We start from the raw sequence: 72,089 nt of genomic DNA on the forward strand, positions 1-72,089 counted from the left end.
TATATCAAAGGCACACTTGATTATGGCATCACGTATACCAAGGGCAATATCTTGATCGGTTCTATGACTCCGATTGGGCAAGAGACATGGACAACAAGAGATTAGTGAGAGGTTACTGTTTCTCAATTGGATCTGGAGCTGTGTCATGGGTCAGCAAGAAGCAACCTATAGTTGCTCTTTCTTCTACCGAGACTGAGTACAAATCTACATGCTTTGCTTCTTGTGAGGCAGTGTGGTTGAGGAGGATTTTAGGGGACATGGGTGCAGTGCAAAACAAGCCTACGTAGTTATCATGTGATAATCAGAGTTGCATGGTGATTGCAAAGAACCCTGTGTTCCACGCTCGCACACAACACATTGAGATTCAATATCACTTTGTACGCGAGCTCATCATGGATGGAGAGGTCCACTTGGTGTACTGTCCGACTACAGAGAATGCTGTGGACATCTTCACGAAGGCTCTTGGAGCAGACTTGCTGGAGAGGCATCTTCATTGACTTGGCATTGGGCCGAAAAAGTAAGTTCACTTGCAGGTGGACATTGAGGGGGGGTGTTAGATATCAATGCTCCACTCTCATGTAACTATGCGGGAACCAGCTAACTCTACTTGTAAGCCCCCCATATGAGGAGAAGGCATTTGAGTAGCTCGGTTATCCGGTAGGTCCTGGTTTGGCCACCAGATGGAGGCCATGTGTGGCCCGATGGCTGGACGGAGTTGGCACACTGCCAACTAGGCTACATGCAAGTGCGAGAAGGCATCCCCTGATTGACCGCACTGAGGGTAAACAGAGCATTTCCCGGGGCAGCCCACTCTCGGGTTGCGGGGCCCGTTTGGAGTCCCAGATGATCCTAGATGGCTGTGGGCCGAGCGGTGACTATAGGTTAGTTACTCTATTTTAGGCCACGGTTCTGTCGTGTGGTCGGTGGCCTATTTCGGCCCCCAGTGGACCATTTCGGTGGACTGGGTCGGCCACCCAATTGTGTTCAACCGACTACGACTAGTGGCTATATAAGAGCAAGCCCATGATGCCCATTTCATCACTCTGGCTACAACCACCCTAATTCCTTAGCATCCAGCCTCCGTCCTCTACTGTTTCCAGCTTGCCATCGAAGCTTCTTTCACAGGAGCGCACGGTTGGAAGGCAGTGCCATCTATTGTATCAGTTCTATAGTAATCAAGTTTTTTATTCTCCATACTATCTAGTTTTCTCTCTTGCATACGAGATCCTGTTATCTGTTGAGCACAAATGTTGTATTATTTTCTTACACACAACGTGCACCTACCCGATCATCCGAATGGTGGTTTTATTAAAATCATTCCCAAAGGAGATAAAACAAAATTTCTTAAGAGCTGGGACGCGCTTACAATGCTTAACTGTAGCTGGCTATAAAATCTAGCAAAGGCCCTAGTGCTAAGGATTTAAGACAAAATGGATAGATGGATCTTGTCAGAGCAAAAAGGGTTAATGAAGGGCCCATCATCAATCTCTGGGAAGAATGTGAATAGGTACCAAGCAAGATATCTATTTTATTAAAGTAGATTTTGATAAGTCTTATGACTGATATGACTGGGGTGTTGTTATCCAATCCCTCCAGGATGTGGGTCTAGGGCTAGAATATGTTTCTTTTATCAAACTCCTTGTATCCAATGCTACAGCTAAAGTCTCTGTTAATAGGGTCATGTCTTCTCTCTTCCATCTCAGATGCTCCATGAGACAAGGTTGTCCTATTGTTAGGACCAAGCCTTTGGTAGGACATAGGCGGGCCAATTACCTTTATGCCACATGGGCTCAATGCATAGCCATCTTCATGCATAGATTAGGGTGGTAGCATCCTTTGCAGGTGATGATGATGCCATCTCCTAATTGTTCTCACCATGATATTTGCTCAATCCATGTTGACTTTCTTGTTTGGTTCCTACTTCAATCTATGGCTCGATGCTATATAGAGCTCTCTCGCTCTCTCTAGATGTAGTCACCTTTTCATGCTTTTCTTTGTGATGAATAAAGCTATACAACATTTATAGCTTTTCACATCTTTTTGATGATTATTTGCATGTACTAGTAGAATTGTGTGTAATATAGATCTCTACATGTGGAATCAAAGATTCGTTCGATTTTGTGGAGTTGCTTGCATGTGTGTGCCTTCACTGTGAAATAATTTTATTCTTTAACAGCTCATGCAACTCACGTTGTGATATGGAATCAAAGGCAAAAGCGACGAAGCTTGTCACCTTTATAGGTGTGAAGTTCCCTCCATGGCAGTTCACAATACGTCTTTATCTCATGGAGAAAGGTCTCTGGCCGATTGTGGCACGAATCGAGTAATATGATGATAGTACAACAGCTCGTTCAAATGGGAAAATCACGATTAGAAAGCTCTAAGGGTCCTTGGCACTCGCTATAAGCATCATCTGGACCTGACTAGCAGTGCGGCTGACAATTGCGTGGCCATTGAAACCATGTTTGGCGCACAACTAAAGAACTCCAAGGTACTTCTGAATTTTTCAATCTAAGGATGGATAATGCTATGACTCTAGGTGAAGACATGAGCAAGATGCGGGAAATACTTCGAGAGTTGCTAGATCTGAAGGTTAAGGTTCAAGATGATGATGTCAAAGTTGTTCTCTTAATAAGTCTTCCTCCTTCGTTTAGTGGAATCGTTAAGATACTTTGTGTGAGCGGTGACTTGTTTTTGAATGAGATTGTTGCAACTCTTTTTTATGATGAGAGATGCCAAAAGCTTGAGAATGGAGTCAGGGATAGTGCATATTTCATTCACAAAGGTAATCAAGAGAAGAAAACCAAGCTAAAGTGTACTTACTCTGGAAAAGCTGGCCATAAGGAGGATTTTTGCTATCATAAGGAGGCCCAAGCAAAGAAGAACAAAGTGCGTGCATCTACCAATAAAGAGGGTGCACATTTAGTCGTGGAAGAAATGGTTGGTCAGTGCATCGTTAATGACACCAACAATCATGAATATGTTTTCTAGCATGCAATCTGCAGTAGCAGCAATGAATAGTGTAGGGTATGCATCAAATAATTTTGATCATTTTGTAAGCTAACAAAATTCAGTAGGGTTGAGGCATGTTTTTTATCATAGATATAGCTCTCTAGAGGAGGTGAAGAGTTGCGTGAACACTTGAGTCAGTCGTTGTTGTTTGGTCTTGGTTTGTCATCTATGTGTTGTTGAGTAGGAGCCCTTTTCAATCCTCGCTTTTCCTTGTGAAGGAAGATTTTTGGTGTTCATCTTAGTTTGGTTTACTGTTACAGCTTCGGTTCATGATCCTTGTACTTGGGTCCTTTGAGAATTTGTTGGTAGGTCACTTTCATGCAGATCAACATTTTGCCCAACCTCATCTTGAGTGGGGATGTTGGAACCAAGCCTTCAGTTAGGACTTAGCAGGGCCAATTACCTTTATGCCACGTGGGATCAATTCATGGCCACCGACATGCATAGAGTTACGATATGCTCTCTTCCTACTCTGCTTCTGCACAAACAAAGAAAACATTATCAATATCATATCACTCTCTCTCTCCTTTCTTCCTTCTCAAATAGTTCTAAAACCTAGCAGTTTGAAATACAATCTTTGTCTCTCTCCCTCAATCATCCCCTCAACAAAAGAAAACATAGCACTTTGAAATATAATCTCTCTCTCTTTTCCCTTCCTCTATCTACCCCTCCTATACTAGCAAAGAAAAAAATGACTATTTTCTATCTCTCTCCCTCACTCATCCCCTCAAACAGATAAAAAAACATAGCAGTTTCAAATATAATCTCTCTCTCTCTCTCTCTCTCTCTCTATCTCTCTCTCTCTCTCTCTCTTTTTCCCTTCCTATATCTATCCCTCCTAAACTAATGAAGAAAAAAACAACTATTTTATGTCTCTCTCTCCCTCACTCATCCCCTCAAATAGAAAACAACATAGCAGTTCAAAATAATCTCTCTCTCTCTCTCTCTCTCTCTCTCTCTCTCTCTCTCTCTCTCTCTCTCTCTCTCTCTGTGTTTCCCTTCCTCTATCTATCCCTCCTATACCAGTGAAGAAAAAAATGTCAAAAATTGTCTTGTAGTTTTAAATATCATCTACCTCAATATCTCCCTCTTCCCTTTCTCTTGTAACAAACATATAGACAAAGTATGATACAAAAACATATCTACTTAATACAAACAAAACTTTCAAGGCAAAATCATTTCATTACTTGGAAATTATGTGTTCCTTCTTCTGGAGTTGACTCTATATACTCCAAAAAGGTAGAGAAAGAGCTGAAAATGATAGAACACTTGTTTTTCTCACTCCTTCCAAGCAGATTTAGGTCACAACTTCAAGAGGTGACTCTCTATACTCCAAAAAGGTGAGGAAAGAACCGAAAATGAGAGAACACCCATTTTTCTCACTCCTTCAAAGCAAATTTAGGTCGCAACTTTGGTTTCTAAGAGAGAGTGATATAATAAGTGGAGAATGAATGGAAGAGAAGAGGAATGAACAGAGCTTGGAAAGAAGTTTCTCTGAGAGATTTTCGAATGTGGAAGAAAAATGTGAGCAAACAGGAGAGAGAATGACTAAGCAAGAGTGGAAAGAAGATATTTTGAAACTTGCTGCTAGAAAGTGGTGGGAATGAAACATTTTGGAAGAGAGAGAATAGGGGGAGAGCTAGTTAGGAAGTCAAAGTTTGAGCCAAATGGTTGAACCAAATGGAAAACGTGAGCATAGTTCTAGCTAGGGGATAGTTTGCCATGGGAGAAAAACAAGGAGGCCTAACATGGTCAGGGCAGGCCTACCAAAGATAATTTTTTATTGTGAACCACCAATGACGTTTTTTGGGGTATTTTGAAAAAAAACTAAAATTTCTCCTAGATTTGGGGAGCCTTTGTTACAGAGAAGTCCACATGGCATAATCTCCTTCATATATACCATATTCCCTTATCCAAGCCTCTAATATTTTAGTAATTCTCCAAAGGGCCCCTTTTTGAGTCCAAAATTTTTGTAATGAAAGGATGCCCTACAAGCCACGATTTCTCTCCAAGAAAAACACCTACAGCTGTTTGATGCCTTGAACCAAAAGGAAAAGGTTGAGTTATCCCTCTCCCAAATGCAAGCCACTTGTGGTGATATCAAGAAGGAAATGGTACACTTCAATGAAAGATTACTACTTAAAGAGGATCAACTCCATGCCTCATTAGACACAAAAAATGAGTTGTTGAACAGCCTCAAAGAAGGTAAACTTCAAATTCAAGCACTAGAGAAGGAATGCATGGCATCAAGAGAGATACTTGTGCACACCAAAGTAGATCTGGACACTCAAGAGTAAGAGCTACTCCAACTCCACGTGCTTAATGATCAATTTCCAGGGCATCAAAAAGCAGCTCAATAATTCAATTCCTCATGGGATACCTTCCGTACAGCTGTCAGTAACTCTACACCTAGTACAGTACTGAAGTTTGATAATGTTGTGGGTAGCTTCTTGTCCGAGGAGATTAGAAGGAAGTCTATGGATGGAAACAAGCAAGATGCAGCCTTAAATGTGCAAAGGGGAAGATCACAGTTCAAGGGGAAGTCCCAAGAAAGAGGGGTCTCGTAGCAAATCCAGGGCATGTAACATTAAGTGTTACCACTATGGCAAGAAGGGCCACATGAAAAAGGATTGCTACAAGCTGAAAAGAGAGCAAAAGGATAAGAAAAAGAATGCAAACTGGGGTGCAAATAAGAAGGAAGAGAGTCCAAGGGAGGACAAAGGAAAAATGAAGATTGAAAAGATTAATGCAGTCACTGATGATAGTGACAATGACATTCTCTTCATGTCTAGTCTACCTGCAGACTTGCTTACCACTTTAGATGATGCATATTCCTAGGATTGGATTACATTTGTATTAAATCTTATGCGCCTTCCACATAGTACACTGGGTACTCATCTTCATACTCGAATGGCGAATCCACTTCCTCGGCTTGAAGTTGTTGTATTGGAACTACCGGAGGAGCTGGATTTGGCACTCTTGGATATGGTCTTGGATTTGGATTCTTGAGTAATTGCAGAACTTGGGTCCGGATGGGAACAAGATTCAGCCTCGAAGCTGGGGGCACTTGTTCAAGTGCCAGTTGCCTAAACACTGGGATGGGTGTTGGTTGGTATTATTGAGGTCGAGGCGGGTTGTTGCACATGTTGAAGATGCAACTATTTTCATCATGGCCACCTACTATGTAGATGTGGCACTACAACCTTGGAGGTGGATTTGCTTGTGCAGTGATCTTGGTTCTTAGGACCAGGCATTCATTTGTTGTATTATTGGCCATGCAATGTGGACACCATACATTTTCTCACCATGGATAAGTTTGAGGTGGTGGCTGAGACATGAAGATTTTGTTCCATGGCCTACAACATTTCTTCTTTTAGCTTCATGGTCATGGCCTCTAGGTGATCTTCATTAGACATTTTTGTAGTGGACTTGGATTTTCCCTTTCTAGAGCACTCATCTCATGCATTGGCTCTTCCATCATCAGTGATGGTATCAGAGTCGGTCATGCCATCCTCGATGTCAATGGTGGTTGCCACATGAGCAACACTAAATGTTTTGTATAGCTGCTAATCTTTTTCATGTCTTTGCGGTACTTGGCATCGGGGCATGGGTCACATTTGACAATTAAGTGTTTCATCTTGCCCAGGTACGTGCATGCATCTTCTCCCCGAACTTGTTCGAGCTTGCTTAGTTGGAGAGTGGGATCATGATGTAGTCTCTCCATTTGAAAGCGCCTCTTGAATTCAGTTTGCAGAGAGAGGGGGAGGTGGAGAGAGAAGGGGATTTGTCGATCTTCTAATGTTTGTTGACTTATTGCAGGATGCATTTGAGCTTGATGAATTCTCATCTCGATAGGGTAATGTTTGCAGCGCATTTGGGCGAGATCATTCTTTGGCCCATTACCTTGGCAAAGTCGCAGAGCACATCGTGGTCTTTCACAGCAAATTTTCTCCTAGAGGTCCTTCGGAGCTGCTGAAGTGCAAGGCATTGTCGCATGCTATCAAATACTCCAACATTACTCGGAATGCCGACAAAGTGATTTTGGTACACCGCCTAGCTGCTATCAATGCCTTTGGATTGAACATTCATGGCAGGGCATTGACGGCAATAGTTATGTCTTTAGCAGCAGGAGAGGAAGATGTTAGTGCTGTTGCGGCTAGGTTTATATCTAGGAATCCACTAAGGGATTCAAAGACCCCTATTCTCAATGTACTCGAACTAGCCAAGAAGAAAGATAGCTTGTGAGGCCTTTTGTATATATAAACATATATTTCAATGGATACATGACTACATGTCTTTATTATTTGTTTTAAGTCATCGTTGCTCGTCATGAATTCATAATGGTCCATGTGCATAGAGAATATGCTACAAATATGATGAGAATTATTTCAATAATAACAAAAACTATTTATAAAGCAAGTGCTAAATATTACGTTGGTGCCAAGATTACCATGTAATGCGTAATGTGCGACTGCCCCCATGCTTTCACCATTAATTGCATAAACTCTTTCACGGCGATCCTGAGCCTTTCATAATACATATCATCGATTTGAATCTGGCGAAGCAATTTTATCAATGCATCTACCTTTGTCCATACCTCGTCCATACTTTAGCTCACAAAGTTGCTACTTGAGGATGAGAAGCCTTATTGGTCGTGCATTCACACAATGCTTTCCAGTATTCCCAACCCAAACTACTTTGAGACAATGTATGTTTGTCTTTGTCAAGATTATGGTTTGATAGGAATCTCCTTGCCTTCCCTCCACCCATGGACACTTTTGCAGGAAGATTTTGTGTTTCCCCAGACATTTTCTTATCCTCCTTAAGTTTGACATGTGCTCCATGGAATCCCATCTCTGATAGCAACTTCACAGCTTCTGTAATGCACAGTGTAGATACTTCTTGCGGAATTAAATTCCAAGCATAAACAAGATGCAGATACAACAAACTTATCAAGTACGCGCAGTTCTACATGTAAACTACATATGTGTACTCTCTCAAGTGGGATGGGCAAGATGGGATCCCACTTTGGATCCTTCTTGTTGCGATTGGGAGCTTGTGTTTGCCTACAAGATAGAATGCCATTCTCCCATTGTAAGCCAGCTTTTTGCTTATGTTGTGAACACATGTAATAAAGGCATGTGTTCATTGCATTTGCCCCTGTATCACAACCATGCAAGCATTTGAGGGTTTTCAAATCACCAGCAAGATGCCATCCAACTCAAAATGTTCCATGGCCATCGACTGTCAATATTTGTTGCCCTTCCTCTTGTCTTCGGATCATCGATGGGTGTTAGGGGCAAAAGCAGCAACAGTAAAGAGGAGCTAGGGGGGGAGTCCTTAGATCATTAGTCCTTAGATTATTATTAATATGTTGTATCTAGTTTATTAATGAGATATGAAAAGACGGAAGTTCTAGGGGCAGGCGGAGAACTGAATAGGCACGGCAACCGTGAAGGAGTTATGTGTGCCGGTTAGATAAGAGAGAAGAGAGCGATCATTCAGGGGGATCAATTGAGGCTCATTGATGAGGATCGGAGCAAGGATCAGTGCTATGTATCAGAGAGTACAGTGTTGTATTGCTCGGAGAAATGTAATACAGAGATTCTATTGCATCTACCTTATTGTTTTATCATGAATGATTCCGTCGATCACTGTTCTACTCTATGTATTTTCATACGCAGTTCTGAAGTACGATTACGCATGTAAATCTGTCGCAGTAGTGCGTTTCGAGTTAGTCTTCAGAGTAGAGAGGGCTAACACTTTGGCGACCACGGAAGTTTTCCATGTTTGTCGCGGTGGATACCCCGGAGAGGTTGGATGCTTCCCATCTGTAATACTCTGATTCAGAGGTGCGTAGACTAGCGCATGACTGACGCTGGGAGTGAGCCAGGGGGAACATCGCACTCTCCGGAACGGCCTCGGGAGCCTGCAACTCCAGTATCGGCACGTACAACCCGCGAGGAACGGCATGACAGATATGTGGCTCAACGTGATCTTCTCTTCGGCTTCTTCACGGATAGTGAGAGTAGTAGCCGCTCTGACACACCTCCGCTGATCCCAGGAGAGGAAGGTCCAGTCGTTTCCGGTGTTCAGGAGGAAGGCGAATCCTCCGGACGCAATAGCCCGTTCGATTTAACAAGTACTCCTCCGGAAGACGAAGCGTCACCATTGCGGAATTCCCCATCACCGAGTCCCAGGAGACGGGGGGGTGGTGTGCCTGCAGGAAGCGGAGCCCCAGGTCCGTCACCAGATCCCGGTAGGGGAGGTGGAGGCGGTGGAGGCGGAGGCGGGGGTGGAGTTCCGGCGGTAAGTAGCGCGGCTATTCCACCACTGGTACCCAGGATGACGGTGAAGTACCCCAAGTTTTCGGGACGGGATAAGGAGGATGCGGATGCACATATACTGTCATTTGAGATGGCATGGATGGTGAATACGGCTCCACCAGTGCAGGCGACAGATCTTATGAAGATGGCGACTTTCATCCCGACACTGCAGAAGCAGGCGGCAGTATGGATCGCGCAATATGGAGCTACCCATTTTGCCACGTTTGATCTACTGCGGGATGCCTTTTTGCTCCGGTTTCGGGAGGACAAGACCCGTGTTCATGTCCTGGCCAAACTGGGGAAACTGGAACAAAAGAACCAAGAAGTGGAGGCGTATGCGGCCAGGTTTCGGTCGTTGATACGCCGCCTCGATGCAGCAACTACTCCAGCAGTCCCCATCCAAAATGCTTACTTCATGGAGGGGCTGAATAAAGGATTGAAAAGGTCCCTGGCATCGTTGGATCTGGAAGCTCTTTCATTGGAAGAAGTCGTCCAAGCCGCGGTGAGGGCGGAACAAGTCCTGTTTACTTCCAAGGGAAGGAAAGGAAAAGTGAAGTATGAGGAGGCTGAGGGAGACTCCGATACCGATACTGAGGAGGAGTCGGATCAGTCGGATGAGGAGGAGGACAAACGTTCCATGAGGCGGAAGGCTGGAAAAGCGGCAGGGAAGTCATTTCCGGAAGGATCTGCTGCCGGAGCCAAAAGCCGGGATAGTGGAATAGGGTCCTCTTCAAAAGTTCGCAAGGATACTTGGTGTAATCGGTGCCGGAATGCAGGACACTTAGCAGAGGAATGCGGTTTGAATGAGCGGTGGTGTGCGATTTGCCAAACAGCGACGCATACCACGGAGATCTGCCGCTATAACGCACGAATAGCCCCGACACCAGCGGTGGCGGCAGTAGTTGCGGCACCAGCCGCAGCACCAGCCGCACCGGCGAAAAGACCTTGGCGGCCGAGAACGGCTGGAACAGGTGCAGATGAACCAGCAGGGGAACGGACGTTCCTATGTTTTTATTGCAATCAACCCGGACATCGAAAGGTAGATTGCGAATTATTCAAGCGCCACAAGGCGGAAAGGGAAGCAACCCGGGGATCCGGAGAAGGCAAGTCCGCACCAGCAGTGAATGCGGTTCTGATTATCGAATGCGATGATGACAGTCCGCAACAGGAGAGCAAGGAGCCTAGTCCGCAGTCCGAAGAAGTACCGGAAGTACCGGCGGGTGTCCCTGTTGAAGACAACGTGGGAGGAAGGGCGAGCGGAGATGTGCTCGTGGTCACACGATCCCAGGAAAAGGTGCGGGACTACAAGGCCCCGCAAGAGAAGGGGCGACCCCCGGCGTTGGATTGGCAGGCACAACAAAAGGTGCGGTCGACGGTCGGTGAATGGGTCCAGAAAACCCCAACGGTGTTACCTAGGCCTAGCGCGGAAAAGGCAGTCTCGGTGACGGAGAATGGTGCGACGGTGGCAAGGCGCCTGCAAGGAGACCAGCCAGAAGCGACTTGTCTACCTACCAGTCAGAAGGACAGCCTGATGACCGGCAAGGAGGGTGTTGAACCATATGATTTATGGCAAGATTTGCGGAAACAGCAAATACACATGACAATGGAGCAATTGTTAGCATTGGTACCCAACTTCCGGAATTCTCTCATCAAACAATTGACGGAACCAGTCAGGGCGATGGAGTCGGAGATGGAAGCGGTAACAATGGAAGTGTCGCCTGACGGATCTGCAAAGCCTGAAGCGGAAGAACAGCCTCCTGTTTTTGATGAAGCGGTCCCGGTAATTTCCGTAACGCTGGAGAACAGCCGTGTGGGAGGGGTGTTGCTGGACGGAGGGTCTAGGGTCAACATCCTGTCCGAACAAATGCTGGTGCCGTTGGGTATCACAAAATGGGAATCCGCACCCTTCGCCGTTCGGATGGCGGACCAACGGAGAGTGCAGCCGTTAGGATTGCTCCGTGGATTGAAAATGGAGGTTTGCGGCGTGAAGTTCGAAATCGCTGCGGTGATTCTCCGGATGGAGGATATTAGCGGGTCATACCCGTTATTGCTCGGAAGACCGTGGTTGCGGCAGGCCCGTGTGAAACAAGACTGGCAATCCGACCGCATCACCATTCGGAAAGGAAAAAAGAAGCTGAAGCTCTCGGTACATACCAAACAAGGGCTGAGGACGCCATTCCGACCGACGATGGCGGAAGGTATCCATATGATGGACGGAATGGGGGTCGAAGAGGAGGATGACTACTTCAGTAGGAATACGGAGCTGGTAAGCTTGTTCGAGGTAGATGTGGTTGCCGTTTTAAAGCAATATCAGCATCAGCTTCCCTCGGCTACGCAGGAGTCATCCAGTTCCACGGAAGAACCAGTCGAAGGGAGTCTACCGGAAGGCACAGGAGACATGCCGGACGAAGCGGGAGTGGCGGAGGCGGAAAGAGTTTTCGAGCAGGAACTCCGTCGCTCGCGGAGGGTCAAAGAAGACGAGTTGCTGGATCTTAACCTCGGGACGGAGGAGGAGCCAAAGAACGTCCGTGTCAGTGCGAAGCTCGATAAAGGGTTTCGGGGAAAATTGGAGACATTGCTGAAATCCTTCAAAGACGTGTTCGCCTGGGACTACACGGATTTGCTCGGCATCGATCCCAAATTCTATCAGCACAGGATCAATCTGCAGAAGGATGCGATACCGGTTCGGCAACAACGGTATAGAATGAATCCGAACTATGCCCAGAGGGTGAAGGAGGAGCTGGACAGGTTGCTAAAGGTCGGGTTTATCTGTCCCGGTTGACCGTGCAACGTGGCTTTCGCCAATCGTGATTGTTCCGAAAAAGAATTTGAAGTTGCGGGTCTGTGTTGACTACAGAAAGCTTAACGCGGCGACAATCACGGATCCGTTTCCATTGCCGTTTAATGATACTATGCTGGATACAGTGGCAGGTCACGAGATGTATTCTTTTCTGGATGGCTTCAGTGGGTATAACCAGGTGCAGATGGCACCAGAAGATCGAGAGAAAACAGCCTTCATCACGGAGTGGGGAGCATTTGTTTTCCTGGTGATGGCATTTGGGCTAAAGAATGCTCCGGCAACATTTCAACGCATGGTCCAAGAGATATTTCATGATTATTTACTAATCTTTATGCAGGTATTTCTGGACGATTTCAGTGTTTTTGGGAGTCGCGAGCAGCACCTTGAGCATCTGAAGAAATGCTTAACCCGGTGTAGGGAGGCACGGTTGTGTCTGAACCCTATGAAATGTGTATTCGCCGTGGGCAGCGGTATGCTGCTAGGTTGCATTGTCTCGGCGGAAGGCATTGCGGTGGATCCGGCGAAGGTCGAAGCGATTCGGCAGGCAAAGGTTCCTGGCAACGGTAAGCAGCTCGGGAGATTCCTAGGGCAGGTTAAATGGCACAGCCGAATGCTGCGGTATCTGGCGGATGTGGCGACACCACTGTATGACCAACTCAACAAAGTACCGTTAGTCTGGTCTTCTGCTTGTGACTTAGCTTTTCGACGGCTCAAACTGATGTTGGCGACAGCACCGGTGGTTCAGCCGCCAGATTGGACGAAGATGTTTCATGTCTTCGTGGATGCCTCGGACGTGGCTATTGGTAGTGTCCTCATGCAGGAAGCGACAAGCAAGTGGTTCCGACCGGTGTATTATGCAAGTCGCAGGTTGTCAAAAGCCGAACGGAATTACTCTACTACGGAGCGGGAAGCATTAGGGATGATTTATTCCGTAACAAAGTTTCGTCACTACCTGTTGGGGAATCGGTTCACGTTTCATGTGGATCATTCCGCCTTGTTGTATTTGGTACACAAGCCCGAACTCACTGGAAAGTTGGCCCGGTGGATGCTGCTTTTACAGGAGTTCGACTTCACGGTGGTCCATCGACCAGGAAGTACACATGCCGTAGCGGATTACCTTTCGCGGTTGGAATCTGGCGAAGACCCGATGGGTGTGGAAGACGATTTTTCGGATGCCCAGCTGTTCGAACTGGAGGCGGTGGTACCGGTAGCTCCAAAGACGTGGTACGACGACATGTTTCACTTTGTCAACACGGGCCAGATGCGCGACGGAATGTCGCGAGACCAGCGGAAACGGCTGGCGCTCAAGAGCAGAGACTTCCGGATCATTGCTGACCAATTGTATAAGCAGGGGCTAGATGGTGTGTTGCGACGGTGTGTGTACCCACATGAGCAGGAGGTCATCCTGGAAGAGGCTCACCAAGGAATCAGCGGTGGACACTTCGCAGGAGAAGTAACCGGACGGAAGGTACTCCAAGGAGGTCTGTGGTGGCCAACATTAATGGGGGATGCGCATAGGTTCGTCAAAAGATGCGATGTGTGCCAGAGGTTGGGCCAGCCATCAGGTCGGGACCGGATGCCGCATAATCCCATACTGGCCCTCGAACCGTTCATGAAGTGGGGGCTGGACTTTGTAGGTCCGTTTTCGCCGCCGGCGAGGAGGACCGGTAACCGGTATATCCTGGTGGCGACGGATTACTGTACCAAATGGGTGGAGGCCAGAGCACTGAAGGATAATTCGGCAAAGGCTGTGGCCAGATTCCTTTATGAAGCCATTATGACACGGTACGGATGTCCGGTTGAGCTCGTCACGGATCAAGGTGGGCATTTCCTTAATGCGGTGTTACGGGAACTGGTTACCCGGCACCTAATCATTCATAAGAAGTCCACAGTGTATTACCCTCAGGCAAACGGACAGGCGGAGTCCTCGAATAAGGTGTTGCTAGTCATTCTGAAAAAGCTGGTCAATGAAAATCGGACAGATTGGGATGAAAAACTTTACTCCGCATTATGGGCGTTCCGGACTTCCTATAAGGTTGCGACGGGGTTCACGCCATTCAAGTTGGTTTACGGAGTTGAAGCAGTGGTCCCCATGGAATTCCTAGTACCGAGTCTGCGGATTGCAGCGGCAGAGAAATTGGGCTGGGACGAGTCCGTAGACCGGAGGATTGAACAGCTGGATCGGCTGGGTGAGGAGCGGTTCAACAGTGCGTATCTTGCACAGGTAGTCCAGGACAGACGGAAGGTCTGGGTGGACCGTCATTCAAAGAAGAAAACCTTCAAACGGAGAGATGCCGTGATATTGTTTAACACTCGGATGGGTCCGCATCCGGGTAAGCTGAAGTTACGGTGGGGAGGTCCGTATTGGGTGGTGGAGCGTTATGGTGACGGCACGTTCCGATTAGGAACACTACAGGGGGAGCTGTTGCAGAAGCCGGTAAATGGATTTCGTCTCCGACCATATACAGGGCCCATGCCACCTTACCCATTTCCGGAGAAACCACCTGTGAAGATCATTTCAAATGCATTTGTAGCCATTTCGGTGGAGAAACCGATGATGGGGGCTATTAATACGCACGTGTGGTCTCACTCACTTTATTCCGAGAAACGGTGGGAGCAAAGCTTCGTGTTGCGGAGTGCGGACGCCGCCATGCAATCTACTGAATCTTCGAAGTGGGGCTTTTATCAGAATGATGGGACACTTGATCGTTGCATGCAAACAAGGAGTTCACCAGGGCATCCAAAAGGCAATTTGGAAGCAAAAGGGGGCTTATTTCCAACTCTTTGTTTTCAAGAACTCTTCTCCCTCGCATCCCAGCTTTTCGCCGCTATGGTGGTCTTCCATCTGATCAATCCGTTACCTGTTGGGGATGAGGCTGTGCAGTCTTGGCTGACACGAGCTCGTCTGGTGGAGTTCGCGGGTTTGCCATGGGCTACGACACCAGTTCATCCATTGGCGCAAGATATCTTGGCGCAGCTTGCACGCGGGCGCAAGGTCGTGGTGTATGGCAAGACTTTCACCTTGTGCAAGGAGCTGGTAGCGGCCCGTTTGCACTTGCCGGTGGATGGCCCATGCAAAGTCACGAAGCTTACCAGCAGTGCCATGGAGGCAGCTCTCGGCGCAGGTTGCAAGGGGGAGTATAATATGAAGAAGCTGGATGCTTCGAAGAAGATATGCTACAAGTTTATTGCAGAGGCACTCTGGCAGAAGGTGAAAGCAGAGTTACTGGGACAGACCCAGTTTACCTATTTCCAGAGGGCGGAGCAAGGGAAACCGGTTCCCTGGGCGAAGCTGCTGGCGGACAGAATTCTGGAGGTGGCCAAGAAGCTCTTGAAGCCCACGGCAACATCCCGGATGGGGCAGGTCTTATTCTTTTTGTTCGGACCAGATGCGGAACCGGTCATCCCAGGATCGTATGTGGAGGTGGAGGAGTCCACAGACGAGGGTTCGGACAAGGAGTCCAAGGAGGTGGAACTAGCAAGATCAACAACGGAGGGAGTTCTGACGCTGATGCCAAGGAACCAGGTGACTCCGGTAGTACCTGCGGTGGAGGTTCCGGCGGTAGTACCTGCGGTGGTGGTTCCGGCAGAAGTTCCACAGGGCAGCCAGCGGAGTAGGCCAGCGGTTCCGGCAGAAGTTCCACAGGGTAGCCAGAGGAGTAGGCCAGCGGTCTCAGCAACATCGAGCCGCATGGCCAGTTTATTGAAAAGAAAGTTGGCTCTCGCGCCGGAAGGAGGCATGTTGAAGAAAACCCGCCCGGAAGCGGAGGCCTTGCAAGGGGAAAGCTCAGTCCACACTCGGGAGGACAGTTCGGGGAGACAGGTATGTCCGGAGGAAACCCGTGTCGTCCCAAGGGGGAGTGGTGAGCTGCAGCTATCTCCGCCGGTGGAGACCTATGATCTGGTCACGGCACGACGGTTGGCGGAGCGCTTGCTCCAATGTTTTCAGAAGGGGCAGCTGGAGGAGAATGAGGCGAGGTTGCGCCAGGAAAATGCCAGGCTGCTCGAACGCAATCAACAGCTGCAGGAGCAGTTGGTACGACTCCAACAGGTGGATGCACGGCGACAGCAGGATATGGAGGAAGCAAGGACGGCGATTGTCGCCCAAACTCAAGAACACCTGCGGCTGACGGAACAATTGACGGAGAAGGCTACAGCTGCGACCGCCAGGGTGCAGTTGTTGGAAGCGGAAGTGATGGCGTACCGGCAACCCTCTAGCTCTACACGCATGCTGGATGAGGCCCTTTTGTTGGATTTATCGGAAGCCTTCGTCGCAGAGATGCAGGGTATTTTTCTTGATCATCAACATCAATTGCGAGTAGAGCTGGAGCGGGCTTGCAGGCCTCTCGACCGACGGTTGGCCCGGAGGGATGAGGATGATCCGGCGGGAGGGGGCGCAGGAACAGCCTTTTTACCACCAGTACCGGTGACGGAAACTGCGGCACAACCGGAGGGTGGAAGTTCTACATCGGCCAATACTCTCGGGAAGCAGACAGCGGCGGGACCGGTGGATTCTGCCGAAGGCTATGTCAAACGGATCGCCGAACTGGAAGAAGCCCTCCGAAGAGCGAAGGCCAGAGGAAAAAGACCCGAGATCGCACTGACGCCTCGACCCCAAGCAGACGCAGCGGCCGCTTTTGTGGCAGCTTTTCCGGCGCCAGCGGACGGGGAATCCTTGGACGCAAGGCACTTTTTGCAGCTGAAAGAACACGTCGCGGTGGTGCAACAGCAGTGTGACAATGCAAGATCTCAGCTGTTGGCACTCAAGCTCGCCCGGAAAGAAGAGCACCAGCAACATGAAGTTGAGGTGAAGAGCCTCATGGCCGATTTGCTGCAGCTCCGAGCTACTACGCCAGACCACTCAACAGGTGCCCAAACCAAGGAATTGGGGCGGGTAATGAAACGACTGGATAGTGTGGCGAAGAAAGCAGATCGCACTATGCGGGTAACCGATCTCGAACTCGCTTTATCTGAAAAGACCCGACTGCATGCAGAGGAGCTACAACAGCTGCGGAGAACGAGTCATGTTGAGAGAGCAGCTATGTTGGTCGACCTGCGGACGGCATGCCGCTATATTCATCGGATGGCGGCAGTAGCTCAGCAGGCGGGGGCGGCGGCACCACCTTTCTATGGACAGCTCCAAATTTTTGTGGATGCCCATGCTCTCAACCCGCAGCAGCTACCTTTACTTCGACCGGCGCAAGCGGCTCCGGCAGTACCAGTACCGGCGCCGGCGGCTCCAGCAGTTCCAGCAGTTCCGGTGGCAGCGGCAGCAGCGGCGGCGGCGGACGATGACGGTGGCGACGTCGAGGATGAACCGTAGCGGAGAACCGGTGGGTTCGGATGCGGATCCGGAATCCGATTCCCCGGGAGTGCCAAGTGTTAGGGGCAAAAGCAGCAACAGTAAAGAGGAGCTAGGGGGGGAGTCCTTAGATCATTAGTCCTTAGATTATTATTAATACGTTGTATCTAGTTTATTAATGAGATATGAAAAGACGGAAGTTCTAGGGGCAGGCGGAGAACTGAATAGGCACGGCAACCGTGAAGGAGTTATGTGTGCCGGTTAGATAAGAGAGAAGAGAGCGATCATTCAGGGGGATCAATTGAGGCTCATTGATGAGGATCGGAGCAAGGATCAGTGCTATGTATCAGAGAGTACAGTGTTGTATTGCTCGGAGAAATGTAATACAGAGATTCTATTGCATCTACCTTATTGTTTTATCATGAATGATTCCGTCGATCACTGTTCTACTCTATGTATTTTCATACGCAGTTCTGAAGTACGATTACGCATGTAAATCTGTCGCAGTAGTGCGTTTCGAGTTAGTCTTCAGAGTAGAGAGGGCTAACAATGGGATTCTTGTTCTATCTAGAACCCACTTCAATGTCTCATGGCACTCTTTCGGAGTCTCAAATGCTGCAAGCCACCATATATCTTTCTCTGATTGCACTGAGAAATCTTGCTTTACTTCTTTGTTCCCTTGAACAAAGGCTAAGGCTTTATTCAGAATGCAGATGCTCACTCTCTTGAACTTGTGTTCTTTCACCAATTGAGCTTCATCCATTTTGATGGCAAATATGAGCTTTCCATTGCAATCTGTACAACAAAATAGAGAAATTTTTAGGATAAACATGATATAGGGAATGAAATAAGTAAAGTGCAATGCTATAATGGATTTCCTCTTACCATCTTCTCTCATGCCATAGAATGCTTGTTGCAGTTTCTCAACATCTAAGTAGACATTGTTGAAAGCATTCATCTCAAAGGTTTGCAAGCTAGATTTCTTTTTACTCTTCCAACTCATTGTGCCCCTTACGCAATGATACCCTCCAGGCATTTCTCTTGCACATTGGTTTGTTTCTCACTGTGCATGTCTCACAGACCAAGGTGTGGGTAGGGGCATTGTAGACTTCTTATACTTTCCCAAAATAGTATACTTGAAAATTTTGAAAACAGATGTGTAAGCTTCACGACTTACACCAGCAATATCCCAAGCTGTAAGCATCTCCTTTGCATCCACAATATCCTTGAAGTCCTTCATCACCTCTTTAGAAACTTGCACATGTAGGCACTTTTGTCTTGGGTCACTTAGTATCCCAATGACATCACTTGGCTTCAATAAACTAGCTAGAGCATATGAACAATCAATATCATCCCCGTCCATTCTTCCCATCACATCTTCCATGAAGTTCCTAAAGAAGAACACAAGAAAAAATTAGTCACAAACAATGTGGCACAAAAGAGTGTAATTTCATTGGAACATTTGATAACCAACCTTGTAGCCTGGACTCTCCTCTTTCTAGAACCACCAGTGGGTGTCAATGCATCCATTTTATGTAAGTACCTTCTTTTCCTATCCTTCAATTCCAAAGGTGTTTCTTTCATCTTTTGCACTCGTTCTTCTGCCTTCTCTCGTTCCTTCTCTATGGCTCATCGAACTTGATTGTATATAGATCTTTCCAAGCCTTTTTTGGACTCAGCTAGCTTACAAAGTGACTCTTCTAATTTATGTCGCTCCAAGTCCAATGCTTTGGCTTTATCATGAAGATCCTGGTTCTTCCTTTGAAGATCCTACATAGAGCTATCCATTGCAACAATGGTGCTATTTTTTAAATGTGCTAGCATCTCTGCTTGGACTTTGCGCATCTTGCTTGCTTGCATAGCCAGTGATTGAGAATTGTTTAACTGATCGCAATAACCAAGCAACCCCGCATCTCCATTTTCAACAAATTGAAGTAGCTCATGCATTGTATGGAAAGGAGGGCTCTTATGGTTGGCATGATCTAAAGGATACAAGGATCCTTCTACCCAAAGGTCGAGATGCTTCTTTCCTTGCAAATGAAGACTGTGGATTTTGGAAGCTCCCCTCAATCCCAGACTACATGTGCTTGCATATTCAGCCTCCAACTCTAAGTGAACTTGGTACTTGTTGGAGATGTCCTTGAATGGTGCCATGAGTAAAGGAGTGTAGAGAAGGAGAAGGTGTGAAGAAGCAGGCTTGAAGGAGTAGCATGTAGGAAGAGGGAGGGCGAGGAGGAGGAGGGATGGGGGAGGGAGGACCAGCAGTTGAAGAGGAGGGAAGGGGGGCAGACCAGTAGGTATGGAGGGTGAGGAGGAGTAGGCATGGAGGAGGAGGGAGGGAGGAGCAGGAGGGAGGGGGGAGGAGGAGCAGGCGTGGAGGAGGAGGGAGGGGGAGGGGAGGAGTAGGCATGGAGGAGGGAGGGAGGAAGATGTGGAGGAGGAAGGGAGGGGGAGGAGGAGGAAGGGGGAGGAGGGAGTGAGGAGGGGGACAGGGAGGAGGGGGAGGAGGAGGGAGGGGGAGGATGAGAGATATCAACAACAGAAGAGGAATGGAAGAGGGTGGGAGAAAGGGAGAGCCAGAAGCGAGAGTCACACAAGTTTTGGTGGGTGCAGAACACCGTAATCTTCTATGTTATCCATATATATATGTGTTTGAGTATTGTACATAACCGGGGTTAAGGTAGAGTGGCCTTTAACCCCCACAACCTCCCACTTAAAGGCCAATGTGCCTTTGAGGGAAAACAACCAACGAGCATACTATCCAACCATCAAAACATGACAATACTCAAACTGCTAACTAGGTAGACTCTTTGTCAGCATATCTGTAGGGTTATCATCTGTATGAACCTTGACAAGCTCTATGCGCTTGTCCTCAAATACCTCCCTGATAAAATGGTACCTGACCTCAATGTGTTTGGTCTTTGCATAAAAGACCGGATTCCATGCTAGCTGAATATGGAATCACTATGTAATGTTGGTACACCTGTATGAATCTCCAAATCTCTCACTAGCCAATCGAGCCATTTAGCCTCCTTGCAACCCTCTATGGCTGCAACATACTCAGCCTATTTGGTAGACAAAGCAACGCACTTCTATGTGCGAGACATCCACAACATTGCACCACCTACAAAGGTGAACACATAACCAGCAGTGGATCTCCTGCTATCCACATGCCCTGCATAGTCTAAATCTGTGTACCCAAACGCATCTCTCCTTTGCCAAAGTAGATACACACCTCCTTGTTGGTACCCTTCATGTACCTCATGATGCACTTAACTGACTCCCAATGCCTCTTTCCTAGATTAGCCATATACCACTGCTTACAACTCCTACTGCAAATGTAATGTTCGGTCTAGTAGCTATCATAGCATACATAAGACTCCCAACCGCTGATGCATAAGGAACCTTGGCCATCATGGCCCTCTCCTCATCTGATTTGGGACTATCTACTTGACTCAATTTCACATATGGATGCAATGGAATACTTACTTCCTTCCCCCCCTCGATATTGAAACGCTGCAACACTTTTGTAACATACTCCTTCTATGAAAGCCAAAGGAGTTTCCTACTCCGGTCATGTGTGATGCGCATACCAAGAATATGACCTGCAAGTCCCAAATCCTTCATGTCAAAGGCCTCATGAAACTTGGCCTTCAATGCATCAAGCTCATAATTGTTCTTGCTAGCCAATAACATATCATCCACATAAAGTGCTAGGAGTATCAAGCTATTATCCTTAGCCCTTGTAGTGTAGAGGCAGTGATCAATCTTACTTCTTCTGAAACCCTGGGACTGAATGAAAGCATCAAACTTGTGATACCACTCTCTAGGTGCTTGCTTAAGGCCATAGAGACTCTTTTTTAGCTTGCAAACCAAATGCTCTTCGCCCTTTTCTTCAAAGCCTTCCAACTATACCATGTTAGTTTCCTCATGCAAATCCCCATGCAAGAAAGCTGTCTTGACATCCATCTGCATGAGCTCCATATCCTCTATTGCCACAAGTCCAAGTACACATCTAAGTGTGGTCATCTTCACAACTGGAGAGAATATCTCATCAAAGTCCACACCCTTCTCTTTCTTGAACCCTTTAGCAACCAAATGGGCCTTGTACTTAGGCACATCATCACGTGTGACCTTCATCTTGTAGACCCATTTACATGGCAATGCTTTCCTTCCATGTGGCAAAGAAACCAAGTCCCAAGTCTTATTCTTTATGAGTGAACTCATCTTTGATTGCATAGCATACTCCCACTTGCATTGATCCTTGCACATCATAGCCTCTCTGTAGCAAGAAGGCTCCCCTCAATCACATAGTCTACCCCTGGAACAAATCTCTCAGGCGGTCTAGACACTCTAGATGTTCTTCTCAAGGGCATTTCAGCTTGCTGTCCCACCTGCATATCAGCCACATTTGGCTCATCATTTCCACCAATAGATGATCCTTCATCTGCCTCAATTGTGTACCTGTGGGAGTACCTGGTGGCACCATTCCTGCACATTTGGTGCATGGATAGCTTGATGTCTATCAACATATGTGAGTGGATTCACATCCTGGAAAGTGATTCTCCTCATTTCCACATCCCTCATGGGTGTCTTATGCATATTCTCCTCATTGAAGACCACATCATAGCTTTGTATGATTTTCTTTGCTTCTGGATCCTAGAGACGATAGCCCATCTCTCCACTTTCACCATAACCAAGAAAGATGCATTTCCTAGACTTAGGATCTAGCTTCTTCCGAAGCTCTTTTGGCGCATCTGCATATGCCTCACACCCAAATATATGCAAATGAGAGTAAGAGGACTTCTTTCCTCTCCATGCCTCTTCAGGAATACCACCATCCAAACTCTTGCTAGGTGATCTATTGATCACATGCACTACATTCTTCATTGCCTTAGCCCAAAAACCACCAGAAAGACTTGCATTGGAAAGCATACATTGCAACCTTTCCTGAATGGTGCGGTTCATCTGCTCTGCAACTAGATTTTGCTCCAGAGTACGAGGGGACTTGAGCTCTTGATCCCACGTGTATCACAGAAATGCTGAAAGTTATGAGCGAGATACTCTCCACCATTATCAGTCTGTATGCATTTAAGCGACTTCTAAGCTTAAAGCTAGCTTAAAATAATATTGAATTCATTCAAGTGAGGCAATGGAGACCCCTTCCTTCATTTGCAGCTCAAACAACCTCTTCATGAGGTAAACTTTATTAGAGGTAGTTTCCTTCTCATAAGTGTCACATAATTTCTTCCACAAATCTTCCATAGTGTACTCATTTACTACTGTGAAATAAACTCACTCTACAAGATGGTGTAACAGTAGACTTTGCTAATGCATCCAACTCATTCCAAACATCATCAGACATATCTATAGGCTTAGCTGTGCAATCCCTGCAAAGGGCTTAATCTACTTCTTTTGAGTGAATAATCACATCCCTTATTTGCTCTTTCCATTAAAAAAAATTTATCCTGTCAAACTTTTTAATGCTGAACATTTCCTTTTCAGACATGGAAGAGGATGCCATGATGCAAATAAAGCAAACTCCCAAATACTAGTTCTTATAAGAGACAAATCATACCAAATACTAGGTGCACCCAAATGTGTATACCAAAATGGAGGGTAATATCACCAAGCCTCAAAGGATCAAAGCATCAAAATGCATCTGACTCATGTGCATATACTATGCATCCATATGAGCAAATCTAACCCAAAAGAAAATGTCAACCCAAAAGAAAATATTAACCCAAGTATAAACACCATCCATGGGCATAAGCATCATTAGTGTCTTATCCAAGAAAGCATAGCACAATTAGTGCATCAACTGCAATGTGTCAAAGCTATCCCTCATGATAAAATAGTATTCATGTGCAAAGAGTCCATCAAAATAGCATCCCACAATGCAATCTGAGCCTATTAGCGCATCCAACAAGGATCGCAATGCATCCAAATGGCCAATAAAGCATCCATTGTAACTTAATGCAAACCATGAATGAGTGCACATGGCTCAAACTACAACCAGAGTGATCTACATAAGATAAGTCCCAAAAATCACGGCCCCACATCAATGATGTCTATTGACAATAAGACTTGAGATGCCTCAAAACATAGGCATCACTGCATAATCGTACTCAGCAAGACAATCTGCAAATATCTCTCTTCAGCTTTCAAAGTTTTGAACCTTTGAATGGATTTTTGACAGAAAAACAGAAGATTTGACGTCTCGGGGAGTGACAAAACTTCTCCAAATCTCCATGGAATCGTGCAAGAGCTAACAGAGAGGGGTTTTTGGGCCTCTAGAATGCAATGGAATAGAAAGTCTTAAAAATTGTGGTCCCAATCACCGGGTCCAACACACGGATTGAAAAACGTTTTTGCAAACTGATCTGTTGGTAAACTCCACTGGTGTGCAAATAATGAGCAGCACAAAAATTTTAGGACCTTCTGAATCCACCAACATCAATAGATCTGCGAATGCTTGCTTCAAACTTGAGTTCCAACACATTGGCAAAAAAAGGTTGAAGTAGAGATAGTGAGTCAGAATTCCAACGAAATGATCCCAAATTCAAGAATGAAGGGGTTTTCAAACTCCCAAAGTGCAATGGATACCAAAAGCAGGCAATGATTGCCTCTACAATTCATTTCAATCTCTCAGTCATCTCGAAAGAAATAGGTGAATCATCAAAAAACATCTTTTTTCTCCAAAACCACTCAGAGAACTTTTCGAAGGTTTCTGCAAACCAGGATGTAGGTACAGGCACCCAAAGGAGCTTATCTTTCCTCCCACAGAGCTGTAGCAGCATACTTTGGGCTCCAAGCACACAACCGAGCTTAGCTAGAACACCCGCGCTTTGATACCAGTTGAGAGAACTCCACAATAGAAATGGAATGGAAGAGGGTGAGAGAGAGGGAGAGCCACACAAGTTTTTGGTGGGTGTAGAACACCCTAATCTTCTTTGTCATTCATTTATATATGTGTTTGAGTATTGTACATAACTGAGGTTAAGGTATAGTGGCCTTTAATCCCCACATGATTATTAGAAACAAACCTCATGATTGGAACATCATGCAATATATCATCGAGCTAGTTCAAACAAGAGCTATGTGATTATCTTGAACCTGTTTAGAAACTAGAAAATAAACTATTCCAAAACTCATTCATAGATAACCCTGCTGGGCTAGTGAAATATATTATTGTTTAACCATACTATTTTAGGATAATCACATAATTGGTGTTTGATCTAAACCATCACGTGATGTTTCAATAACACTAGGCTCGTTTAGGACAATCACATTAGGTCCAAGCCAGTGCAGTTCAGAAATTAAGTTAAACAATTAAACTATTCCCAAACTCATTTATAGAGAACCACCAGGCTAGTTAGGCAACCCCACTGACTTGCTTTGTATCAAGCATGTGTATGATGTGCTCGTCTTACTTCTTGCATCTCGTACTAACACACTTAGGCTGTCTCAAAGACCTCTTGAATTGGGATAATCTTGCATTGCTTCCTGTCTACATCCAACCGTCGGAGCCATGTTGGTCATCTTGATTGGCAACATCTTGGAGCCATGTTGGAGCCATCCAACCGTTGGAGCCATGTTGGTCATCTTGATTGGCAACATCTTTGACATTTGGGCCGGATCCATTTTTCCTTTGTTTTATAAGATATCAACACAAATTTTTGGGTGTCAAGCTAAAGCTTTTGAAGACTCAAGACTAGTGTTCAGCTAAATGGCCTGATGTTGCTGCCTCAAATGCTCTCACCATGTGTGAGACCATAGCTCATGTTCTTCGCTCTGATGGCAATGATCATATGCGTGCATCTGCAACAACAACTGCTTCTCGTTTGCTGCTCTGCAAGGAGTCTTCTTTCTTATCATTGTTTCTCCCTTTAAACATTGCAAGAGTGTCTTTCTTTGTTGTTTTGATAATGTGCAATTCCTTGCCTTGCAATCTATTCCTTGTGCCTTGACCAAGCTTTTGAGCTTTCCTATCTTGTACCTTTTGTTTGATTCTCTTACAAGCCATGACAAGTGCAGTGGTTGAAATTGTTTTGTTTTTGTAGAAGTTTGATTAGTTTAATTATTAGATTCATTATATGTGATTGTATTAAACTAATCGTGGGGTTGACATTGTTTAGTTTTCCCATAGGTTGATTAGTTTAATTAGATTCTGTTTTTGCACGTACTGTGTTTTGTTTTGTTTTCTTCATAGTAGTACAAAAAGGGGGCTTACTGTACTATTGTTCCTGCATGTTGGGTCAGCGCAGCAGACAGAGCTATATCTCAAGTTTATGGATCATAATCATGACATTTCAATTGGGCTGCATCTTGCCATTGATAGCATGGAGACGGTCAGTGAACCACCACCAAAATAGAGACCAGCTAGCTTGTGAGGCAAGCAAAATAATAGAAGGTGACTTTCCTAAGTAAAGAAGATAATGCTAAACCAAAAGAACAAGGTCAGGTTAAGATGGCTTTGCACTAGGTTGCAGGGTGGCAAGAGGAGAATGTACTTTGTAGGGTGACAAGAGAAGGATGCACTTTAATATTCAAAGATTTACAGGGTGGGAGGTGAAAATTTTTGAAATTGCATGGGGATAGCAAAATTTTTCAGTCGCCATGATTTTCCCCCTCCGATGATACACCTCCGTAAAATTGGATATACCGGTTGCCCTCAAGCAAGTGTAATGTGGCCCGAATTTTTCCAAAATACAAATAGGCCAAAGGGAACAATATTGGGTTTAATGTTATATGTTATGAAATGCAAGGACCTTGTGTATGCTTATGAGCCATATAGCAAGAAAGTGCATGGAAAAAGAGTCAATACAAAATTGTAAATACTGTTCAATTTATTAACATATTTTTGCACATGTACAAATCACACATTTTCAAATTCTTCCATTCTAGGGTGATTTTAGATACCATATCACTAACTATTAATGTTCTAATACCACCATTCAGTAGTCCCACTAGTTTGGATTCCAAATTTTCAATCCATTTTGGCTTTCAACAAATTAAGAAAAAGTTATGGAGTGTGCCCTCGAATGGGTGTGCATAATTTTAGCACAACATTAGAGGCCCCTTAGACCATATCTAAGCTTCTCAATTAAGTGTGTCCTTGGGTTGTGGAGAAGCTCACATAGTGTACTTTTGAATGACTACTTGATTTCATATATGTGTAGAACAAAATCTGACATTTTTGGATAAATTGTTATATCCTATACTCTTTAGGATACATGGTTCACATGCAACATAGCACTTGTACAATGCTTTAATAGTCTCGTTTTATATCTTTATTCCATAATTTTTTAAATATCATGTTCAAGATTGGAATGTGTACAACATGAAGACAAAGTTCTTTTGAATTCCGTTGAGCAATACATAAGTTATGGGTCAGGAAAGAAACCTACATACAAAAAATGCCTTGAACCTCACAAAAAATGACTACACCCACGCAAACATTGACCCCTATCTATTCTACATATAAGGGAAGCAAAAGCTATGGAAGATTCAATGTACTTTTGTTTTTGGACTGTAAACCTTTTGATCAATTATTCCACTAATTTTAAAGAATGGTAAGCCTTGATCTATACATTTAAGAAAGCAAAAGCTATTGAAGAATATGGGCATGTTTTGGATTATGGAGTGTGGAGTTCATAACTTGAAGTCATAAGGCTTTTTGTTCAATTACTATATAGTTTAAAAGAAGGAAAAGGAAAAGTATTCTACATATAAGGGAAGCTAAACTTGTATGAGTGTGTTTTGTATTGTGGAGTGTGGTTATCCAAACTTGGAAGTCATAAGGCTTTTTTATCAAGTAGGGACTTTTCTTACTTATTGTTATGTTATGTTAATAGTAAGCTTAACTATTTTAGTTATTTTAAAGTTACTACTAACAAAATAATTTTATTCCCATTCCTATCCATTATGCTATGCAAACTTGTCTTACCAAGAATCTTGAATATTTCTTTGCATAAAATGGCATACCTTTACATTGTGATGTCCATTCTTTGACAATGGTTTCTTTTGTTTTATTTTGCCTCGATCTTCAAGAATACATAATAAAAAGAGAGTGCATCTCCTATAAAATATGGCAAGTGAGAGCATGCCAATAGAACTTATTCCCATGTTTGCTCCAAATTTAAAATTTGAAAACGATGTGCGAGCCTTGTGGGCAACACAGGCATGCGCTCTCACCTCTGCCATATCTTTCACATGTAGATTCTTTCATGCCAACCTTAAAGATATCTCTCTCTATATATCTGTCTCTGCCATCTCTCTCTCTCTCTCTCTCTCTCTCTCTCTCTCTCTCTCTCTCTCTCTCTCTCTCTTTCTCTCTCTCTCTCTCTCTCTATCTATCTATATATATATAGATAGATAGAGTCAATGTATGCTTGGGCATAGCCAATCGCGAAACTATTTTCGAGGCCATTTGGGGCCGCGACGCGACGCGCTCTTGGGCAAGATTTTGAATTTTGCACAGACCCGCACTCTTGTTGGAAAATTTTTTGACGTCATGATGCCGCTCTGGCATAATAATGAGACACAATCTTTTTATCCTAAACACTGCATAGCTCGACACATGGCAGCTCTGCACTACATTGTGCATCTTTACACTGCTTCGTGCAGTGCAATCTCTGGCCTCCTTCGCGTAGCCTTTTGCTGTAGCTTTGCCACTTGTCAGTGGGCAACGCGTCCATGCAGATGATGAAATTTCAAGGTTGGCTTGGAGAGACCACCGTGCTAGTTCTTCGCGTAATAATGAGACGCAATCTATCATTCTAAACATCACCGCAGTGTAGCAGCAAAGTCTCTAGCCTTGTCACCTATCATTGCGTAGCCTTTTGCCATAGCTTTTCCACCTGTCATCACTGGGCAGCGTGCCCATGTAGATCATGAGAAGTCAAGGTTGGCTTGGAGAGACCACTACATTGGTTATTGGGTCAATAATGAGATGCAATCAATCATTTTGAACACCGCCGCAATGCAGTTTTTGGCCTAACCATTGCCCATCATTTTGTAGTAGCTTTGCCACCTATCATCGAGCAACACGCCCATGTAGATTAGGAAAATTCAAGGTTGGCTTCTCGGCTTGGAGTGACCACTGCACTAGTTCTTGGAGTTATGGCTCCATCACCTATTTTTACATATTACAAGGGGAGATCTATGACGACCACCACGCTAGTAATTAGGAGGAGATCTATGACAACCACCGCACTGGTTCTTGGAGTTATATATTTGTGTACCAAGAAAAATGTATTTCCTTGTGCAACCAAGGAAAATTCAATTGACGATATGGCCCTTGAGGGGTCCTCTTTAGGGGTAAGGGCTATATTGACATGCCATTTCTATCTAGTGGCATCCTGGATATTGTATCGATATGGCCCTTGCCACCTAGAGGGAACCCCTCAAGGGCCATATTATCAATTGCATTTTCTAAAAGTTTAATTGTATTTTTATGAATGTATCTCCATGCAACCAACACATTGGGTTATTGGAGCTATTTTGGTCCTAAACCAAGGAAATTGTAGTCCTACTTTACGGGTATTTTAGTCCTTGTTGCAGTAAATCCTAAATGAGGACAAAAGTATTCTGAGCCACCATGGTGACTGGAGGCCCGGTGGTGCCATCAAGATAGTCAACTACACTTCATCGAGTGAAAATTGAACAAAAGAGATTACATCCACATCCAATAACTAGTTGTATAAAAATTAACAACAACTTATACTGAGCAAAAATTAAACTGAAGATCTTACATTTATAAAAACTCAATAATTATTGAGAGCCTTAGAGGCCAAAAGATTACATCTAGTGACCATAACCAGTCAAATATAAAAATAAACAATAGTGCATACTGAGAGCCTCAAATTGAACAAAAGAGATTACATAAATGTAAAAACTTAGCAATTGTTGAGAGCCTTAGAGACCAAAAGATTACATGCAGTGAGTCAGAAATCTATAATGTTCTAGCTGCCGCTCGAGCAAGTATATGAGGGAGAGGGAGGGTAGAGGCAAGGGAGGGAGAGGGAGAGAGGTAGGAAGGAGATAGTTGAGGGCAGAGCACCTGCAAAGCAGCCAGCATAATAGTCTGAAAGGGGAGGGATGAGGGGGGGATGAGTTGGCAGAGAGGGAGAGAGGAAAGGGAGAGGAAGGGGAGAGTTGAATCGATAGAGAGGAGAGAGAGAGAGAGCAAAAAGGGGGGGATGGAGGAAGGGGAGGGTTGAGTTGATAGAGAGGAGAGAGTGCAAAAAGGGGAGGTAGTCGATCAAGCGAGCGATGTCAAGCGAGCAGGACCAAATAAGTGAGTGAGAAAAAGCGAGCAAAGCAGAAATGGTTAGGCTACCAACACATAATCTCATTGTATGTATGTGCTCATCATTAATAAACATTTATAGTGCTTCCTCAACATTGAACATGGTTATAACATAATATTGCAAGTGCACATTAGTAAAAGTGTTCTATATTCTATGAGACGAGCTTAAATAGAAATACTTTGGCTATCAACAATAGGTACTATATAGTTGAAGTGCATCACTTGAGAAAAACATAACCTCACTATATGTATGTATTAAATGGTAATAAAGCTTTATAGTATCACCATAATTTTAAAGATGATTATAACATAAGCTTGTAAGTCTACATTAGTGATAGTGTTATTTATTCTCATGAGATGAGCTTGCATGGAAATTCTTTGGTTACCAACAAGTAGTATATATTTTAAGTGCATCATTTAATAAAAACTTCAACATCGAACATGATCATAACATGCTATTACGAGCGGCCCTGCTCGAAATCTAGTGCAAGAAACTGGCAAAAATTCTATTAAATTCACATTTTGATGCATGAAGTTTTACTAAATGGTGCAAAAGGTCAAGATAATCATATAAATCATGCCTTGCCTTCATTTTGATATGTAACATGATCCCATTTGGATTTGTAAATCAAAAGATACAGGATGTCAAAATTCTTCTCTTTTAGGCCAAAAGAGGGAGTGCGTTAATGCGCTTCCTGTTTTGGGCATCCTAAATTCTCCTCTTTTGGGCCAAAACAGGGAGCGCGTTAACGTGCTCCCTGTTTTGGCCCAAAAGAGGAGAATTTTGACGTCCTATATCTTTTGATTTACAAATCCAAATGGGGTCATGTTACATATCAAAACGAATGGCAAGGCATGATTTAGATGATTATCTTGACCTTTTGCACCATTTAGTAAAACTTCATGCATCAAAATGTGAATTTAATAAACAATTAGCCGTTTTCTTGCATCGGATCTAGAGGAAAGTTTACCTAATAGGGACCATGTCAATATGTTGTCTATTTTGGCTTCTACCATTAATTTCTATGAGCAAAGATTGATTTATTTTGAAATTTAATTTATTTTAAAGAAATGGATGTACTCTCTTTAGATTTTGTTGGATTGGTGGAATGTAAGAGTGATTCATTAGGGAGGTTTTTTTGCAAACAGAAAAACATGCGTTTTATTCCAAGAGTGAATAGAGTTTCAAAAACCAAGAATTTGCATAATTTGCACATGCATGTAATGTGGACTATTCCATTTAAGAAGTCCTACGAAACTTTTGACTTGTGTGAAAGATTTCATTGGTGATCTCACTCATGTTGGTGGTGGAGAGAGAGAACTTGATTGTGGAGGATTGCAAAAAATTGAATGAGTAAAAGTGAGCGAAGATAGGGTGTGTCTTTATTACTAATGATGCCTTGCCAATGACATAGGTCCAACTCTCTCATGGACTTTTGAAGAACTTAGACAGTTGCTAAAATAAGGATTTGTCAATGTATTATTGTTTTATTTTGATTGTTTTTTTTGGCTCGCTCACTTTTTCTTGCTCGCTTTTTTTGGTTCGCTCACTTTTCCTCGCTCGCTTTTTGGTAATCCTCCGAAAAGGGGGAGAGAACGGTAAGGGAGAGAAGGGAGCAAAAAGAGAGCAGAAAGGGGGACTTGAGTTGGCGAGGCGACACAGAGGTAGGCAAAGGAGGGAGACAGGTAGGGAGCACAAACTAATCCTTTGTAGCTTAGGTTAATTAAGGATCCAAGCAACGAATTAACCAAGCACCTCTCACCTTCCTCTCAAGCAACCTCCTACTCAAATGTCTCACACAACCAGCTCTCAGAATTTTCTTCGAAAAATTAGCTACTATTTGCAATTAATTTGGGCTGGATTGGATGTATCTTTGAGGAGATAAGAATTTGTGAGGAGAGTAGAGCGAGTAGTGAAGAAGACAAATTGACTAGCAATTTGATAAGTACGCAAGGTGAATTGATTAGCAATTTAAGAACCGATCAATACATGTGCCAAAACGAGCCTTGAGAGTTCACAACATCCATTTGTTTTGGCCTTGGCAATTTCTCAATTACTTTTTGGTTGATCCATTTCCTTGATTCCAACAAAGATAACAAACGAGAGATCCATTGGATCTAGACAAAGGGAGCAAATTGGATTTCTAAATCTAGCATTGATTAAAAAAGCTAGCACGAAATCTTTCCATATTTACCTGAGATGGAGGCCTACCTTGTGGCTTTTATTTCACAAACCACCATTGGTGTGGATTACTCGAAACTTTTGTACTGAACTAATAGTATAATCTGTAGAAGAATAGAGTCGCATTCACATATGGAGCTAAATGGAGCGATCATATGCGTGCCTTTGCACAAAGTACTTCATGCGCTCCACCTGATGTTGAGATGATGGTCACAAATTGGATCTCATGCAACCACTTGCATTACTCTTAAACCATAGCTACTTATGAGCTCATTCACATCAGAAGCTAATCGAACGATGGGAGTGTAACTCCCTGAAGCAAATGCTTTCTACTAGGCTCGCTGAGGGAAGAGCGACCTTCAGATGGTGAGTGGGTCATGTATCTTTGCCCGTGCAAAGCACTGGTCCGGTAGTCGAATGATGAATCCATAGACTTGACCTTTATTGTTTTATTGAATATATATATATTTGCGTTGCACTAAGTGACCGGATACGGGTGACCGGTTGAACTCTCAAAGACTCACCTTCAAGCAAAAGATGCAACGCGAAGAGAAACCACCCAGGATTCTCCTGGAATCTCCAGAAACAGCGGGCAGGATTCCCGCAGATTCCCTTGTGCTTGAGTGCCTTGGATATCGTACGTCCATGGCGTCCAAGGACATCTCCTCCTCTGGCCTTGATATTATTTGGGATTCCATTAGCAATCGATTCCGCACCAAGGACGGGCTTGCATACCTTCAGTATACCATGAAGCCCGCAGACCACGCGGAGAAAGGTGGGATCATAGACCTTGTCCACACTTACGTTCCTCCGATGAAACGAGGAACCGGGATTGCTGGGAAGCTATGTAAGGCCGCCTTTCAACATGCCAAGGAGCAGAATCTTCAAGTTATCCCTACCTGCAGCTACATATCCGTACGTCTTTTCTTCTGTCGTGGCATCTGAATGCTACTCTCTGTTTGATCGGTTGGAGTTTTACTTTTGTAGGGGGAGTTTTGTGATAGCAGAATGTGCGAGAGTGAAGAGGGAAGGAGACTCTGCGAGGGGAAGAATGGGGATAGAGAGAGATGTAGAGATTGGGGAGAGAGAGAGATATGATATGATTGTATTAAAGTCCGCATGAGACCCTACAAGATCTATGGCAAACTCTACCATTTGAAGGTAGCGCCCCCACAATTGTGGGTGATCATGGACATAACATTGCAACAATTCTAGCAAGACTTCTCACTCTATCGATCAGTCTTAGGATGGTAAGATTTGAATTCCAGCTTGGTACCCAAGTTGTCAAATGATGCATGCCAAAAATTAAGACTTGCGTATACCATGATGCACAAATAAAGAGTGTTGCTCGTTGTTGCTCTCAACATCTCGTCCTGTGCCACCTAAGCACGGTGCCCTACTCATTTTCTAGCACTTTCTAGACAAATTGGCAAATCTTCAAGTGCCTTAACTTTTGATCCATAAAGAATTTTGAAGTATATTAAAAGGAAAAACTCACAGCAGCTCATGCTCTGCACACTGGTCATCCCAGATCTGAGTTTTGACCTGCTTATAGCACATTTTCATTCAGACTCATAATTGGAACCACCTCCTGATTCATTGCAGCCACTCCAAACTCAGCACATAAAAGGAACAAAGAAAAGAGAATTTCTCGTATCGGTGTGTAGTCTAATTTGTAGACTAGAGAAACAAACTTTACAAATCCATGTGTGCCCTTGCCTGCACGTGATTATTTCCTATGGAGTCAGTCCCCTCGGATCTATCATTGGTTTTCACATTCTTACATTTGACACCATTACCTTTGACAATGGGGAATTCATAAGGTTATTGATTCACTTTAAGAGTGATCTCTTTTGGATTCAAGGCAGTTGCACTTGTAGTGCATATGCCACCCTTGTAAAGTCACTATCATGACTATTTCTGGCATTGATTTCTGCACATACACCAGCCTTATAAAGCCTCTTATTTTTGCCACATTGTTGCCAGTATCTTATTAAAGGTTTTGATTGAAATTGCTGAATCTATCATAGTTCAACTCACAAATCATATTCATGTGGTGACCTAGGAAAGCCAGTGACAAAATCCATAGCAATTTGCTCTCGTGTGGCCTTTAGAACTAGTGAAGGCTGGAGTTACCTTTGGAGGTTTCAAATGATCATACTTTGCCAATTTGACACGTAGCAGAAGGTGAAACATACTGAAAAACATCTTTCTCAAGCCAAGGCTAATAGAAATGCCTTTCAAGCTGCCCCAAAGTAGGTGAGATACACCGATGTCCTGCAAATGCAGGGCTGTGGCACTCCTCGATTACCCTCTTTCCTATATCGTGTCACCACATATATGACCTCCTCCTTCACTCAGTTCTGTCCAGACACATGAAATCTTTCGATCATCTTTATACTTCTCCTTCATAACTACTAGGTCTTCATGGTGAGCTTTCACAATAGCATGAATTTGTGGCCATCGAGACAAAGCGTCAGCTCCCACGTTCTCCTTGTTTGGCATGTGCTGAATTTGAAAAGTAAACGCAGCAAGGAAATTAGGCTATCTCATGTGCTTCTTTCTCACAAGTGGTAGCGGTGGACACTCATGAATGGTCTGGATTAGGAAATCAACACCCAAAAGATAGGATTCTAGCAATCTTCTACTCTCATAAGCCACTGCTTGTCCTTCATGCAAAAGATTTGCCCTAATTCAATCACCATTGGCATCCACTTGAACTAGATTTTAAAAGGTTGGCATCACTAAGACAAGGGCTGATGTTAGAGCTTTCTTAAATTGCTCAAAAAATGACATTTCTTTCTCTCTCCATATGAAAATTTTACTTTCTCTTGTTAAATCATGCAAAGAGATGCTTTATGTGCAAAGTGGTGTATATGTCTCATGTAAAATGAACACAACTAGAAATGATGCACTGTCTTCAAATTAGGCCATTCAAGATTTACTTTAGCGTATGTAGCGTATCAGGATCCATTTTAATCTTACCTTTGGAAACTATTTGTCCCAAAAAATTGTATCTCAAAAAAGGAAAATTCCATCTTTATGGAAGTTATGAATAAATTTGTTCCCTTAACAGCTCAAACACAGTCCTCAAATGCCTTCTATGCTCCTCTTATTGAACACTATAATATCATCAAAGAATATCCAAACAATAGATTTGTGTTTTGGAAAATTTGGTTGACCACGCAATTGAATATAGCTCACAGATTACTCAATCCAACTGGAACCAACAGATATTCATGAAGTCCCTATGCTATCTGAAAGGCTATTTTGTGAATTCTGTACCTAATGGCACCTACTTAAAGATCTATCTTATTATCTAGATTCTCATCAATTCATGGAATTGGAAATTTATCTTGATAGTCATTGTATTCGATTCCACACATCCTTCAAGACCCATGCTTCTTAAGTGATAAAAGTGCTAATGAAAAGAAAGGTGAATACTGGGTCTAATCAATCCATGCTAAAGAAACTCTTGGACTTGTCTTTGAATCTCTTCCTGCTGTGTCTTACTTACTTGATAAGGTGGTCTATTGGGCATCGTGCTACCAAGAGTCGAGTCTATGGTGAGATTCTTCGGTCTCTCAAGTGGCAAAAGACTTGGTAAATCTTACAAGTTCTCTATGAATTCTTCTAGGAACTCTCTTCTACAGGAGGGAATCCCATCTGCATTCTTTCTTTTGCTTGATTCCTACACATAAATCAAATAAGAATTTAGCTTTTGTACTGAATGTGACTCACCATCGTTATCAGGCTACTTGAAAAACTGGCCTGAATGTTAACATCTTAACGTTCGTGCAAAATCATCGCATTCTTCTTCATGGCTTGGCTGCAATTTATAAGGCCAAGGCTGACCCAACACAGTGTCCAGATTTGGTATCCTCTGAACTAGGAAATCCTTGTGGTCGTAGTACTCTTGGATGTGAGCTCTTATGAAACCAGCCTCAACAACGTAAAGGGTGGTAGGATGCACTTAATTGCAGCATACACAGTAAATTGACAAGTAAATATGCACCACATAACAAATCACAAGGGAGCTAGAGCGCTCCTACTCAGAAACAAGGACACCGATTGGCCCCAAACGTTGGCGTCCCTTGTGGTATTTATTTAAAATTCATTTGAAGCCAAGTGGCTGATTACAAAGGTCTCTGGGAAGTTGCACCACAGGCAAACCAACGCCCACAAACTCCCTGTCCAGCCCACCCTGTAATTCCGTGCTCAACTCCAAACGGTGAATGGCATCCAATCACTAGACAACCCTGTATCGTCAGCCAACCAAAGCATGCAACAGAGACCCCAATAGCATCCACTGTCTGAGCCACACTCGCAATTGCACAACCAAGTGCCCAACCAGCCAAACACGGCTGAACAACTGCAAGACAAAGCCTTCAATAGCCAAACTCTGGTGCAATCAATTGACAGAGCACTTCCAAATGGGTTGCCTCATTCTATAGCCTCCTTGGCCACTGCCCAGCAGCATAAATCAACCTTTCTTCGTAAGGAAAGAAACCAAAACGCAATAACTAGCCAGCAACCAATCAGGGAACGACAAAAGCAAGCAAAGACAAGCCTTTTTCTACCTAGTATCTATAGAAGAAAGGTCACCCGGGCTGGGTAACCCTAGATCTTGCAGAGAAAAGATGATTCTGCTTTGTCACAGCTCCGGAAGCAGCTTAGAAGAGAACACCCACGCCTGGAAAGTTACCAAAATCAGTAGCAATACTCAAAAGACTCCAGAAATCAAATCGCAATCTTCCCTCAGAGCATGGACAGCCTGATAGCAAATCACAATCTCCTGTGGCAGCCTAGACAGCCTGGAAACACTTGGAAACAAATCACAATTTCTTGTAGGAGCCTGGAAACACATGGAAACATCTCTAGAACAAGACGCAGTCACCTGGCACAATCCGGAGATCGTGGAAGTGAAATTGCAATGTGCAAAGGACACCCGGGCTGAAATCACAATCTGCAATAGGCTCCTGGATCAGGTGCGATTTCCTCTGGCAGGCCTTGGATGCATTGGAACTATGACAATTTTTGCCTGCTAGGCTCTGGAGGCTCTTGGTAGAAGGCGATTTTGCTCTAGTAGCACCTGGCGCTCACCACTGATGATCTGGCTCTTCTGGAATTGATTTTGGCCTTCGCATCCAAAAGAAGGGCTTTGGACTCTTTTTAGAGTCCTGTGCTAAAATTAGCAATTTTTAATTGCACCACTCTTTTGGTCTTAACAACAGCCTCAACAACGTAAAGGGTGGTAGGATGCACTTAATTGCAGCATACACAGTAAATTGACAAGTAAATATGCACCACATAACAAATCACAAGGGAGCTAGAGCGCTCCTACTCAGAAACAAGGACACCGATTGGCCCCAAACGTTGGCGTCCCTTGTGGTATTTATTTAAAATTCATTTGAAGCCAAGTGGCTGATTACAAAGGTCTCTGGGAAGTTGCACCACAGGCAAACCAACGCCCACAAACTCCCTGTCCAGCCCACCCTGTAATTTCGTGCTCAACTCCAAACGAAACAAGGACACCGATTGGCCCCAACCGTTGGCGTCCCTTGTGGTATTTATTTAAAATTCATTTGAAGCCAAGTGGCTGATTACAAAGGTCTCTGGGAAGTTGCACCACAAGCAAACCAACGCCCACAAACGCCCTGTCCAGCCCACCCTGTAATTCCGTGCTCAACTCCAAACGGTGAATGGCATCCAATCACTAGACAACCCTGTATCCTCAGCCAACCAAAGCATGCAACAGAGACCCCAATAGCATCCACTGTCTGAGCCACACTTGCAATTGCACAACCAAGTGCCCAACCAGCCAAACACGGCTGAACAACTGCAAGACAAAGCCTTCAATAGCCAAACTCTGGTGCAATCAATTGACAGAGCACTTCCAAATGGGTTGCCTCATTCTATAGCCTCCCTGGCCATTACCCAACAGCATAAATCAACCTTTCTTCGTAAGGAAAGAAACCAAAACGCAATAACTAGCCAGCAACCAATCAGGGAACGACAAAAGCAAGCAAAGACAAGCCTTTTTCTACCTAGTATCTATAGAAGAAAGGTCACCCGGGCTGGGTAACCCTAGATCTTGCAGAGAAAAGATGATTCTGCTTTGTCACAGCTCCGGAAGCAGCTTAGAAGAGAACACCCACGCCTGGAAAGTTACCAAAATCAGTAGCAATACTCAAAAGACTCCAGAAATCAAATCGCAATCTTCCCTCAGAGCATGGACAGCCTGATAGCAAATCGCAATCTCCTGTGGCAGCCTAGACAGCCTGGAAACACTTGGAAACAAATCACAATTTCTTGTAGGAGCCTGGAAACACATGGAAACATCTCTAGAACAAGACGCAGTCACCTGGCACAATCCGGAGGACGTGGAAGTGAAATTGCAATGTGCAAAGGACACCCGGGCTGAAATCACAATCTGCAATAGGCTCCTGGATCAAGTGCGATTTCCTCTGGCAAGCCTTGGATGCATTGGAACTATGACAATTTTTGCCTGCTAGGCTCTGGAGGCTCTTGGTAGAAGGCGATTTTGCTCTAGCAGCACCTGGCAGGCTTTGGCAGCTCACCACTGATGATCTGGCTCTTCTGGAATTGATTTTGGCCTTCGCATCCAAAAGAAGGGCTTTGGACTCTTTTTAGAGTCCTGTGCTAAAATTAGCAATTTTTAATTGCACCACTCTTTTGGTCCCCTATTGCACACTTTGACCCTAGGAATTAATTGCCTAGTAACTGGGCGCAAATTATGGGAGTGGCAAATCAAAAGTCCCATAATTTCACGTCCTCGTGATAGAGCCCCCTCTTGAAAGAAGGCAAATGTCCTCGATTGCCTGCAAACCAAACAAAAAGAAATAATAGCAATGGAAAAACCAAAAGCAAATGAAATAACCAAAGCTGAAGTAGAAAATTAACCAAATAACCAAAATTGAAAGACAGCCAACAATGCCATCAACAGATCAACCAAGTCTGGAATGGAGTGACCCAACAAACCAACCAAACTTGAAAGGACAGTGTACCAATGCCACCAACAGGTCAACCAACAATGAATATGTATCTGTATAGCCATGGTAACAAATACAAAATACATTGCACATAAGATCCATACTACGTACGAGAGATGGATATAGTGCCACGCAAAGTGGGATCCAAGTGGAAAGCCTCAAGGTTAAGTTGTAACACCTGAGGAGTATTTTTCAACTCGTCCTTGTCCATCCACTTCGCATGCAATGATGAGTAATTACAAAATTTCACCAAATAATGTTGTGCAACTTTACCTCTTACCTTCCTTTCCCTATGTGCCAGAATCTGTTCGGGTATAAGAATCTCATCCAAGTCTTTCACCTTTGGCTGGATCTCCGAAGGTAAATCCGTAGGCACATCACCTTGAAAAGACTTAAGGAGACTCACATGGAAAGCATTGTGAATTTTCCAATGGTCAGGTAACTGTAAGTGAAATGCTACGTCATTAATCTGCTGAGTTACCTTGAAAGGCCCATAGTGCCTCATACTTAGCTTAGGGAATAGCCGAGTACGACCCCGTGTACTTTTCAGCCTTGCTTTCTGAAAACACAGCAAGACAATCACCTTCCTTGACAACGTCACGCCTATGCTTGTCTGTTGTCTTTTTCTGCTTCCCCTGTGACTTCTGCAATGCTTGTTTCACCTTCTGATATGCTATGTCCAAGCTCTCCACATACTTATCAGCTTCAAAAATGTTATCTTTTGTTTGCAAGATGGGTGGAATCTTACGTCGGCCTTCCACTATCTCAAATGGAGCTTTACCTGTGAAAGAATTTACCGTGTTATTGTATGCATACTCCACCAATGGTAAGAATTTCTCCCACAGTGACTGGTGCTTCAAAACATAGCATTTCAGCAAATCTAGAGCTGTGGAATTAGCCTTCTCCAATTGCCCATCGGTTTGTGGATGAAAAGCAGAAGAAAAAAGGAGAGTAGTGCCCATACTCTCAAAAATTCCTCGCTGGTCATGCGCGGGTCTCTATCACTCACAATGGACTTTGGCATACCATGATACTTAAAGATATTTTGCATGAATAACTTCGTCATATGATCTGCCCCAATCCTCTTCCGGACAGGAATGAAGTGTGCCTGCTTGCTGAAGCGATCAATGATCGTCCATATTCCATCATTACGTATAGGTGTCCTCGGCAAATAAAAAATAAAATCCATGGCTATGCTCTCCCATGGTCCATCGGGTATGGGCAAAGGACGTAATAGTCTAGGAGTCTTCTTGCGATCATACTTCACCTTCTGATAGGTTAGGCATGTGCGAACATACTCATCAACATCGCGACGCAGCGAGGCCAATAAAAGAAATGCTCCACCGCCTTAACTGTAGCATCAATACCTCGATGTCTTGTGTACGGTGGATCATGACGTTCTCTCATGACCTTCTGTCTTAGCTGCTTAGTTACACACAACCTGCCATGCATCATCATAAACCCATCCTTAAGCACATAATGCTCGTGCCTCTGTCCATTATTCAGCTGGTCATACATTTCAGCAAATTGCTCATCCTCCGCATAGTAATCCTTCATTACATCCAACTCATTGTGACAAGTAATTGTCACAGTTGAAACTTATGGCTTCCTGGACAAAGCATCTGCAACCACATTCTTCTTGCCTTCAACATGTACAATCTAAAAATGAAACATTGACAAGAAGTTTGCCCACCTCATGTGCTTCTCGGATAGCTTAGATTGCGTCAAGAAGTAGCGCAAAGACTGATGATCCGTTTGTACTGTAAAATCAGCTCCCAATAGATAATGCTTCCAAGTGGATAAAGCATGAAGTACAACCAACATCTCCTTCTCATAAATCTGTAAATGTAACTCAGTTGGCTGTAAAATGCGACTCTCATAAGCTATAGGATGCCCATCCTGTGTGAGAACAGCTCCAATACCATTTTTGCCACAAGCATCTGCATGCACATGAAAAGACTTCCTCAAGTCAGGCAAAATCAGCATCGGATCTGTTGTAAGCTTGCGCTTCAACTCCTCAAAAGAGTCATTCTCCGCTTGTGTCCACTAGAAAGGTCTTTCCTTCTTGGAAAGCGCATGCATAGGGGCTGCAATTTTTGCAAAGTGACGGATAAAACGACGGTAGGAGGAACACAAACCCAAGAAATTATGAACCTCATGCAAATTCTTTGGTTGTGGCCACTCCGTATTGCTTCCACTTTAGTTGGATCCATACAAACCCTATCCTTGGAAACAATATGCCCCAGAAAATGAATCTCAGCCATGAAAAACTCACCCTTTTTGGGGTTTATGAACAACCTCTGCTTCCTGAGCTCAGCGAACACAATCGCAAGATGCTTCCGATGCTCCTCCTCATCTTTCGAAAACACAATCATGTCATCAAAGAATGTGCCCACGAAGGCTCTGTGGTCTCGAAAGATCCTATCCATCATACGATTGAAGGTAGCAGGAGCATTAGTGAGTTCGAAAGGCATAACCGAAAATTCATACAACCCAAAAGAAGTCCTAAACGCCGTCTTATGCACATCCTCTGGATTTATGCGAACCTGATGGTACCCACTCTTCAAATCAATTGCTGAAGATAGCTCACCCCTTCAACCTATCCAGAATATCATCTATCCTGAGTATAGGGAAGCGATTCTTAATGGTGATCTTATTCAAGGCGTGGTAATCAATACACATATGCCAAGAGCCATCCTTCTTTTGAACCAATAGAACTGGAGAGCAATAAGGCGATGAACTTGGCTGAATCAGCCCCTTCTCCAAAAGTTCATTTACCTGACTCATGATCTTTTCTTGTTGTGCCGCACTAACTCTGTAAGGTGGTTTATTGGGTGAACTACTGCCAGGTTTGATGTCAATCCCATGGTCTTCTGGCCTTTCTGGTGGAAGCTCATAGGAAACTCATTAGAAAAGCAATCTGAAAATTCAGTTAGAAAAACAGCCCTTTGCTTTCCCAAACGGGAAACAATATGCTCTTCATTTACAGGGGGTATCTCTCTAGCAAAAACCATGTACGCAGAAATATGATTTTTCATTACAAATTCAATAGCAGGAGCCATTACAACTGGGACATAATTCCCTTTTAATTTTGCGGTAATTACATGGGTCTTCCCCTTATGCAAATCTGTAATTTTTCTCTTCTTGGCTTCGATCACCGCATCCCAACGATGCATCCATGGCATACCCAACAAAACGTCACAACTTCTAAGTGGCATAATATAAAAGTCTTCGCTGTCCACGAAAGATTGAATATGCGAGCGCAACTTTCCTATGATAGGTGTGACCACAACAAGGATTGTAATAGTCCTTTGGGTTTTTCTCTATGATACATGCTGAAATGTAAGAAAAAGTGTTGTTCTTTATGTCTCTCCAATAGAAGAGTCTATCTAGAGGTGTGAATGTAGCCATAATGCCTCATAGGGTGGGTTATGGCTTTCCTCTAGAACCTTTTATCATCGTTCCTTTGTAATACATAGTTTTTCTTGCATATACATGTATCCATCATTGATGTAGTAAGCATGGTGAGTATCTTCAATCATCAAATGCATCGGCATCTTCTATGTATCATGACATGTAATTGAGATATGCTGAATCTTTGGCCTACAAGAAAGACCATCTGCCCCCCCAGGAGTATACAAGAAGAGATTGTAAGAAAATAAACCATCTCATTTGTCCCTCTCTCAAGAGAGATTGCTTAAAGTATTATAGTCTTTGGTGATGGGTCTTAACAAGAAAGTCTATTTCTAACAAATAATGTTTTTAACTTTTAAATGCATGTATAGTCTATTTCTAACAAATAATGTTTTTAACTTTTAAATGCATGTATCACTGCCAAGAGTTCTTTCTCATAGATGTCATGATAGAGTTCAATATTGATTTTTCAGCCTTCTATGGTCATAGGCTACTGCATGAGCATCTTTGAGTTAAAGCATGTTACAGATTACCCAACAGAGGGTACGCACAGCGGAAGACTGATAGTAGTGCCCAAGAGCTCACACGGTGTGGTGTGGGGTGTGGAATCACAAACTTCTTCCCTTAATGTGCATAGATGTGCAAGCCAGTAAATAGACAATGCTCAGAGACAAATATAGAAGCAACACTCCGTCCACAAAGTAGGACAGGATACAATACCAAAAGGTTCTCCCACTAAATGTCAAGCACTTCTAGATCTCTGAGCCTGCGTGCTCCACCTCGAGCAAATGTAGACTCTCTGTCTAGAGTGATCCTCTCCACCTTACTGTCTGGAAACCAGCCTAGGTGGGCAGCCTCCTGTGAGCTAGCCCTGCTGCTGCTCCTTTTGCTAGTGGATACGCTGCTCCAGATGATATGTTATGAGGCCAAATGCCTCCTCTTTTATGGGCCCAAGGGGCCCTGAAATGGACCGACCAGTAGGGCCGACTTTTAGGTCTGTTTGGGCCGACCAGTCTGCCCCCCCCCCCCCCCCCCCCAGTCTGTAAAACCGACCTGGTTGGGGCTTTTACATTGGCCAAAATCAAATATCTAGGCCATATTATGTTAAAAATTGGTATCCAAATGGATCCAACAAAGATACAAGCGATTGTGGAATGACCTGATTTCAAGACTTCTCATGAGGTAAGATCATTTCTGGTCCATGCTCATAGTATAGGAGACTTAATGTTATAACACGCAAAACGAGCCACATGTCCCATGGATGTGAGCCTGGTGCGGGGTCCCCAAAAAAGTCCCATAGCCGTCCACAAAGCTCCACAACCCCACAAAAAGTCTTGGGAGGGGATGATTGTGGAGGGCTCAAGATACCAATATATTCAAGGTTCTCCAAGGGTGATTATTGCTTATGGGATGAAACTCCCCCTGTATACGTGTCGACAGCTCGTAGCCTTCCTTCATTTCCTTGCATTTTCCATGCACACGCGAGGGTGAAAGCCATTACCTCCAACACCCCCCTATGGACAAACCCCGAAGCATTAAATCCAAGCACCATTCAAGACACTGGCCAAATCAAGACCAGCACATCAAATTGCTATGTGGAGAAATCACACTGGGTCAGCAAACCAAAGCTGCCCAAGGTGCATGAAAGACCACATAAGCCGACAGATAGCAGCCGGTACAAGCAGCCGCCTGCCATAATAATGTCGTACTACAAATCACGCCGCGAATCACGACCCTCCACGACCAGGCCACACTTAAATTCCCACTCTGCAAATCGTGACACCTCTGCACAGCACATAGGTCCATGGTATAGAAGTCTCCGCGATAGCCACCTGTCACATCCACGACAGACGCCACCTGCTCTGATACCATGTTGGCGCACGTAGAACGAGCCACTTGCCCCTTGGATGTGAGCCGGGTGTGGGGTCCCCAGACCCGCCCCATAGCTGCCCACAAAGCTCCACAGCCCCCCACAAAGTCCCGGGACGGGATGACTATGAGGGCTCAAGATACCAATATATTCAAGGTTCTCCAAGGGCGATTATTGCTTATGGGATGGAACTCCCCCTTTACATGTGTCGACAACACGTACCCTTCCTTTATTTCCTTGCATTTTCCATGCACACGCAAGGGTGAAGGCCATTACCTCCAACATTTACTTGGCATTTTGTAGAGATAGCTGCTGCCCTACATGATCTCACCAAGAAGAAAGCTAAGTTTAGATGGATTTTGAAAGAGAGAGAAGCTTTTCAAAAGTTGAGACATGCCTTAACCGCAGGTCCCATTGGCATCAGTCCTGATTTACAAAAGCCCTTCTTGATAGCAGCCGATGCTAGTGGTGATTGCATTGGAGCTGCTTTGTTGGAATGGTCACCTCCCCATTGGCCGAAAGACCATCGGAGCATGTCACCATGGACTCCATCACTAAAATTCCCATGACCAATCAAGGGCATGACATGATTTGGACCATAAAGGATAATTTAGTAACAAGCTCATTTCATTCCATTTCAGAAACAATTAAGGCTCTTGAAGGCATCATGGAGTATCCAATCTATGGAGATACCAAATTTACTTGTAAATTTTGGCACGTAATATTGCTTGGCAGTGATTCTCGGCACGTTTGAGTGCTCATGACCAGCAAATCATGTGGAAAAAGTACATTTCCATCATTGGGTTTGTTTATAACCATCCACTTTTCTTTAAAAAAAACTCCTTTTCAAATCATGTATGGTTGATCTTTACCAACTCCATTTATGCAACTAAAGTAAGATCTTCATAGTTGATCAATTTATAGAGTAGTATGACTCCACTTATGCCAAGGTCCACATAGCCGTTCAAAAGGAAAAAAAGATGGAGGGCCTTTGAGATCAAGGAAGGCCAATGGGTTTGCTTAAGTTTGAAAAACCAGATTGAAAACCAAGGTGGGACAAAAGATCTATTTAAAACTCTCTCTCAGATATTATGGCCCTTTCAAAAGATTGGTAGTTATTAATCAGATCTCAGGTTCGGCTGGATATCCCATCACATTGGAAGATAGAGAATGTCTTCCTTGTCAATTTGATCCAACCCTATTTTGGAGATATTCCTCAAGACCCGATCTATGAAGGTCCACCTGAAGTTGAGGATAATGAGATACTCTTGGTTCCTGAATAGATAGTCTTCCACCACTTTATCATGGGAAGACAAAAAGTATCTCTTGAAGGTTAGAGGATTTCCATTTACAGATGCTAAATGCATGGAGAAGACAGGTTTCAAGACTTTCTGACAGATCCTAAATGGATGGAGAGAGCAATGTTGCAAGACTTTCTTGACATTCTTGATGCTTATCAGGAAGATCAACCAAATAAAAGACAGTTGGAATGTTACTTCTCTTCTCAAAGCATATCCACTTGCTTGTTAATTTATTTATAACAACTGGATTTGTTAAACTAGCATGTTAAACTCAGTAATTGCAACAAAAGGTGCAGATGTTTTTCTTACTGTTCAGGTAGGTACGAGTTGGCTAGGGTCTAACATTTGAGAGTGGACCCCAGTGAAGGGGTTATGGGCATTAGTGTCCCACAACTTGGGTGTATCTCTAAGAGAAACGTAAAGACCACTACGCCTAAGTAAACATGAAAGAGTCAAAGGGATACAAGACAAGCTGACAAAGTAAATAGGACTAATAGGTTGTGTTTGGTGGCCAACCAAACTAAATTAATCCTAGATTATAGCCCCTTTGAAGAGAGCTAATTGCCAGAAACTTAAGGATGAAATCAGAAGTAAAATCATTGTTATGTTGATACTTCACTTACAGCTTTTGGCTATCAGCCTTGTGCCTTGTTTAGTGATTTTTAGGAAAAATCTTTCAGCCTTGTTCCTTGGTTGAAAAATCGTGCGTAGCAACAAGCAATGAAATGCAAAGCCAAGAAGGGAAGCCCTAAGACTAGCTCGTTTGCCATTGGAGATTTATTGCATTTAGGGATATGCTTAGTCAGCGCACTGGTGGGAGTGGTGTGTTACTCCTGGAGAAAGTTTGTCCTGTTTAAGCAAGTCAATGGAGGCCTGATGAAGCTCCTCTTAAGAAGCAAGACAGGAGGCTGACATAAAAGTCCTGCTAAATAGAGCAGGCTCTAAGATTAGGTGGTTTGCCAATAAATTATTTTTTCCATTTTGGCATGCGATTGATTAGGGGACAAGCAGAAGGATAGGATTACATTGAAACCTTTGACATTGTTAAATAACCCATGTGAAGTTTCTGCTAAAAGCAGTGGCCTTTAGTAGTTTCTTGACTTTTGATTTGGAAATTGGGCAGACTGGCACTGTCTCTTTTTTCCCTTGTTTGCTTCAAGTTGTGCTGTGTGGTTTGGTGTAAAGACAGTTACTCTTCATGATGTGCAGTTCTAAACATAAGATTCTCAAGTTTCTTGCAGTCATGATTTAGATTCAAGTTTCTTGCAGTGCTGATTTAGATTCATATGGAAATGGTAGAGCAAGCACTGGGTTTGCCCAAGAGACTCTGCGGGTCTTTAGAAACCCAGTATAGCTGCTTATGCTTGGGCATCGATGACAACATAAGTGTTGCTTTGCTTGCTAAGTATGTCTTCCTTTTGTTTTTCATAAAAGTTTTTGTTTAGCTCTTTTTTTTTCACTTTCATTTTCTCTTTTATTTTCTGTGTAGATTTTTGGTCTTTGGAACAACAAAAAATCTAAATTTGTATGATTGGACTTATTCTAGTCTTACAAGGTATATATATATATATATATATACTAAGCTTGTTATAACTGTGCTTAAACTGTGACAGGACACCTTTCTTCTTCGTAATCCAATGTGGAAAGATATTGTTTTTACGCCTGGAGAAAAATCAGCATTATGAGCTTGGTATATATCAGTTGAAAAGGCTTATTGTGTTTCTGTTTCAGCAACTCTGGTTAACAGCTGTAGCTCTGCAGCACACAGAACATATGTGTCTACTAGATGGTTCCAAATTCATGCCACTTTGAATCAAACGTTTGAAGCATGACATGTTTGCAAGATTTTATTATTATTTGGGCCAGGTATCATTATGTGATCCAAACAATCGAGTCCATGAGTTGAGAGAGAATTACGTTGTCATCCTCAGGCTGTGAGCATTGCCAACCACTGCGGGCTGCATAGCCCTAATATGGATGGATTGGAAGGGAATCCCTTTGAACAATGGTACGAGTATGTTTGGAAGTATGGTAATTACCATGTATATTTTGAAAACTGCATGATGTTGGTGGTACTCTCAAAGATAATCCTTGAAATAGGTTGTTTCAGTAAGTTTGGTCCCTCTATGGCGTGCAGCAAGGGCAGGGCGTTTGATTCACAAAACTATTATAAAAGGAAGTCGAGCATGTTTGGCAAAAGGTCAGATACCTTACTACCTTCACAATGGTCTGCAGATCATGTGTGTGTGTGTGTGCGCATGTGCAAAATCAAATCTGCATGTGCGTGTGTCTGTGTGCATGTGCTTGGGCATGGTCATGAGGCTGTCTGAGGAGGATTCAGTAACTTATAGAGATATCTAAGGCCATCGGTGGTACTTTCCTGGCGGGGGCACATCACTCAGTCACAGTGCAGGCCAAGGATATTGCTTCTAGCCAACCTTGGGCCAAGGATCGGATCTTCCCATTGGGCAGTCCATGTGCATGAGAGAGAGAGAGAGAGAGAGAGAGAGAGAGAGAGATTTTTAACGTCTGCAAAAGCCCTCATGGGACTTGGAGGCAAAAGTACATAAAGAAAAGAAGCTACTACATCTCCGAGGAGAGGGAGTGCACAAGGCATCTCCTTGAGAGTCATAAGGCAGCTCTCATAAGTAATATAGATCATACCTATGTTCTGCTACTATCATAATGTGACCTTCATTACATCAGTCTTTGGGCTTAGATTTGAAATCTTGAATCAATGCTTGTCCTTCACGGTAGACCGCCCATTTTCCTGCTTTCTTGGCTTCTTTCACTTTATTGAGTTCAATAGACGTTTGCTTGAGTTGAGTCAGAGTGAGTTCTTCAGATCCATATCTTTGTGCCCTTCAGCTTATGTGTTTGCCGTAAAATCTTGTTCTTTGCTACCCTTTCCCCGATGTAAACTAGTATTTGTGTCCCCTTTTGCTGGATATTCCAGATAGCATCTGGATCCCAATCCGCTTTTGGAATTGTCTGCTTGAGGTAGTCGACTTTGTCTTTTGTGAATTTCCCTATGACTTGGCAGCCATCCATACCTCCCATGCTTAAGATCAGGTCTCTGGCTTCCTACTCTTTGAATTCTTTGTAGAGTCACTTTGCTCACTTTGCTTCTCACATCTGCTGTTGTCTCTTGCTTCATGGATTTCACTTCAGTGTTGACAATTTCCTGCACTTTAGAGACCAGTGGTGGGGATGCATTACACTGATGCAGCACCTCCTTGATTTCCATCCCCTCCACTTTCCTTTCAAGAGCTGCAAGCCGAAGCTTGAGTTCTTGGACATCTCCCTACTCTCTCTCACAGACACTCTCTCTTCCCTACTCTCTCTCTCTCTCTCTCTCTCTCTCTACTTTCTTTACATTGTATTGAGATGGTCCCATGGGTCATTTTTGGCCCCCCGTGGACGTTAATAAATTCTACTTCTACTTCGTCTACCTCATTCTCTCACTCCTGCCCCTCTTCTTTCCCGCTTTTCCCATATCTCTCTCCCTTCTGCTCCTTTATCCCCTCTCTCCAAATCTGTCCCTATCCCCTTTTCTACAGTACGTGACAAGTGGCACTTGCAAAGAGCAAATCCATGTGCACGGGATGAGGTTGAACTAAACTATGAGGGTGATCTTGGGACTATTAAGTACAGTCCATCAAGGTTTACTGCTAGGAACATGCTGATATCACTAGCCTTTGAGCTAGAAATCAAAAAATATTTAAAAAGTCTCTTTGTCCAGCAAGTTGCAGACATAGGCCAGCAAGACAAGCCCCGAGATTCAGCTTCTATAATTGCAGTCCTCAGGGCATTATGCTTATTTATGCTGCATGCAGTTGTTCCAGCTTGTCAACAAGGCAGGTCCATGGATGTCGGTGTCACAAGGAGTCCACCAATATGTTTGCCAGTTCCTTCATGGTCACTTGCAGAATGTAATCATAGATGGGAATCATGCTTTTGAAATGAATAGCTGCTTGATAGACAAACTTTCAAGCCTTGACGGGAATGAGTCCGTTGTACTTTCAGATTTGAGCATCGTTGCTATGGAACCGAACCTTTTGATGCCCTTATTTTCAAGGGATAATGCATTACATAGCCCTATGTGCATGCCACTATTTCAGCCCATTCCCAATGAGGATTTATGGAAAATTATTTGGCAGCTGACTGCAAATCCTGCAATGTTATCAATATTGGGAAGAAGCATGCAACCAGTGAATGGTACTTCTATTACAAATTTGGTTGCAGCATATCTTCAATATCAACATATGCAAGCTCATGCCTCTCCTTCAACAAAGAAGGGGTACTCTTCAGAGGGCTTGACTAGATGTTGGTTAGTTGTGAAGGGCCTGAAGGGGGAAGAAGAGTAAGAGGGAGAGAGTGTGAGAGAGAGAAGACACAAGTGTGCGGGTGTGAAGTAATGAGCCACACCACAAACTCATTAGTTTTTATTAGGATTAGGTTTTACCCTATGACTGTCTTATCTTTAATAAAGGGATGGCAATGTGCCTTTACCCCAACAACCTCCCACCTAAAGGCCAATGTGCCTAAATGGGAGAAAAGAATAAAAATTACAGCAATATACAGTATACAAGACCATAAAATAAGAATGGTCTTATCCTAATCCCATGATGTGGCGGCAATGTGCAAACCGCTCTGTAGGCAAGCTCTTAGTGAGCAAATTTGCAGGATTATCATCAGTATGCACCTTCACAAGCTCAAGTCGCTTGTCTTCCAGTACCTCCCTGATGAAATGATATTTCACATCTATGTGCTTGGTCTTCTGATGAAAGACCGGATTCTTTGCCAACATGATAGCACTCTGACTATCACAATGCAAAACTGGCATATCTCCTGTAATGCCCAAGTCTCCCACCAGCCGAGTAAGCCATATTGCTTCCTTGCAAGCCTCAGTGGCTGCAACATATTCAGCTTCAGTAGTTGATAGTGCAATGCATTTCTGCAACCGAGACACCCATGATATAGCACCTCCTGCAAATGTGAAAATATAACCGGTAGTAGACTTCCGGTTATCTGCATTCCCTGCATAGTCTGAATCTGTAAAACCATGCACCAATGCATCCTGCCTACCATAGCATATGCACAAGTCTTTGGTACCCTTGAGATACCTCAAGACACCTCACTGCTTCCCAGTGCCGCTTGCCTGGATTTGCCATATACCTGCTGATGACTCCCACCGCAAAAGCAATATCCGGACGAGTGGCAACCATGGCATACATCAAAGATCCAACTGCAGATGCATACGGAACCTTGACCATTTCAGCCTGATCATCATCTGATCTGGGGCTGTCCTTACTGCTGAGTTTTAAATGTGGAGGCAACGGGGTACTAATAGACTTCCCCCCCTCCATTTTAAAGCGCTGCAGTACTTTGTCAATGTACTCTTTCTGTGACAGAAACAAAAGTCCCTTGGACCTGTCACGAGTAATCCGCATGCCAAGAATATGATTTGCATCACCCAAGTCTTTCATGTCAAAAGACTTATGCAGTTGTTTCTTCAAAGCACTAATCTCATGCTGAGATTTACTGGCAATAAGCATGTCATCCACATATAGAATGAGTAGCATCAAACTGCCATCCTTTGCCCGTTTGGTGTACAAGCAATGATCGGTCTCACACCTATGATACCCTTGGGACTGCATGAAGGCATCAAACTTCTTGTACCATTCTCTTGGCGCCTGCTTGAGTCCATACAAGCTCCTCTTGAGCTTACACACAAGCTGCTCTTTCCCTTTAATAGCATATCCCTCTGGCTGACTCATATAGATCTCATCATGGAGATCTCCGTGAAGAAAAGCTGTCTTCACATCCATCTGACATAAATCCATGTCGTCATGAGCAACAAGAGCTAACACTGCTCTCAAAGTAGTCATCTTGACTACAGGGGAAAAGATCTCATCAAAGTCAATGCCCTTCTCCTGCTTAAATCCCTTGGCAACCAATCTGGCCTTATACCTCGGTAAAGCATTTGAATCCACTTTGACTTTGTAAACCCACTTGCATGGCAAAACCTTTCTGCCTGCAGGTAGCTGCACCAAGTCCCATGTATCATTTTGAAGTAGGGAGTCCATTTCTGACTGCATGGCTTTCTCCCACTTCTTTTTCTCTGTTCTTCCCATAGCTTCCTTGAAGCTAGAAGGCTCACCACAATCTGTCAGCATGATAAAATCAGCCACATTATTGGCTCCTGGAACAAACCTGGCAGGAGGCCGTTGTACACGGGTGCTCCTCCTAACAAAATGTTCCGGATTAGGCTGCTGTCCAGCCTGTTCGTCATGCATGACGGGTGGCTGTACCACCATATCTGTCTGTTCTACAGCCCCATCTGCTGTCATATCCAGTGGTGCATCATTGGCAAAATTATCTGGCTGATTTTCAGCCTGTATACCCTCTTGAACAGGGTTATCTGCAGCAGCCTGCTGCTGCATATAAATGGGCATTCTTTGCTGTCCAACATCATCATAAATAACCCTCCTGTATTCCACAGGTTGCACGGGTTCCTTGTGTACACTATCCTCTTTAAAGATGACATCATTGCTGCGTATAATCTTCCGTTTAACGGGATCCCATAACCTGTACCCCATTTCACCTTCGTCACCATAACCCATAAAGATGCATCTGATAGACTTTGGATCCAGTTTGGTGCGCAGTTCTTTGCGTACATGAGCAAAGCACTCGCAGCCAAATACACGTAAGTGCTTATATGAAGGTGGCTTGCCAGACCACACCTCCTCTGGCACTTTCAACTCCAAAGCCTTGTTTGGCGACCTGTTAATAATGTGAACTGCTGTTTGCACGGCTTCTGCCCAAAAGCCATGGGGTAATGCAGCATAAGACAACATACATCGAACCTTCTCCTGAATAGTTCGATTCATACGCTCACTTGCACCATTTTGAGATGCATTATGAGGGGCTGTGAGTTCCTGTTTGATGCCCTTAGCTTGGCAAAACTGCACAAAAGCATGTGACACATACTCACCCCCATTATCGGATCTGAGGCATTTCAGCCTGCGACCTGTCCGATTCTCAACCTGAGCGACAAACTTCTTGAAAGCATCTAAGGCATCGCCCTTATGCTTCAAGAAATAGACCCACACTTTGCGTGTGGCATCATCAATGAAAGTAATAAAATATTTTGCACCCCCTAGTGATAACTGTGGCATCTCACACAAATCAGTGTGCACTAGATCAAGTGGTGCTCTATTCTGGGGAGTTCTCCTCTTATGAGGAGTCACAGAATGCTTGCCAAATATACAATGATCACAAGTAGGCAAATCTGAAAAAGAAAGAGACGGCAGATAACCCAAACGTGACAGTTCTTGCATTCCTTTAACAGACATGTGTCCCAACCGGCTATGCCACAATGAAACCTTTGGCAGCTCGGTTATGGCAACAACATGATTACCCACACTGGAAACATAAAGAGGGTACAAGGTATCACTCTTAAAACCCTCAGCCACTACAGCCTAGCCATCAGTAATCACCCATTTGGAATCCCCAAATGTGGTGTGGTAACCACTGTCATCCAATAAGCTAGTGCTAATCAGATTTTTCTTGATTTGCGGCACATGGCGGACACCATCAAGCATGAATATGCGTCCATCAGGAAATACTATCTGTATACTGCCAATCCCTGCAATCTGACATGCATAGTTGTTCCCAAGATGAACAACTCCATGAGTACCTGTGTAGGAAGTAAACCACTCCCTATGAGGAGTAACATGAAAAGAAGCACTCGAATCCAAGAGCCAGGTGTGCATGTCATGGCCATCAATAACCAAAGCATGTGCTATTACAGCAGAAGAGCATAAAACATCATGTATGTCACTGTCACTGTCCTCTGCTGCAACATTCACTGCATCCAAGTCATCTGCCTTGGCCTTGCCTTTGCCTTTGCTTCCATTGCCTGCATACTTTGTTTCAGCCTTCTTGGCTTTCTGATCCCGTATGAACTTGAAGCACTTAGACTTCACATGTCCCTTCTTGCCACAATAAAAGCATTCAATATCCTTTTTGCCACGGGACTGACTGCGGGATTTGGACTTACTAGCAGATCTCCCCTTCGGCTGAGTCCTGCCTCTATCCTGTACCTGCAAGGCATTTGAAGACTTGCTGCTCGCATTATTCTTCCTGCTCATCTCCTCCATAAGGAGAGAGCTCTCTACATCAGCATAAATAAGAGTGACATTCGAATTTGACAGGGTGGTCTTGAAAGTGTCCCAACTCTCAGGGAGGGTACACAGCAAGAAAGTAGCCTTGAACTCCTCATCAAGATTCAATCCCTGTGCAATCAGCTATGTAAAGATGGCATTGAACTCACTCAAGTGTGAGGTCATAGCTGTACCTTCCTTCATGCGAAGATCAACCAGCTTCTTCAACCAATAAACCTTACTGGCTGAGCTCTTTTGGGCATACAATTCTTCTAGCCTTTGCCATAGACCATAAGAGGTCTTTTCAGCCTGAACATTGAACACAAGAGTGTCAGAAATAGTGAGCATGATAGCTGCCCTTGCGGACAAATCAAGCTCTTCCCAGTCATCAGCTGCCATGTCAGATGGCTTGACACCCTTCACCCTTATGGGCTTAGAAATCTTCTTTAACAGAAGTACATTCAAGCACTGTTCTGCCCATAATGCATAATTGTGTGCTCCTTCCAGTTTCTTTATGTTCAGAATTGAAGATTCACTTCCCCCTGATGCCATATCAGATAAGGAAAGTATCTGATTCCCTGGAAGTAAAAAAGACTGAATAAAAATTCTGATTTCTCAGAAAAAACCTGCTCTATCAAGAGCCAGGAGCACTCACAATAGTGCTGTTTTTTACTGTCAGGACATCTGCAGCAAAACAGAAAATTCTCCCAGTTACTGTACCTTCTGAAACACTGTACCGTGCTCAAATAGGCATAAAAACAGTAATTTCAGACTGCTGCAGCTGCTCAACAAGTGCTTAACAGTGCATAATCAGCTGACAAAGCACAAACACTGCTGTAAACACTGCTGTACTGGCTGTACTGATCACTTCTCCCACCTCAGATGAGGTATTGCACTGAGTTAATATGCATAAACCACTTGGCAAACACCCAAAAAAAAATGACACTTCAGCCTGTCACAAAACCTGCAAAAGAAAATGGGATAAATCCCAAGCAATCACCCTTCTGCCAAGGGGATAAAATGCATCTGAAGATCTCTGTCGGTAACCCAAGTGCTATCAAACAAAATCTGGGCAAAAGCCCCTTGATCTGACACCTGAACCAAGTGAAGAACACCTCAACACTGAGGTAGCATGCAATGTGAAAATCTCTCTGACAAAATCAACCAACAGTGTAATGCATATACTGTCCTGTGTAGAAATGACATACACAGATCCCAACGTACAAACACTCAATGATGAACCTTTTGAGCACTGTCAACGATGGACAGTTAGGGACCGAGTAAACTCGATGCGCCCTGGCCAAGCGTGGCTCAACTGAGGTTCTCTGAGTGTTGCACAAGAAATGTGACCTGCAAGAAAATGTCACCTCGACACTGCGGAAATCGAGGCAAATGTGTGCTCTGTGGCACCACACTACCTCAAGGCATACAAAGCATCAACTGCCAGGCAAAAGCCCTATGATCTGCTCACCCGGAAACCGAGATTCAAGCCCAGTAAAAGCATAAAAGTCCTCTGCAAAATCAAGGCATTTCCTTCACGAAAACAGACAACTGTGCAATCAACCACACAATGTGGTTCTCATCACCTCAAGCACGAGGTAAATGAAGGTACTTGCTGTACTTTCAAGAAAACACAGTTTTGTGAACTGAAAGATGATCCTGAATCAAGAGCAGAGAGCTCTTTCTCCTTCTTTTTCTTCCCAAAAAAAAATTCTGCCTGCTGTACTTGATGTACCTGCGCACGTGTGCAGAATCCCAGAAGAGAGAAGAAAAAAAAAATTTCGACGGTCTCCCTGATGTAGCTCCCTGTACCTGCGGAGTGTAGATCCGTACGGATGTACGGCTCCTGTACGGAGTCCGTACAGCAGGTACGAATGTTCGTACCTGAGCGTGCGCTGCGCGCTCTGGCTCTCTGCGCGGCCTAGTGCTGTGCACTGGCTGCCCCTGCGCAGGATAGCAGCTAGCAGCTGTTGCTGTAGCCCGTGCCCTGCTCTACGCCCGCGCCCGCGCCCGCGCCCTGATCTGTGCCCGCGCCCGTGCTGCCGATGCGCCCCGCGCTGCGATGCCTTCGCTGCCTGCAGATCTGCGACGCCCGTCCGTACGGATGTACGGACGACGTACGTCCGTACGGCGCTATCACCTACTGACCTGCGCTGACGCCTGCTGGCCCGTTGGCCCTTGCAGAGGCTAGGTAGAGGTCGAGGGGTGTGGGTAGGCAAGGGTAGAGGGAGAAGTGGCTCTGATACCAGTTGAAGGGCCTGAAGGGGGAAGAAGAGTAAGAGGGAGAGAGTGTGAGAGAGAGAAGACAAGTGTGCGGGTGTGAAGTAATGAGCCACACCACAAACTCATTAGTTTTTATTAGGATTAGGTTTTACCCTATGACTGTCTTATCTTTAATAAAGGGGTGGCAATGTGCCTTTACCCCAACAAGTTGTATTTGAGGACTATGGCAGAGACGACTTGCTCAATGATGCTCAGATGCAGTCGATATGGCATGCATACCCAAGACTGTGGGTCAGCACATGTACTTTGGGTTGCACATGGCTGATAGCCTTTGTTCTCAGTGCATGTTTGTGTTGTCTCCTTACTACCACAACAACATGGACAGCTAACCCTTGTCAGCCTAAAGCAAATGGAGGTCAAATGGGATATAGCATTTCTTGTTTCATTCAATGCCCCCTCCTTGGTCTACCAAAACAAGTTCAAACAATGTGTTTGATTATTTTGTTGTCAGGGGGTTGGACTTTGGTGTATCCAGTGACAAGGAAAAATTATGGGACCATGCCTACATGACTACTAGTAGGCCTGATTTGTCTCTCTCAGGTTATTTGGCTGTTCGGAGGCTAGATGCACCATGTTTCGGCAATTGTGCCATCTTTGGAAGACATCCGAAAGACGTACTGGAGCCCTATGCTGTTTCATATGTGAAGTCTAGATATTGGGGATGTTGAGGAATTAGAGAAACTCATGGTGTTGTTCGAGTCCAATTGCAGCAGCTATAATGAAGATGATTTTCAGTTCTTGACATTTGGCAAGGACAGCATAACCAGAGATGCAATGCAAAGACGGCTCATGGAAGCTACCATGTGGGGGATATTGCAAAACAATCGATGCTTCCCATGTAGAGAAAAGTGGACATCAAGGCATAGAGAGGTCCGCAAAATAAGTGCCTTGGGGACCGCCAATCTCTGTGTGATTTTGGAGCTTCTTGATGAGCATGCTAGGTGGGATCAACGCTTACATGACCCCCGTGGCACTACAACTTATGGGAACAACAACTATCTTACTTTTCCTTTTGACCTGGGTGGCATGCATGACTTTTTTTTGCAGCAGCAAGGAGCCTTTGTTTCCAGCCACCACTTTGCAATTTTGAGGACAAATTTATTGAGCAGGGATGGTTGTAATGAAGGCCAAACGTTGGTCAAGTTAGTGGGGGTTAGGATAATTAGTACTTGGGGGTGTTTGCAAGATAGAGGGGTCCAAAGGGATAAGGAGGTACTATATAAGTACCGTCCTCTCATGTACAAGGACACTTTTGGATGTGACATCTAATCCTATCTACTCTTCTACCTCCTTCCTGCTACCTGCTTCCTACTCTCTCTTCCCCAAACTCTCTCTCTCTCTCTCTCTCTCTCTCTCTCTCTCTCCCTCCCCTACCTCATTCTCTCACTCCTGCCCCTCGTCTTTCCCCGTTTTCCCCTCTCTCTCTCTCCCTTCTGCTCCTCTATCCCCTCTCTCCAAATCTGTCCCTATCCCCTTTTCTACAGGGGCTTCTTTCTCTGATATGTTTTCGTGGCATGGGGAGGGTTGGGGAAAAACCTGTAACAAAAGAATACAGGGGCTTCACAGGTGTGAATGGCTTGACCTTGGGCATCTTGGGTGTCTCCATAATGGCCTGTGCAAACTGGAAAACCTCTCCCCTGCTGTAGTAAACCCCGAGATGGACTAGGGGGTTTCAGCCCAACCTGGAGCCCCCCCAAACTTAGGGTCTGCTGCTGCTGTGAATGGAAACTCTGCGACTTGAGTTGAGCTGAGGCCTGGGGTGAACAGGACTGGATGGGAGAAGACTAGGCTGGGGGCTTGCTGATGTGCGCAGTGCTGGAGGTGCTGCTGGCCTTGCTGCTGTGCACTGTGCTGGAAGAAGAGCTGAACTAGGAGGTGCAACTAAGGGCTGAAGTGCAGCTGCAGCGCTGAGGCGCGGGCTGAGAGAGAGAGAGAGAGAGAGAGAGAGAGCGGCATGCAGGATTATCTTCTTGTAGCTTGTGAACAACTAATGAAAGGTCATTCAGATCCTGTGATGGTTTTGGAAGTAGTCAAATTGAAACATTGCAAGTCATTCATACTATCTATTGATATTAGATGGACAATAGTTGTTGGCAGCATTTGTTTTGTTAAGTCTTGAAAAAGCATCTGACTACTAATGTAGTTCTCACCTTGAGTAGTTTTTCCAAACGAATTGTTCTTATACTTCTAGTTCCTTTTTGTGCATTTTTGCTAGAAAAGCAAGGCTAGTTTTATGTTTATGCCCATCAAGATGCCGCGTTGTAGAATTGAGTCTTTAGGCTTTTCTTTTTGATTAAAAAAAAAAAAAAAGGATAGCAGCGTTAGAATGTATGAACATGATCAGCTCAGCAGGTAGGCAAGGCAAATGATGCCTCTATGGTAAGCATCACGAGAATTGTTCCAAATAATCAACCCCCTACACCCATCCACTCCTTTCTCCTTCCCGAGTCCCTCCTCTTTCCTTTTTTCCACCTTCTAATTGAGAAACCAATATAGATACACCAATCCATGTGATGTTGACAAATCGGGAGGGGAGCCGACATAAAAAGCATTTTAACTTGCAAACCATACTGCAAAACGAGGAGCTATAAAAAGAAAGAATGTTCAATTCTTTATGCTCTATCCAATGGTGGATTCAAAGTTGAAATTCAAGAAGCCCCAACCACTACTTCACTACTGGTGAAATAGTAAGAGGAGCAACGCACAATGATGTGTGCTAAAAGTATTTTGTTGGTGAAATAGGGAGGGGAGCTAAGAGGAAATTTGTGTGGAAAATCAAGAAGATTGTGACCTTGAAAATGCCCACATGGTCAGGAAGAAATGTTTAAGATCCTTGTCAGCTTCCATTCATTCGGATGACTTGCACCAATTGGAGTTTTAGTGGGTGGTTCAAGTGCATAGACATAGGAAATCAAAATCAAGCATTCATGAATAAGGCCCTACACATTTTGAAGATCAATATTTTTGTGAGGAAGACCGTCATCAAACTCCATCAAACTATGTGTGTACAATTTGTTGTATTGCTCAAGTGCATTATCAAGGATACACACAAACCAAGGGTGGCAAGTGCAATGTGCTAATAGACTGTAAGGGGAGATTCTAGAACACATGGGTTCTTGTGACATGTTCTTTTGGGTTGATTAACACACCTATGGGTGGGATATGTTAGATGATACAATTCTCTGGTAATAGTGTTGACCCAACTTGGATTCCATGAAGTGCAGTTGTGGGGTTGCAAGATCAAGCCCCCTTCGAGTGGCTTATTGCAAAAGCGACTACACTCCAACCACATGAGGCTTTGAACTAGGAGGATTTGTAGTAAACGAGCTATTGGGCAAGGAGAGACCAAGGAACCCAAGAAGACTTATTCCTATGTACTCAGAGTTCGAAGATAGACTAGACTTTAAAAAATGTTACATACATGGGAATCATTACTAAGGACATGCAAGGAAGGATTGATCTAGCAATGGTTTTAGAGTGTGATGTGCTAAGGACCAGTATCCCTAGAGTAGAGATTATGTAGTATTAATAGTGACATCCCAAGATGCACTTGCGAGGACTTCATGTGGAGGCTATGCCGCTTAAACAGATGCAAGCGTTGTAAACACCTATATTAGATCTGCTAATAATCATATATTGATCCACTAGGTAGTCTTTACAAAGCAAGAGATCTAATAAGGCCAATCACGAATGCACTGATATCTACTCGCTCTCTTCTCTTCGAATATTCGTATCTACTCGCTAAGACATTCGATTCAACCCAAACCAGTTGCAAACAATAGCTATTTTTGTGAAAAAAAATTTGGGAGGTGGCCTGGGAGCGAGAGAGGTCTGGGTGGGAGGTGGTTTGAGAGCGAGAGAGGACGAATTATTTAGTGCTCTGCCTCCTCCGTAATGTTTTGATTAATCTAAGTAAATCGTTCCTAAATCACCTAAATTAATCCACAGAGCCTCATCTTTAGAGCTCCATTTCGCCATCGCCAGAGAGCCACTTCAGCTCTCTCCCTTCAATCCCTTCTTCTCTTCTTCTCTTCCTCCACTCTCTCCCTTCTCTTCACTCCCTTCTTCTCTTCTTCTCTTCCTCCACTCGCTCCCTTCTGCTCTTCCTCCATTCTCCCCTCCCTATCTCTCCCTCACTCTCTTCTTCCACTCTTTCCCTCACCCTCCCTCCCAGCGCTCACCCTCCCGTTACCTCTACTCTCCCTCCACTCAGCCACCTCTCTCCCTCGAATCTCCCTCTCCCTCCCCTGCTTTAACTGTGCATCCCCATCCCTCCCCCTCTCCCCCTCATTCATTCACGCAAGGCGGCAATTGGAACTTTCTAGCTTCACTATGTTCTTGAATTCTCCACTAATTGGTGCCCATCGCATAGGTTAATCGACTTCCTCCTTAATTCGTCTCCCATCACATAGGTTAATTGGGCATTGTGCATTAATACTAATGCCTGATTAAAATTCATCGTGGGCACCTATTGGGTTTCCATATTGGATACATAAACGAAGTTCCATCAAATATTTTTCCCCTTTTTTGTTTGTGTTGTGGGACCCCACTACAAATCATGCATGTGTATATCACATTTTGGATATTCTCTATGAGATGGCATTTTTTATAGTACATGTTTGTGATGTGGCCATTTTGAGAAGTATGATATGAAAAATTTTAGTTATTTTGAGGCTTTATTTCATGGATTGTTTCATTTCTTTAAGTGCAGAGTGTTCTCTAGTTAAAGTTTTTACATTCCTCACTATTTCTTGGAAAAATATTATGAAACTTGTACGTAAAAACCATCATAAAAATAAACATCTTTGCCCTTTAGACCTTCTAGGGGGATTTATCTCAAAAAAATGGTAAGTTTCATGATCCTCACACATGATACGGGGAAAGAGTAGCATTTAAGGGAAGAGGTGCGATCCACATGACTTACACAAAGTTAGCAGCTACTAGCTCATCGCAACAAAGCTAGCTTTGTTTTCCTTAATTTGTGACTCCAATTGCAATGTTGCAAATGGAATCAAAGCCTAGTAAATATGATCGATAATGAGAGGAGCATACCTAATAATTATTTGACAACCTCTAACTACATTTCCACAATCTTATAAATCAAATACCTTTAACACATGCTTATTTTACACATTTGGACTTCTTGAGTTTGAATGACCATCTTTGCAAAGCTTGTAATGGCACTTCTCTTACTTGCAAATTTGAAAAGAGTTTGCATGACCATCTTTGCAAAGCTTGCATTGTACTTCACTTATGTGTCCACCAAAAACAACACTCATATGGTTGATAATACATCATGATATCCAACCATCCTTTAAATTGAGAAATGTCTCTCGTAGACGGCACTATTTATCCACACATCATATGTCTCATTATAGATAAGTCACATAACAAATTCCACTAGAGGACATGCACAAGAATCAATTAAACACAATGTGCCAGAAAATTTAGTACAATGCATTCTCAAAGTTTAGCTTATCATGTTCACCCTAAACCTTTACCAATGTATCATTTTTTGGAATCCATACAAGAAGCAATAAGCAGATGGCACCAATTATTCCCTGCAGAGCTTTATGGTAAATAATCTTTTGGTTGCAAAGGACCAATAGGGTTTTTTACAGGTGAAAATGCTTGTCCAAAAGATGTAGCCATTGCTCTTAGTACACATCAGCAAGGAGGTAATCCCCATTGATAGATAGTATGCACAAGTGAGGCCTAGTTCCTAGTACACCTTAACAAGGAGGTAATCCCCGTTGATAGATAATATACACAAGTGAGGCCTGTTGTATCAAGTGCACCTATTGCCCATACTCATACCAGAATAGATGAGATGCCATAGGTGTTTACTCATTCTCTTGTCTATTAAGAGGTTCCTCATACCTCATATCAGGAAGCTTAGGATATCTTGGAGAAGGTGCATCAAGCAAGGATTGAGGCTAGACTTGTCTCTTTCTTGAAAGAAAACTTGATAATAAAAACTTGATAATATCAAGATGTTGAAGGATGACTCAATGTCAGATCATTTCACTATGATCTAAGATCTTAGATACTGGCTACTGAATACTAATGAAGTCACACCTAATAGTTAGCTTATATCTACAACTCTGTCTTTTTATTAGAGATGTATTCACATTTTCTTGCTTCTCTTTTGTCTATGGTAGTAGTACTCTTCCACTCACTTTTCACGAGCTTGTGGGGCGGTTGTTGTAGGAAGAAAATACAAGGGAAAATATGTCTATTAAGGTGCAAGATGATGACCATTCGATGGTCTAACTACCTAAACACAACACAATATCTCCTTCTACAAAGTGTCTCTCCCATCCTTTGCGGATCTTGGCATCTAACTGGGCCTTCCATTGCGGTTGTTGTAGGAAGAAAAAAAAAGGGAAAATATGTCTATTAAGGTGTAAGATGATGACAATGTGATGGTCTAACTACCAAAACATAGCACAATATCTCTTTTTGCAAAGTGTCTCTCCCATCCTTTGTGGATCTTGGCATCTAACCGGGCCTTCAGTCAAATCGTCTTGATCTCTACATGATGCAAAGCATATTGACAAGTCTCATCTAACTTTTCAAGCTGCATCAATCGGGCTTCCACCTTCTCATCCTAAGTCATATGATAACCTCAAGGAGGGAATCTCTATTTCTAGTGATAAGACTGCTTCAGTACCATACACCAGTTCAATAGGAGGATGTCCATCTTGTGAGTGATGTTATCTGCCCATACTGCTTCAGTGACATTTTAATCCAACGGGATTTGATGTTTAACCACCATCTTACCCATTGACTTGCATAAGATGCTATTGGTCCGCTCAACTTGTCCCATTGACGCTGACTGTTGCAGGTGCGATGATTGATACCTAAACAATCCATGAGGAGCTCCATAGCTTCAGGAATGGGCTCCCATGGTCTGACACAATCTCTATGGGTGTTCCAAACCTTTTGCATATGCGATCAAAGATGAAATCAGATGCCACCTTACCATTTCCACAGAGAGACTTATTGACATACTGGGTGGCCACCAAAGAGTATTGTACTTTTTAAGATGCTTCTTAATGATGTGTTGGTCGTGCCATGCCTTCCTCCATTTTTGGATGACTTGTTTTATCTATGCCACTCAAACTTAGAGTTCATCCAACTCTGCCAACTATTGTCATCTAGATTCTTGCTCGCCCAACAAGGTCACCACCCTATAGGCCCAAATAGCCACATTGATCTTGAAGTCCCAATCTCATCAATGTGTATTGATGGTCTTTGTGAGGATCTATGTTAAGGGTATGTTTGTGGCTTCCACTTTTCCATTCACCTCATACCCAATTCTACATAAGACACCTCTAGATGAATTTGACCATCCTCCAAGTTAAGTTGTTATGCAAAGCTTTTTTTTTCCACCCACTTGGTCTCATATATCACTACAATGATGCACTTATTTTGTGTAGGTTGGGTCTATGAAAAAGGTCCCATGAAGTCTAGGCCCCATATTTGAAATGATTCCCATGGTGAGCTTAGATGTAGAGGCGAATGATGTTGAGGGAGTAGCCTATCCACTTGTTAAAATAGATCGCACTCTAGACATTGAATGTGGGCATGTTTGAACAGAGTGCTCCACCAAGGTCCTACTTGAAGGACTTTTCTTGCTATTTTCTTGCTACTAAAGTGTCCTCCAGCTAGAATGGTGTGTGCCTCGATCAACACAATGGCTCATTCATGCAGTAGCACCCATCCTTTGAGGATTCCATCCACTCCTTATTGGTAGAATTGTTCCATCCACTTCTTGTTGGCTAGAACCCATATTTAGGATTCCATCTACTCCTTATTGGTAGAATTGTCCATTGATGAGGTTGTACTCCAAGCTTTCAAACACAAGCCTCCATTTGTCTTAAGGCATGCTATCCAAAAAGGTTGCCTATGAGAGGTACTAGGGCATTTCTTCATATTTTTTCTCAAGGATGTCAACCACAAAAAGGTGGACATTTGGTAGCTTGGTGCACAGTCTTCGTTCATCTCAGATTGCTAAAAGTTTGCAGAGGTATTCCACTCTAACATGTGACTTTATAGGCTTGTGTATTATTTGAAAGTTGAATTCTTGCAATAACTTCCATTGCACCAGTCTTGGATGATTATTTTGTTGGTTAGATAGAGTAGTGCTTTGTGATCAAAATAAAAATAAATGGGTTACCAACATTTAAGTGGCACCTACATATTCGGACACCATAGATGACACCTAGAGGCTCTCATTCTATGGTGCTATAATTAAAATTAGGAGGTGTCATCATTTGGCTAGTTTAGTAGACTAGTAGTCTAGTTTTCCATTTGATGTGGCAAGATAATGCCCCTACGGCATAGCTAGGGCATCAACATGCACATGGGAAATTACATCCCATCTGAGTTGGTAGAGAATGGGTGTTGTTGCCAAGATCTTCAGAGCTTGGAACCCTTTTGATAGTCTTCATGCAATAGAAACTTCACCTCTTTTTCTGTCAATCCACAAAGTGACAAATCCACCCTAGCAAAATCTCTAAAGAATCTTCTATAAAAGCCGATAAAGCTAGTGATGGAGCCTAGGTGGGTCAAAATTTGGGGTTCTAGAATCTTCACTATGGTGTCTATTTGATTCAATATTTTAAATAGGAGGGTTTGATTTGGTTAGCCATAATACTTCTATTTTCCTTAATAAAGTTGTTTTCATAAAAAATGTATTCAACAAGCTCATGTCTTATCCTATAGAAATGCTTGGATACTAGAAACCTGGAACCTACGACCTCATTCTAAATTATCTATGTACCTAATACAAGGTAAACGAGTTAAAATTGGAAAATGAGTGTGTGAGACACTCATAAAGAATGTTCAACATTTTTATAAGTTTGTTTAAGAATGGATATCCATTTTTTCTATAATTACCATGCATGATCTTCTCCTTCACTTAACCGTTTTTTCCATTTTCATGGAATTGAGATGTGGGTAAGGGTAATTGAGGTTCAATTGGAAAATGAGTGTGTGAAGCAATACATATTTACACAATTACACAAGTTTTTTCATGATCTACATTCGCAAATAAAGCTTTCAAGAAATCATACATGTAATGATGACAAAAACTTGCCAATCCAAATGGAAAACTTAGCTAAATACCATCAATAAAACTATAAATAGGACTGATAAACCCACAAAATACCATTGGCAATATGAAAATAACCATCAAGAAACATTCTATTATCGTCAGTACTATGACTAATACCGGCACAAAAACTTGGATCATTGAGTGGGGCACATACACATGTAAAATCATGCCTTTTAGACTAAGGAACATGCCTCTACTTTTCAAAGGTTCATGCTTGAAGATTTTAGAGAGTGGTTGACTGATTTTTTGGGTACTTGGATGATTTTTGTGTACATGAAAGTTATTGAGGTTTCCTAGAAAGGGTCTTGAAGGTATATTGAGAGGTAGGAATCTCATTAAATCTATATAAATGTGTGTTTTATTTGAACATATTACCTCTAAAGAAGGAATTGGAACCAAGCTCATTTTTTATTTCTTTAGCTTGGCAATAGTGTATACTTATGTTCTTTAGCTTGGTAATATTTTATACTTATGTTCTCTAGAATCTTGCAAGTATAAAATATTAGGCATTTTAAAGGGAATTTCTAGCTTCCATATAGGATTTCAAGGTCCCTCATGGGACTTCCTCGTTTTTGCATCATTTCTTGCATGGTAGTTGGAAATCCCTTACAGAAATAAACTAATAACCATAAGGTATTAAATCAATATCCAACGTGAAATATTTGAAGTATTGAGCATAACATTTGAATTCCCACATATGAGTTTAGGACTCCCATATAGGAATGGATGGTTATCCCACATGTAAAAGTCCTAAACATGATATTTAAAGTCCCACATATGAGTTTAGAAGTCCATTATGGAAGTGAATCAATATCCTACATGGGATAATTGAATTTTTAAATAGGATATTTGAAGTCAAATATAGGAGTTTGGGGGTCCTTTATGGGATTTGAAGTCTATAGTACGAAATTGGGGGTCGTTTTACGAGATTTAATCCATGTTCCATATGGGAATTCTATATAGGAGTTTGGGGGTCATCTATAATATTGAATCCATGTCCCACAAGGTATTTAAAGTCCCATGTGGAAGTTAGCACATGTTATTGCATAATCATGCGGGTTAGCAACACTTTGCAACTTAGCAGCAGCGGTGAGGGGTGTGCATGGGTGGGTTAGTCGCAATGGCTGGCAGTTCGGTTCTCAAATGGTTTCTAACCGATGCCTTGTTCTTACGCATGATATTACTAGCATTCCGACCCCATTCATTCGGTAATTCTTGCTATGACATATATGTCTTATGCAGTGTTATGGTGATCTTTCTTCTTCCTTGTTCTCTATGTTTTTCATAGATGATGCACTGTGTGTTCATCTTGTATACCCCATAGCGTTGGTGCGGTATAGTGACGGTACACATTGGCAATCACGATGCACATTCTTACTACGCATGCCAGGAAAGTCACGATTTGGCGAGTGGTCCATCTGCGGTAGGGTGTTTCCGTTCCCATGCCATCCTCTTCCTGCTGCAATTGTGGAGGAACATCGCATGGTTGATTGCGGGAATCGCCACACACTCATGCAGAGGGTCAGGAGGAGATTGCATTAGTGAGATGTCACATTTGAGAATCTCAAGACACAATCCATTTGATGCATACAGAGCCGTAACACCCTGCTTATACGGTGAGGCGAGAGCGGAGACTACCATGACCAACCTCATTCGGTGGTCTTGGGAGTGGATTCTGCACTTGTTGTCCACATAGTAAGCATGCATGCGAACACATTTGCAGGGTCCTCCTGATCCCTTGATACCAACGATATGGATACGTCAGAGAAGTAATCCCGATCATGAAGAGGAGCACTGCCTACTTTCTCTTGGTGGGCCTGACCGAAGCCAAGGGACACCCTTGCATTCACACTCATCGCCTCGTACATGATTAAGTCCACGTCCAGGTTTCGTTGGATGGACACAGGGTGCTGAGTGCATCTTCCTCTCCAACAGTGGTTTCGACGGTCTCGCACAATCTATTTGGACGAGTGCCATTAGGAACGGGTGGACCGTAGTTCAACCCGCAAGACCGGTAGTTCAAACTGCAAGAGGAAGACGGATGGCGGCTCAAGTTAAGTACAAGTTTTCAAGAAAGAAAAGCAAAGACCCTGATGCTCATAACAGGCAATTTGAGAAGGTGTATGCAGTCAACAACTCACCACCCATGGTGCCACTCCAACAAGAGGCAATGTGCAAATCGACCTTGGTGAGCAAGGAGTCAAGGTGGCTTGTAGAGTATGTGGTGGACCGTTTCACCACATACGATCTCGTCCGCATCACGTTCTTGAGACGGTTTCATAAAGAGAAAAAAATACTGCAAACTCTGAAATGACAACGGCGGTTGGATCATGGAGATCAAGATGTGGAGGATTATGCGGCCCACTTTTGTCTGCTTCTGCAATGTGTTCTTGTGACGCAATGGACCGCCCAGAAAGTGCTGAAGGACTACTTCATTTTTGGGTTGTCCCGCGATTTGCGTACGGCATTGGCTACAATGAATTGGGTCACTATGAGGCTCACAATGTTTGTGGAGCAAGCGGGAGAGTCTCTGCACGGTAGAGTGGCCAAGAATCACAAGTCCTCTAAAGCCAAAGCCAAGACAGCCACGAAGTCAGATGACAGTGATCAAGATTCGGAGGATTAAAGAGAGTTCTGAAGAAACGAGCAGCAGTGAGGAGTCTGAATCTGAAGTAGAGAAGAAGATACAAAAATCCTCTAAAGGAGGAAAGGTCACTCCAAGGACTTCTGATGATGGCTCAATTGGTAAAGCCTTGAAAGGACTATGGTGCATGCACTATCGTAATCCGAGGAATTTTGCAATGGAGTGCACACTCAAAGAGAAATGGCGTGCGATATGCATGACCACCAACACCCACAACACAACGGGCTGCCACTATAACGGTTGTGGGCAACACAGAAGGGGTCAACCACAGTGGCAAGCATTTGGTGAGTAGGATCTAGGTGCATCCTATATGCGAGAGGATTATCCATAATCAACTGTGCCAAGAGGCGGTGGCCATGATTGCGGACGTGGTGGTGGAGGTCATGGGTTGAATCGGCCAAAAAAGCGTCTGTTCTATTTGGGGGAAGGACATTGGTGGAATGAATGCCCAAATGCTCAAGAGTGGGATCGCCAAACGAGCGGAGAGGCAAAAGGTGACGAGGAAGATGCCTAGTACCTCCATGGTCCACATTGTGGAGGATGATCCAACGGTGTGCTCGAAAATTAGTATCATCATATGTGTTGGCACAAAACGCAAGGGTGCAGCTGTTGCAAAGAAAGACAACACGATATTGGATTGGTCGATACAGGAGCAAGTGTGATGTTAGGTCTTGGAATTGGTGGCAGAAAATCCCCCTTTGATGAAGTCAATGGAGCAAGAAATGGCAACTGAGGTGCCACATAAGGTGTAGTTTGCAAATCCGGTTGCCCAATCGGAGTCGAAGATTGTCCAGGAAAAGTTCAAGCTTCATATACCGAGCAATGGTACGAATGTAGTCGAAGAAACTCCACCTTGGGTGGCTAATCAAGACAGGAGGTGGGCAATTCTCCCTCAATGGGAACCCAAAATGGAATGTATTCTTGAGGCACCTATACAGATTTCGCTTGGTAGGCTGCTCAACTTGGTACCCAGGTTCCATCGACAATTGCTGCAAACCCTCAACAAGGAGTTTGAGCCAGAAGAGGTTGATGTATGCCAAGTTGATTCTTCGCATGTGCCGATAGTCCCTCTCATGAATATGCGGATTTCTGTAATTATGGGGCAAAAGCACAAGGCCAGACTTTTGAGCAAGTTCTGGTGGACGGAGTTTCTAGAGTCAAGATCGTCACCCTAAAGACATGCGAGGAGATGGCATGGATGTCATGGGAACCGGTGCCATTCCTAGTCTGCATGGTAGATTAGTGTCGAGTTTGGCCACTAGGGATCTTACGAGCGGTAGTCTTGGAGGTGGTCAGAATCTCGTTCGTAGTCTCCTTTGTGGTACTGAATATGGAGGCTCCGACCTCAAAATACACTGTGCTCTTAGGCAAGCCCTGGTTGTGCCAAGAGAAGGTCAAACAGAATTGGAAGCAGAATGTCATCTTTGTGCAATGAGGCAAGAAGAAGTGTGGGTTGTGGTGTAACAGCTCCCTTGTCAGTTGCGGTGCGATCGGTACTAGCAGAAACGATGAATATGGTGGATGGCCTAGATGATGATGAAGAAGAGGCATTCCTCAAGGCCAACCCGGATGTGATACTGCTATTTGTGGTCAATATGGAAAAAATTATGGAGCACTATCTTCACCAGAATCTTTTTGCAGGCTCCATCAGCATAGTCTAGGATGAGGTGGCAGAACAACAATAAGCAGTGGCCGACATGGATCTGTAGGATCTTTTACAAGCAGCAGCGAGAATTTGAGAAACAAATGGGTCGAATCACAAGGGTGCAGGAAGATGCGCTTGACACAATCTTTTTGGGGAAAGATTGCACATCAAAATCGGTGAAAATCAACACTCTTCTGGCAGCAAAATTTTGAACCATGTTGGTGGCATTGCTGACTGACTTCTCTGATGTGTTCTTTTAGGACTATGCCGATATGAAGGGCTTAGATTCGAAGCTCTTTCAACATCAAGTGAACTTGAAGCCAGATGCATCTCTGACTAAGACATCGCGGTATCCAATGAATCTGCATGTGGATAAACAAGTGCGGGAGGAGTTGGAGCACCTATTGAGGGTGGGATTCATAGCACCAATTGAGAATACAGAGTGGATCTCGTCAATTGTCATCGTGCCCACAAAAAATAAAAAGCTACGGATTTGTGTGGACTACTGCAAGCTGAATGGCGGCAACTGTACCTGATCACTTAAATCCTCTACCTTACATGGACTCAATGCTTGATGAAGTGGAGGGTCATGAGGTGTACTCATTTTTGCACGGGTATAGTGGGTATAACCGAATCCATATGGCCCTGGAAGATCAGCCAAAGACAATATTCATAACATCGTGGGGAGTATATGTGTGCATAGTGATGTGGTTCGGACTTTGGAACACTCCATCCACTTTTTAGCAACCATGTAGGAAAAATTTGGCCCTTCATTGAAAAAGTTCATGCAGATCTTTTTGAATGACCTTAGTGTGTTCAGGGCATTCACCAAGCACTTGGAGCATCTGCGAAAGTGTTTCCAACATTGTCGGGAAGTGTCTTTCAGTTTGAATCCCATGAAATGTGCATTTGTAGTGTGGAGCGGGCGACTCCTAGGTCATGTCATCATGACGGAAGAAATTGCGGTCAATCCGGACAAAGTGGTAGTGATCATGGAAGCACCTGCACCAACAATGCCAAAAGAGTGTCTGCGGTGGTTCCTGGGTCAGATCCGCTGGCATGGTCGACATTTGCGATTTTTGGCTCACATGGCCATTCCCCTAAATGCGCTAGCTCTTATGGAGCCGAAGAAGTTTCTATGGACAGAAGAATGTGACAGGGCATACAGGAAGTGACGCTACATCATTCAAATGCAAACTTAAAAAATATTGGTAGTACTGGAATCATGACTTCAAGATCTAGAAGGGCCTATGAAGTAAGCACTAATAGATGAGCTAATACAAACATCCTAGGCATCTTCCCCTACCCTTGAATTTTTATTGTCAAAAGTGCAGTCCATTGTTAATCCTGTGGCAACAAGGGCCAGAAGTGCAATATAGGAAAATAATTATGAGAGCATTGTGAGTGTAGAGTAGCGGAAAAGCTTCGCTTGTAATATCTTCAGCCTAAAATATGGTATGATGAATCTTAAAGGATGAGGATAGCCAAAATCCTCTCTAGAAAAGATCCGATCATACTTGCAAAATCAAGATCTAGAGAGAGAAAGACTAAATCTATAGAGAGAAAGACTAAAAACCTACACTTTCTGAGGTCCCCCCACTTTGTGTAGTTGTCTTTGTTTTTGCCAAGTGCAGGTTCCGAGGGTGTTGGTCACCTACAGTCGTGTCATTGCTCATTGTAGCTTAGGTGTTCACAAGTGTAGCATAGGTCCTTCATGTTTCAATGAGAGGTGTAGGCTAAAGCATGGAAAGCAGATCTCATGCACGCATGGGTGAGAAAGAGGGCTTGATCATAATGATTGATGGAGGCTCTCGCCTCCACGGGAGTTCAAGGGTTTAGAAGGGGATTTCAGGGTTCGAAAGGGGGACATGGTTGAGAGAGCTAACTAGGAGCTCCAGGGTTTAGAGGGGGTTGCAGGGTTTAGGAGGAGTCCAAGGTTGAGGAGTGGAGAGCTAGTCTCCTTCTCTGATTCGAGGGGTAAGGGTTGAGGAGGAGGGACAAGGAAGGAGGAGGAAAAGAGAGGTGAGTGGAGGAGGAGGGAGGGAGGAGGAGGAGGAGGAGGAGGAGGAGGAGGAAGGAGGAGGAGGAGAAGCGAGGAGGAGGAGGAGGGAGGAGGAGGCGAAGGGAGGAAGGAGGACGAAGGAGGAGGGAGCAAAAGGAGATGTAGGAGAAGGATCAGGGAGGAGGAAGAGGAGGGAGGAAGGAGGAGGAAGGAGGAGGAGGAGGGAGTACAAGGGTAGCTCTAGAGTGCAAGGGTAAGGGCATGCTAGAATAGGATACTGTAAGAGAGCATGGATGCAATGGAGATCAATGGCATGAACACAGTAGTGAGCTTGAACACTGAACCCCAAAGAGTGGGAGCTTCATTCCATTGAGAGATATTTATACATGTTATTCTCTACACAATCTGTAGGTACCTTCGTGGTGGGACCTCTTTTGTAGGAGACCTTTTGGACAGGAGCCCCTCCACTTTTGGGGGGGACCTTTTGGGTCTTTACACGAAGTGGGGGGACCTTTTAGGTCTCTACACAAAGTGAGGGGACCTCAGAAAGTGTAGGCTTTTAGTCTTTCTCTCTCTAGATTTAGTATTTCTCTCTCTAGATCGTGATTTTGCAAGTATGATCGGATCTTTTCTAGAGAGGATTGTGGCTATCCTCATCCTTTAAGATTCAACATACCATCTTTCAGGCTCAAG

General features: G+C 43.9%; 1 protein-coding gene across 2 annotated transcripts; it reads left to right on the forward strand.

The window, feature by feature from the left end:
* The first annotated feature begins 32,494 nt into the window (after positions 1–32,494).
* On the forward strand, positions 32,495–47,713 carry LOC147880250 (acetyltransferase At1g77540-like). Of its 2 annotated transcripts, XM_087371116.1 has the most exons (3): positions 32,495–32,850; positions 47,147–47,223; positions 47,465–47,713. In XM_087371116.1, the coding sequence occupies exons 1-2, from the start codon at positions 32,581–32,583 to the stop codon at positions 47,216–47,218; spliced, it is 342 nt and encodes a 113-aa protein (XP_087227242.1). In that variant the 5' UTR covers positions 32,495–32,580; the 3' UTR covers positions 47,219–47,223; positions 47,465–47,713. The 2 variants fall into 2 exon arrangements, with proteins under 2 accessions (XP_087227242.1, XP_087227241.1); XM_087371115.1 differs by having other exon boundaries at positions 47,147–47,713.
* Positions 47,714–72,089: the final 24,376 nt, after the last annotated feature.

This window comes from Dipteris shenzhenensis, chromosome 32 (genome assembly GCF_047967505.1).
Source record: "Dipteris shenzhenensis isolate YYH24624 ecotype China chromosome 32, Dip_SZ_1.0, whole genome shotgun sequence".
Taxonomy (NCBI): Eukaryota; Viridiplantae; Streptophyta; class Polypodiopsida; order Gleicheniales; family Dipteridaceae; genus Dipteris; species Dipteris shenzhenensis.

What these genes read in the sequence shown, in the direction of transcription:
- LOC147880250 (XM_087371115.1), top strand. Translation starts at nt 32,581, where the DNA reads ATGGCGTCCAAGGACATCTCCTCCTCTGGCCTTGATATTATTTGGGAT. An exon ending in CTACCTGCAGCTACATATCC is followed by an intron (nt 32,851 to 47,146) that starts GTACGTCTTTTC and finishes AAACTGTGACAG; the next exon opens with GACACCTTTCTTCTTCGTAA.